Raw genomic sequence first — 72,089 nt, forward strand, 5'->3', positions numbered from 1 at the left:
AATGAATGGTGATGTTGGTTTATCATGATATTTTAACCCTTTCAATGTGTTTAAAAGTAAATTCTTGCATTTTTGAAATGTTTCAATATATGTACTACAATATTCTATCCAGACTGTCCTTGGTGAGGTCGTTCTCACAGTTATAATCATCCCATACATTAATAACACATTTTCAAGGGAGTGTCCCAAAACAATAATTTTAGAATCTTTGATATGCAAGAGAAAAAAATCTATTCAGTACAACATAACAAAGATGTAATGTTTTGTTTAGTCACCTACATACAACTCTCAAACAAAAGCAGAAAATAAATTTCCACTGTGTCAAGAGACAACTGTCTTTCTTGTTTGGTAGAAAATTACACTATTGTCACATGAAGACTAAATTATGCTGCCAAGATGTGTATTTAATTCAAGTAATAGACTTGAACTTCAAGCAGTTAATTAATTGCATCATGTTTCTTATTTTGTTTTGACAACTTTTTGGTAAATTATTTTTTTATTTGAGAAAGAAGGGGAAAGAAAGAAAGGGAGGAAGGGGGATAATGGGCACTCTAGGATCTTCACCCACAGCACACAAACTCCAGGTGCATGTTCTGCCTAGTGCATCTGTCTGACCTTGTTCCTGGGGAATCGAACCTGGGTCCTTTGGCTTTGCAGGCAAGCACCTTATCTATTAAACTATTTCCTCAGTCCCCAACTTTTAAATCTTATTACTTTTGTTATTTATTGTTCTCTACATGTGTTGTTTCCAATCACACTTTGTATTTACAATTCTCTTATTGAAAAGAATTTTCAAAATTGTATAGCCCCCCCAGTTATATACACAAAAATATACACATACATACATACATACATATATACACATATATATGCATACATACTACTGTGGTGATTTGATTCAGGTGTCACCATAAATTTAGGTGTTCTGAATGCTAGGTTCCCAGCTGATGGAGATTTGGGAATTAAAGCCTCCTGGAGGCAGTGTATTGTTGGGGGCAGGCTTAAGGGTGTTATGACCAGCTTCCCCTTACCAGTGTTTGGCACACTCTCCTGTTCCTGTTGTCCACCTTATGTTGGCCTGGGGATGATGTTCACTCTCTGCTCATACCGTCGAATCTGTAAACCAAAATAATCCTTTATTTTTTTTTTCCCCCCACAAGCTGCTCTTGGTCCAGTGATTTCTGCCAGCAATGTGAACCTGACTGCAATACATAGCATTTAGTTATGCTGGGTAGCTGGCTATCTATATATAAATAGATAGATGCTAGGTAGATATAATAGATATAATATTATATGATATATATATATATAATTAGGTAGAAGATTAGAAATATAATTGTGCAAAGATGTATCTGAGTCAATGATATTCGCGATGGAACTTCCAGGCAGATGGAGAAGAGACAGGCGCGCGCGCCAATGAGTGCAGGTGTACCAGGCTCCCTGCACACACCCTCCTCCCAACTGGCACGTACTGCTTCAGCATTTAGATAGCCCAGGGGGAAGGAGGCTGTATCATGATACCACATATAAGTAAGTAATGTGCCACTTTCATCTCCATTTAGACAAAAGGCATGTGTGTACACAGTGGCCTGTACACAACTATCCCATCTGTTAAACAGACAACTGATAACTGTCATTAGGTCACCCCTCACAGTGAGCTGTTGGCCAGGGAAGCCCACGAGGCCCACCAAAGCAATACAGTTCATCACCAAAGAACTTAGTTACCCAGCAGCCTTAAGTGGTAAGAACGTATTGCTGAAGACACCACAGGCCGTGACTGCAGGGCACTGCCAGATCAGGCTGCTACTGGGAGGGAAGCCAGTCCCCTGCTGGTTAGCCCTCAGGGCGCTGGAGAGCACGCTGAGGAGCTACTGGGGGCTGATGGTCAGCAGCAGTGAAAATAAGCAGTGGATCCTGTAAGCTACAAAAAGGCAAGGCATGCATAGGTGTGCAGCAATGGGACCCAGGCTACGGAGATAAGATAGGCTGTCTGATGGGATAGGAGGGTCTCTCAGTGGGAAGGAATTCTTAGGTGGTGTTGAGAATCTAGTCAGAAGCCTGTGGTTTTATAAGGTCATAGACCCTAGAGAGAAGCTTCCATTTTCTCTGGCTAAAGGAGATATTATTCCTAACAACAATAATAAAAAAAGTTTCTAAATGTCTGTTTTTCCCCTTTGGTCCATGCTGTTCTCACTCTTGGCTAGAGAGTCTGCTTTCTGTAGATGGCAGTAAATATCACAGAGACCCAAGATCCATCAATACAGCATGAAAGGAAAACCAACTGCCTAGCATGCGACTATCATCCCCATCACATTTGTCAGGGCCCAGCAAACATTACGGAGGAAGCGGTAGAATAAGTATGCGCGCTGCTTTCATGGCTGTCTGAGAACCTTCACCAGGAAGATGGCAGTGGACAATGAGGAGACAGGAAACTCATGGAGCAGGGAATCAGATTCTACTGAGAGCTCACCACCACAGTGGGCTTACATAACATTCCCTCCAAGGTTCAGGGAACTTAGTGGAAGACAGGTCGGAAGAACGTCCGAGCTACAGGGTAGGAAGTTATACTCTGAGACATTGTGACCCACCCACAGAGACTGACCAGCAAGTTCATGACCCCACATTACTATGGATAATCCCACTGAGGAATGAGGGGAGGGGAGGGGCAGCATAGGAGTGTAACCTGATGGTAATATGACTAATATGCCACATATTCATACAACAAAATTCTCAACCCGAAGAACAAAAGCAGATAAAGAACAGGCTGTAGTTCCCTCTTCTCCCTCACCTGATGTAATGCAAAGGTATCATGGCTGATGATTTCAACAAGCTCAAAAACTGAATATTGACTTTTAAGTTGGAAATTCATTATGACTTTTAATGATAACCCATAGACATTAGCCTTGAGTATTTATGTAAATCTAACTAACATGTCTGGTATGGTAAATGACAGAAACAATCATATTTTATGCAGAAATCACCTTGAAAGATTATTTAGACTAATTAAAAGTATATCATCACTCAAGAAAAATTCAGATGAGCATGGAAATCATGTGGTTTTTAAAAATCAGTACAATTGCTGTAATGATATTAACATGAAATAGATACTCAAAATTAAAGTAAAAATATTTCAGTTTAAACAGAAAGTGAAATGTGACATATATTAGAAGGGGAATTTTTAGAGGAAGTAAAGCTAAGAAGTTTCAAAGTGAATCATACTACTTATCAGAAAACATATAACACTTAATGGTGAGGAAACAGAGAAATGGGACTGTCACACATCCTGGGAAAATGCCACGTATGGTGCTTCCCATAGAAGCCGGTGAATGGCGCCTTCTCCCATTGGCAGATGACACTTTCATTTGAAGCTAACTCAAAGATCTTAACTGGTGAGCACAGGGACTCCAGTCTTCTCTGTAAATCCTTTAATTTCTTCCCCCCTCTCTGCTATGTGACCTAGTTTGGCCTCTGTAGACTTTCTGTTTTGACCACAGAGTATCTGACTTTTCATTTCTGTATGTTGAAAATGGACACTTATCATCAATCCCTTCTTTTCAAACTGACAATGAGATCTGCACTGTCTGAAATTCATCTTCAAAACACATAACTGAATAAACAAGAAAATCAAACAATCAAAAACTGGATTCTCTCAAATCCTTATGTTTGAAAAATGGAGACACTTTATCCAACAATTAAATGCCTTCAGAACTACACATTTCTTTATTAACAATGACAACAAAATGAGTTTTAATGATCTTTGACATTATACCAATGAAAATTCTGTTGTGATGAAAGTTAATAGCATTTACTCTGAGCACTGGGCATAAATGCAGTAGAGGTAACACTTTCCCGATTAAAAAATATTGCTCCTATTTTTGACAAAGAATGAAAAGGAGGCTATGGTGACAATTCCATGAAAAGCCCCGGGGTGATGGGGTAGATTGGTACTTGCTATCGGAGTTTTCACTCCTATGATAGATTGATAAATTTTCTTCATGTAAAACGCTATTTCTATCTCACATCCCTGATTTGTTTGCCTTATTTCTCCCGAGAAATAACAGATTATGTCAGGAACAAAAACAAACAATTAGAAATCTGAATTATATTCATTTTATTCATCATGACTGAGCCATGTATAGGGAGAGAGGTCCATGAATAGTACTCTAAGATCTAAACATATGTAATGAGGAGTTTTCATAACAAGCAGATCATATATATATATATATATATATATATATATATATATATATATATATATATACACATACATACACATATATGAAGATGTGTGTATCAGAATAGATTCAACTTAACACTAGTAATGTTTACATTGGTATAGGATACACAAGTTAGCATGTAATGACAAGGAAAATGTAGAGAAGACAAAAACTTGTACAGTTTTTCTTTCAAAATATTTCTGCATTTTGGTCAAGCTTTTGAAGTTTATAAAAGAAAATTCTGGACAAACGTTTTTCTACAAATAAATGTTGCACTGTATTTGTGGCTTAGGCTTTGGCTCTTGAGGAGGCATCTTGCCAACCCATCCTAATGAAGCCGGTCTTGGTGTTCCGAGCCTCAGTGGGCACTGGGCTGCTTCGGTGGGTTGTCAGAGGTGGCACTGAAGCAGCCAGCTGCAGCAGAGGTGGGTTGAGTGAGCCCAAAGGAGAGAAGAAACACAGCCTGGGATATTTACTTACCTTGACGCGCAACATTTATTTGGCATTTAGACACCATTATATTTTATGCTAGAACGTATGGAGCATTTGGGGAGCTGATGCTATGAAAGTTATGGATAGGGAACAATGGAGTTTCCTAAGAATGTTTCCAGTTTTATTTTCCTCCCAAGGTGACCTACTTATTTGATGACAGAGTAAATATTTTTTGCAATGACCTTCATTTCTAGGAAACAGCATTTTACACCAGGCATTTCAGATAATTGCTATCATATGTTGATATTCTACCATTATACATGACACAATAAGCCTGAATATCAATACCATCTTTTACTTTTTTTCTCAAGTGAATAGTGGCAGCATGTTAGAAGTCACCCTGTCTGGAGACACTAGAGTAGTGACTCTGTCTTTCATGGCCCTTTACTTTCAATTTCTATTTTGGCTAGCATCAAGTTACTTTTTATTTTTCATTGACAAGTATGACACAAAGTTGTGAAACAACACTTAGGAGAAACACGAGAAATCCCTTGCTGGTAAGTCATTAGACTCTGTATCATTCCAAAAGTGAAGTGTCATTAAAATGGTAGCATAAGCTTTTCTTTAGGAGGGAAAGACTCCCTAGCTTATTAAATTTTGTATAATCTACAATAATGAACAAAATTCTTCCCAGTGTAATTGTGATGCAACATAATATATACATTACAACTGTTTAAACTTTTTCTTTCTTTATTAGTTCTGTATCAAAATCAGGTTAAGTCTGATCTGATTCTGTTTACCTGGATTCATTTCTGGATGTGGGGCTATAATGACTGAAATGAATTAAACTTTTGTATTACCTCCATTGTCAATGAACGTTTTATATTCACTTCATAAAATAAGTTTGGAAACATTCTCAACGAAGAAACATTCCACCATAGTAATTAGAACTTTGGAAAAATATTTTGAATTTTCACAATGTTTATATTCTGCGTTCTGTTAACTAAATGACTTGAGAATCCATGTAAGCATTAGGCTTCATTTTTCTTAAAATTTCTATAATATGAATATATAACATCAACATTCCTCTTATATCAATTGATTACATGTTATATACATAAAACCAAATAAAGTTATGTGTGCAAATGAACTCACACGTCAACAAATACACTCATAAGACAGAGCTATAGGAGTCCTGTTCTCCATGTTGCTGTGGTGAACATCCAACCAGACAGTTTCACGTGAGCAAAGGATTTCTTCCAGCTTACAATAGTGGAAAAGCTGCTTGCTTCCTTCCATGCACGTAAGCAGAGAGAACCACAATGTGTGCACACCAACAAGGAGCAAGCAAGACGAGCAGAGCTCCAGATGCTACAACGCGCACACACTACAACGTGCCCACACTACAATGTGCACACATTACATGCACACACCTACAATGTGCACTCACTACAACGTGCACACACTACAATGTGCCAATGTGCACACACATCAACTTGCACACACCAACAAGGAGCAAACAAGACCCACCAGGGCTCCAGGCGCTCTCTGCACACCTGTGGGCTGGAATTCAGATCTGCCCCTAGAGACATCTCCCACTGGCTGCCAGAGGCTTGAGCAGGAAGCTTGACCTTCATTAAAAACACCTGAGGAATTGGGGGATCTGCATTCCAGCCTAAAGGAACGGGGAGCGCAGGCTGTGGGGAGCATCCGCCCACATTGAAACCACAGAATTCTGGCTGTACATCACGTGCATTTAAAAAATGTGTCCAGTTGCTACATTGGAGATGTTAAGACAATTCTGTCACTTATGGAAGCTCTGTTCATTCACACCCTCAGAGCAGTAAGGTTTCTCTTCCACCTTCAGAGTACAATCCATGGGATGTCGGCTGAAAGTGAAGTCCTTTCCCCAGTGCTCAGGGAGAGGATAAGCCAGTGCTGTCCTGGTGTTTGACACACAGGTTCCGCATTTTTTGCTCGTCTGTAAAGCAGCGGTAATAACGGCCGCCCTGCCACTTACCTGCGCGTGCTCTCTCAGGAACAGGGAGATTGCCCAGTCTGCCTGACCAGCAGGAAACCAAACAACTGGAATTGTTGGTGAAGTCTATCCAAGAAGGCGATTAGTCACAGACAAGAAATTAAAGGGGATGACTGAGCTGGAAAGATGGCTCAGTCGCTGAAGATGCTTGCCTGCAGAACCTAAGGATTGAGTGTAATTCCCTAGCACGAACGTAAGGCCAGATGCACAAAGAGGCCCATGCATCTGGAGTTCCTTCACAACAGCTAGAGACCCTGGGGTGCTCATTCTCTCCCTCTCTCTCTCTCTCTCTCTCTCTCTCTCTATTTTTTTTTTTTAAAGGACGAGCTCTTCTAGGAAAAGGATGGGTGATCCCACCCACATTGTAACTCTTTCATTGTTTCCGCTGAGCTAAACAACAAAAGGGAAAAGGTTGGTTTTATTTTAGAATCACTTGAGGGCATTTCTTTTAAACACTGAGACCCAGAACAAAGGGTGTAAAAGTAGAAGGTAGTGGACTCTAATGGTAGATGTCCACCAGCCCCAGCTTTTTTTTTAAACAAACAAAATTGGTGCATTCATGACTCATAGTGAATACTTATAACCCCGCTGAGGAGAGCCGGCCATGGAATGGGAGTGGGGGAGAGGGAACAGAAGAGTGAAACCTGATGGAAACTCAAACAACATGCTGAAATTCAATAAACTACTACAAATTAAGTAAAAATAAACTGTCTGGGGTTGGAGAGGTTGTTTAGCAGTTAAGGTGCTTGCCTGCAAAGCCAAAGGATCCCGGTTAGATTCTCCAGGACCCACGTAAGCCAGATGCACAAGGGGGAGCACGCGTCTAGAGTTCAATTTGCAGTGGCTGGAGGCCCTGGCATGCCCATTCTCTCTCTCTCTCTCTCTCCCCTCCTTTCTCTCTCAAATGAATGAATAAAATATATTTAGGCAACAAAATAAACTTTTAAGAGGCAGTTCTTATTTATTAATAAATGTAATGAATCATCATCACTTCCAAACTGTTTAAAACAATAATCCCTTCTGAGAAACACTGAAAATGCTTCTGTGTTTAACATTATTTCATGACTATGTTCAAAATTGAAAGCAATATTTGCCAAGTCCACTCTGAGTACGATCTATTCCTTTGACTAACGTGATAACGCATGTTGAGGAAAATGTACTGATAATGTGTTTGGGTAACTTAAGCGTCATTTTTGTTGTCCAAGCAAAATTCAAAAATCTGTGTCAAATAAGTCCCCACAGTCCGAGTGCATAGTATGCAGGAGCCAGTTTTCTGATTCTGATTTCCTGTTCCATGCTTTCTTAGCCCTTATGTTAGATGTCTATGAATAGCTTTGTCGTATTGATACAATAACTCTATTGTTCAGAAAAGAGGATAGCATCATATGAATTTGTAAAATGCCATGTTATTGCTGCTATGTGTAGAATTTCCCTTACAGTTCCTGTTCCTACAATAGTTTTGATAACAATATATTTTCTAAATCATAGAACTTTACTCGGGATTGTTTCAAAATATTATACCTCTATGAGAACTGAGCCCACTGCCTGCAGGCTTTCTGAATACAAATTCCTGGTATTATCTACCTTTTGAATTTCAATTTCATAGCTTTAGTTATTTTCAGACTATTGTAGATTCCTAGTTTTAATCAATATTGTGTGCTAGGGGAATGATAGAAGATATCTTAACATCTTCCTTTCTGAATATGCATGAGGCAAATTATACTTTCACTGGCAAGGAAAAAAATAATGAATTAATATTATTGAGAAAGAGACATCCTTGAAACTAAGGAGAGGTGACTATGGAATGATCTTCACTCACAAAGAATTAGTGAGATTCCTTAGGAACAAAGAAAAATGCCACTGAAGAACTCTAGCCAAAGAAATAGTGTGTTGAAGAGACAGATCCATCAGCAGTGTCTAATCAGGGCTTTCATTTCCAGCACCCACTTCAAATTCCAGAAGACCTGTGTGATAAAATTGAACTTCCAATAATAAAGACTTAGGTTGAAATTCCATGGTCTGGTACTAATGATATAGGTGAATCTTGACAAATCAATCGCTCCTCTTCATTCCCCTTGCTTTGAGGAGCAGAGGTAAATGCGTCACACTTTCAGGGTTGTCATTTTGCGCACCGGGCACAGAGCTGTCATTATCTGTCCCCTCCTCGGTGGATTTTTAGCAGTCCTAACTATTGGTGAGGACAGTCTCAGAGCAATTGCAATATTGTCCTTTTGTAGTGTAGTTAACTACGTACTTGGCTTCATAGAAGCACAAGCACATATTCATGAGCAAGTCAAACAAGACGGTGAGCTGAGTGGAGGAATGCCCCTTCCCACAACAGCCCGCCTGCCTCACACCACTGCCAGGTAAGTTGCTGGCTTATCCCTAATTAGAAGTGAGTCTAAGGTGCAGTCTTGAAGCCGTAGCAGGATGTTCAGTGATTTTCGCACTCCTGACTGAAGAACAACATCCCTCACAGCCAGAAAAGTCATCTTCATGTTTTATTTTATTGCCATGACGCCTTCTGATAAAAGCCACAGGCACAGAAAGTATCTCCACAACTCTCAGCAGACACTGGCTGGCTGGTCTCTCCGCTGGGCCTGCATGAAGCGTCTTACTCAACGTTTCCTAGTGAGAAATGCATGTGTGCTGTGCTCCCTATGGAGTCAGGGTAAGTTTGCAAGCCAGTGATATGAATTACAGTATAATTTGTTTCAATCTCCTTAGTACCTACAGACATTGGGATGGTATCTGGGCCAGAAAGTAAAGGCAAATATTAAGCATTCATTTTCAACTTGGATCAAACATCTTGAGTTTTCTATTCATTGTTTGGGAGAGAAACTTAAAGAGCAGTGGGGAAAAAAAAGTTAAACCAAGGGCCTTCAAAGCGTTATTGATTTGAAATCAGTTGGCCTCTATGCCCGTTCCATGGAGAAAGGAGATCTTCATCAAAGCCGCTGAAATGGAGCCGGGTCAGGTGCGGCACCGAGCTCTCTTCTCCATGATTTCCTTCTCTGTGTAAGGAGGTCATGCCAACGCCAGAAGAGACCACATGGGAATAGAAGTGAAGGAAAAGACCAAGGATATATATTCAAACTACTCACTTTACAGTTAAAACTACTGCGGAGCTCAATGACAAAACCTGGCTCCAGGGAATCACTCCTTGGTTGCTCGGTGGCAAATGGGGAACCAACATTCTCATGGCCCAACTTCTTGCTCTAAAGATCTAGGATGGCCGGTTAGAGACGACATAGAAATAAAATTTCTCCTTACTGAAGGTCTTAGTGAATATTTTTAACCAAGAAATGTAAGGATAAAAGCTGCAATTAGTAACAATCTCAGTGGAAAAACAAAAGGTAATGGAAGGCTTATTGTAAATGAAGGAAAGAATATTTCACCCAAAATAACAGAATTTTTATATGGCAAGAGTCTATGTTCCTCTTTCACAACTTCCATAAATCGACCATTTTTTTTGCAAACTATATTTACCTGAAAATTATTGTTAGTTAGGTGAAAAATTTAAGTAGTCAAAGAGAATGTTGGAATTATGGTTGACATCCATTTAGGATTTTTTTTCTATCTCATGAGAAAACACATAAATACTTATAGTTATGCAACTTATAAGTCACAAATTTCAACTTTAACCAACAATGTCTTTACAATTGTTTCATTGTAATTGAATAATCCCGTTATACGAAAATGGAAAGCATTACAATTTTCCTGTGAAAAGACTGCCCTCATGTGGTTCCGTTTGGTACTTCAGTTGCCTGCTTTTCCTTGTCCACATTCCCACAGAGACACTTAGAATAGGCAATCTGGAGAACTAGAAGTCAGTGTAACAACCGTGTATTCGCCATTTAGTAACGAACCTTAATTTTAAAGATATTGAGCCTACATCACAGATATTGAGGAATACTGGTGAACAAACAACTCCATTGAGTAGTGTTAAAAGCCCAAATACGGGAGCTAAAGAGAAGGCTCATAAGCGAAAGCCACTTGCTTGCAAAGCCTGCCGACACAGGCTCAATTCCCCAGCTTTCTCCTGGGCGCCCACGTAACAGGTAATGGGCGTTCATTCCCTGCAGCAAGAGGCGCTAACATGTCTCCACCACAAAATTTATAAATATCAGTTATTTATCTAGTAGTTGGACTTACAGACCGCCCTTATGAAAGTGCCATTAAATCAATTTTAGATTTCAAAACTATTGAGAATACAACTTTATGTAACAAATTTATGCACTGTGTTACCATATTTCTAAAAATGTCAGCATTGTCATTTTCTTGTTCCAGTGATTGTTAGCCATTCAATATCACAAAATACAGATTTTACATATTATGAGGATATGATACTAAGTAAGCTATTTTTTTCTGGTAAAATTCAGTGATCCTTCAGAATATTTGGGCTGAAAACATATAGTTCCTTAACAATAAATAGAGATGAAAAAGTATCTAGATGATAAACTAAAATGACTGTTTAGAGAATCTTTTGTGTCAGTTAATTCAAACCTTTTTTTTTTTTTTTTTAATGGGGATTTTGAAGGAACTAGACAGCCTAATTTTGCAAAAGTCAAGATCATGTGGGTAGAGAAACTAACTCTGGCCCGCCATCTGCTGAGAACTGCAAACCAGGACAGGTCGAGTGGTCTCTGTCTGCGCCTCATAGTGTCTATGGTGCCCCTCATTTCTCTTGTGGGTGCTCCCTGTGTGGACGTCCACTGGGGAGTAACACCATGGTCAACGTGGAAGCCGCAGCATGAGGAACAAGCAGGCTGTCTTTATCTACTACAGGGTGGTCTGCAGGTTCACTTTCAAGGCGGCTGGTTAGGTTACAGCTCAGAGCTATTCACGAGCTTTCAATAAAGCAGCTAGACCTTCCTGGTGATGCCCAGAGAGCCATGCCTGCCAATGCCACGGCAGTACCTCCCAAGGATCAGACCACTTTCCCTCCATGGGAATGACTTCTCCATTCTCAAGAATGAATGCACCTTTGACTATTTACTTAGTTTTCAAAGCATGTCTTCCCCCATTCAACCTTACATGCTCATTACTATGTAAAGAAATTTACTCCTCAGCACCAATTCCCAGCAATGTACTTTGCTCTTTGTGATGAAATGTTTTGTGATGTAAGGCTTAGTCTCCATTTATCAATGTAGCCTGAAAGACTTCACTTCATCTACTGCCTGTCTCTCTCCCTCATCAAATATTTATTTTTACCTCACTAGAAGTCACAATTCATGTGTGTCACAGTTCCCTTTGTTTTGCTGGCACAAAGGACCTGACCAGAATCAGTTTCATGGTAGAAGGGATTTAAAAAAATAATGGGCTTACAGTTTTGAGAGGAAGCTCCATGATGGCAGGCAGTGATGGCATGTGCAGAACATGGACATGACCTCTGCACCAGCAGGTCAGAGCAACATCAGGAGAGTGTGCCAAACACTGGCAAGGGGGAGCCGGCTATAACACTCATAAGCCTGCCCTCAACAACACACAGCCTCTGGGAGGCTCTAAATTCCAAATTGCCGCCAGCTTGAGACCACGTATATGATGGTGGGTTGAATTAGGTATGCCCTGTGTGTCGGGGGATGTGGTGTGGTGTGTACATTTTCTTACCAACAATTTTAAATAAATATACATATTACCAAATCACTTTTTTATTACCCTGCTAATCTGTGGCTCAAACGATCTTCTGTCCTTCATAGAAACACACCAACATTGTATATAATCACTCTTCCCACTTCCTCACTTCCTAAACTTCTCAGTGTTCTCTACTAAATTATTTAGTCAAGGTCATTTGTTACCTGCATCCTGTGAAAATCAATAATCATGTTTAAACTTTGGCACACTCGACGACTCAGCAGTTCATGCTTTCTCCCAATGACCTTTGAAACATCAGTGAAACATCAATGATAGAATGCTGTGCTGATTTCCTGTCTCCTAGCTTGCAGTCCCATGCCATTCTTCTTTATTCTTCCTTTCTCTGTTTTCTGGCCTCTAAATGTCAGAGTAATTCAGGGATTCCTCATAAGAACATCTTCCTTACTTTATACAATGTTCACCAGAAAGCAGGCCTTACTGTCATACTTTCATAAGCTTTCTACATGTCAGAAAAGGCTGAGTAATATTTCAAGGTCCTGCCTGGTGTGGTGGCACACGCCTTTAATCCCAGCACTCAGGAGGCAGAGGTAGGAGGATCACCATGACTGTGAGGCCACCCTGAGACTTCATAGTGAATTTCAGGTCAGCCTGAACTAGAGTGAGACCCTATCTCTAAAAAGCAAACAAACAAACAAAAACTTCAAGGTCCTTTCCCAACCTACAGGCTCCAAATAGTTATCTCCACCAAATGGGTAATGCATTTCCAGTGATTAAGTGAACTCACTAAAATACAAGTGAGTCATCCCTACATTTTGTTTTTAATTTATTTATTTGAGAGAGAGAAAGAGAGGCAAATAGATAGAGAATGGGCATGCCAGGGCCTTCAGCTGCTGCAAACGAATTTCAGATGCATGTGCCACCACATGCATCTGGCTTACGGGTCCTGGGAGATCGAACCTAGGTTCTTTGGCTATGCAGGCAAGTGCCTTAACTGCTAAGCCATATGTCCAGCCCCATTTTTTTTTTCTCTCTCACATTTCTCTTTATAGTCAGTGCATCAAGGGCATTATAGATAGAATCCAGAGCTCTTATCCTAGAGAGGCCATTCATCTTCACAAGCTGTAGGCAATCCATTTGAAATTATATCAGGTCTGCTACTGAGGTATATCATGAACTCATCAATATTGGCACTGGCAGTATGATTTCAGTCTCTGTAGTCATTTTCCTGGACTATGGAAACAGACCATTTTATTTATTGATTTGCAAGCAGAGAGAGAGAGAGAGAGATAGAAGAGAGACAGAGAGAGAATGGGCGCACTAGGGCCTCTAGCCATTGTAAACAAACTCCAGACACAGGTGCATCTGGCTTATGTGGGTCCTGGGGAATCAAACCTGGGTCCCTTGGCTTCATGGGCAAACACCTTAAATACTAAGCCATTTCTCCAATCCTTGCTTTCTCTTTCTGAGAAGGACTAACTACCTTTCCTTGTTCCCAAAGGTCACTGCACTAGATTTGAACATGGTTAAGATTTGCCCTCCCAGATGCCTTTGCGAACACTGTCATCGCTCCACCATCTGTGCTGGACGCGTGCCCATCTCCTCCTCTCGGTCTGGCACCTACGCTGCTAGGCGATTTTAGTTTCTTCCTACAGGTTCAACCTCTGGGCCATACATTTTGATGCAAATACTGCAAGATTTATTCACATGTGCTTACTGAACACTTACATGTGAGTATTTCCTACGCAGATGTTCTCTTAGTGTAAAATGCATATTACATTTTCAATGGTAGGTAAAGTGCTAATTTTTAAAATATAAACCACATGACAATATCATAAAACAATACAACTGAGAATATATATTTTTCAGCAAAATGTACTTCCTCCAATCTGTTTAATTTTATACCTTGATGTGGTGAATAAAATAATCTACCCACTGAAGCAACTCCAAATTTGGTTTGTGATTCCCTGGCTTAGATCAAGAGAGGATTTAAAGAAATACGCACTGACCCAAGCATTCTTGTTAATCTTAGTACCTACAGCAAGGGTTGGTACATTGCATTCTTATGCCTATTCCATGAAGGTAATTTTAGGTGCGATCACTGACAGATGAGAAGAATTGCAAAGGAAACAAAAACACGATCAAAATAACTGAGCTCACCTTTGGCACAGATAGCACTGCCTGGCAATTCAGCGCACCCGCTGGTCAACACGCGCTTCGCTGTCTCCTTAGCAGAAAGGAGGTTGTCCTGGGAGATACAGTCAATCAACCTCCTAAACTTGGTCATCAAAGGCTGGATAAATATAACTCAAAGGAGAAAACTGAGCTGACTAAACTTCTTATACCCAGGGTACTATGTGAAAGTTAGACATAATTATCTTAGCAAATTTCTCTTGACCAAAGCAAAAGTGATTTAAAGTAGAATGAGAAAAGTGCTTGAGATGTGGGAATTAGAAATAGCCTATAGCCATGGTGAAATGGAGTTCGGACTTGAGTATAAAATGCAATGATCCTGTGTATATTTTCGATTTTTATAAGGGAATCAAAAATGTTTTTTGCATTAAGTTGCTTCTGGGGAACATTTTTTTTTTTTCTTTCCTCAGTGTAGTGCCATCTATTTTAAAGACTGTCCATTGTGTGTGTGTGTGTGTGTGTGTGTGTGTGTGTGTGTGTGTATGTGTTTGTGTGTGTATACACATCTATCTGTCTATCTAAATATCTATTATCTATATCTATATCTATATCTATATCTATATCATCTTATCTATATCTATATATTGGTTATTAGAGGGAGAGATGCATAGCTAGAAAGACAAGTGCAGATATTTCAATGTATAAGATTTCATAGGCAGATATGGGAATGGACAAAATCCTCGCTTATTTTTGAATCAAAATATGATGTGTTTAGGGGCTGTAGAGATGGCTTAGCCACTAAGCACTTGCCTGTGAAGCCTAAGGACCATGGTTCAAGGCTCGATTCCCCAGGACCCATGTTATTCAGATGCACAAGGGGCACATGCATCTGGAATTCATTTACAGTGGCTGGAGGCCCTGGCACACCCATTCTCTCTCTCTCTCTTCCCCTTTCTCCCTCTTTCTCTCTCTGTCTGTCACTCTTAAATAAATAAATAAAAATTTAAAAAAGAGTAGGAGAATCTCATATTTTCTTTAAAATACAAGGTCTATTAATTATAATTTGCATCTTGCCTTCTAATTCTAATAGGTAATTTACAGTATTTCAGAAGAAAAACATATGATGTGTTTAATTAGAGAGAACAAAAATTGATTACGTTAGTTTTAAATTAGATACAGGTATTCAGACATTACTTGTGAAAAGCCAATTTTTGCTCCTGAATTTGAGAAGTTTTGAAAGAGGAGAAGAGCTCAGCATAAATTCAGCTTTCTTAGTTCTCAATGCTGTGGGAAGTTGACATAGAACCAAGTATATAACATAATTGAATTAAATTAAATGATGAGAGCATTTCTGTATGATTCTAACTAGGTTATAGTGAAATGGTTCTTGTTTGTTTGTTTGCTTGTTTTCTGTTGCTGTTGTTTGAGGTAGGGTTTCACTCTACCCCAGGCTGACCTGGAATTTGCTATGTAGTCTCAGGGTGGCCACAAACCTATGGCAATCTGGGCCTTCTAAAACCTCTGCCTCCCCATGGCTTGGGTTAAAAGTTGTGTGCTACCACAGCAGGCTTGCAGTAGTTCTGTAAACATGGAGAGAAGCTGATTGTTCAGAAGACTGACTTGAGTCATTGTCTAAGCAATAAAAATTGAAAATAACTGGAGACATAAAAGCACATTTTAAAATTTCTCTGAGTCTTTCACAAATAACATGTGCTGTGCTATGGCATATATACAATCACACATAGGACCAAATATAACTAAGACACGAAATGGGAAATTTACTAAGCCATGTTAGGATCATAGAGACAGGAGCTAATGGAAGTATGTAATACTAACAGAACTCAGGAATAAGTCACAAAGTAATCTCCATTATTATCGTGTCAACACTAAAAGTGATGCATGTGGGTACACACCCATGTGCTGGCCTCCATTCCTTAATAGTTCTACCAGAAATTTCTGCTATTTCACCCTCCCACATAACTTCATACTTTTAGCTCTTCAGATAATCTTCTTGCTTGTTCTAGAATTTTATTTGTCATATAGTCAGCTTTTATAACTCTCTTAACATCAACGCTGATGATATTTTTCTCGATTTTAAGTGAAAAGAACTAAGACACCCACACACAAACATCAGCATATGAAAAGCAGTTTTCCCCTTCCGTCCTTCATTGCTTCCTTCATTCCCTCTGTTCTGCCCTTCTCCCCTTCCCTTCTGTCTTCCTCCTTCCTTTCTTATTTCCTGTAAATAAGTAAATGTACTCATGTGCATACATGGCCATTTGTAACAATGTAACTTCTATTTTATGTGTGTACATGCAGGTGAACTATAGAACTTTTCATAGCCTAAAACTTTTATAATAAGTGTGATTTAATTGTAAAAATACTCTTAGCACAGGCATTGGCTTTCTTCTCTGGTATCATTCATCAGGACTTTTCTTACTGAGTACAAGAATGTCCTACCTCACATCAGTTTCCCCAGAGGAAACTTACTAGACTAAGATGTGCTGCGTTTCCAGGCTCTGTCCAATCAGCCGCTGCATTGTCTGCAGCGCGACAGGGATGGCGGCTGCTTCTCCCCAGGTTTCCCAGTGGCCCTGCGGCCTTTACCCATCTGCTACTTTGCATTTGAAAACTAAATCAGCCTCAATATTTCATAGTCTTTTGTGTCTTGGGTTTTATGATAATGGGATTTTTGACTACAAAATCCTCCATTCAGAATAAACAGATTTTAGCACCTGTTAACAGGTAGAAGAAGAAAAAAAGTGCTTTGCTTAATTCCCAACATCCCTTGATTTTTACTCACCTGTAATTAAAACCACTTTGTATGTGAAAAAAACAATGAAAGTGACACAAGTCCTTATGCTTTTCTGCCTTGGTTTTCTTAGGAGGTGTTCCTGTACTCGTTCAAAAGATGACAGAGACTAGGGTGATTTGTTTTCCTGAGACACTGGATGACTATTTCTAAGGTGATGAAAACAATCAGAAGTATTCTAGCACATTGTTTTCTCTGCTGGAGTAAAGCACCAAGAAACATGTCCAAGGCACATGAAGGGTGCTACCGCGTATGGAGCATCGCATAGGGGGTTGTGAATTCCAGGGGCTGGTTTGGCTTATCTGGGAAAGGAAAGAGGTGAACTTATGATCTCCAAATTGCTTTTGAAACCAAAGTTCTACATACCAGAGTAAGAAATTTTCTTTTAAGTTACGGTCGACTTTTTTGTGCAGGTTGCTGGATGGGACCAAACCCAAGGCCTCAGTTTGAGAAGTGCATGGTATGATGTTACAGGTAATTTTGAAGGAACACCCCAAAATCTGTGATGAAGTGATGAGCTGTAATAAATTAATTCTACTTTTCACTATTAAGCAAATAATTATCACTAGGATTATACCTATATGCATGTGTATTATGCATAGTATATGTACAGTATAAGCGTACTGTGTACACATACATATGTGTGTGCACTGTGGTCTAAAATGGTAGATTTGAATAGCTTCAGCTAAGCCTGGTAACTCTCATTTATAATCATGGCACTCAGAGGCTGAGCAAAAAGGAAGATTACTGTAAATTCCCAGGCAGCCTGTGCTACAGAATAAGTTTCAGGTCATCCTCAGCTAGAATGGGATAGTGACTGAAAAATACATTTAAAAACAAAAACTCCAGTATATTTTCCATAAAGGACCCATTTGCCCTTTAAAGACCCTCAAAAGGACATAATGACGGTATAATTGAGAGATCAGCAAACAGGTCCTTGGGCTACAGAGATGTTTGAATACTGTTGGGATTGATAGACATCAAATGGGTCTTGGAGGAGGAGAGTCATTTAATGTCTATTACATTAGGTAGTGTCTCCAATTGCATCTCATATCGCAGATGCTGTGCCTTTGTTGGACTAAATTAATATAGGACCTTATATTCGTCATTCAGCCATGTCATTACTGACAAATAATGTTGATAGGCCTTTAAGGTCCTGGTCATTAATAAGTCACTATTCAGTTTACTTGTCTCTCTATAAACTTCACTAATGCTATGTTTGGTCATGTGACTTTTTTAGACCAATGAAAGAGCAGCAACAATTACCCATGAGGCTTGAAGAGTGTTTGTGTCCTCTTCATAGTGCAAAGCACCTTATCCAGCCCGTCCGACTCATGCATTCTTGTCCGCTCATGTCTTCTTTAATTACCCAAGCTAACTGATGAAACAATGAGACAACTGGAGGCATTATGTGTGCATCAACACTAGCAAGTAGAAACATGAGCTTAGCTATCTTACAGTTTCTAACACACTGAATTACAAGCTCGGTAAACCAGTGTTTTGAGTGTAGTTTTTGATATATCAGTGGGAGACTACTACATAAATCCATTCATTATTGTGTTAGTACCTCTTGGTACCAAACAGAACATTTATGGATGAAAAGCAGCAACAAAACTGTTTACAAGGTGTGTAAGTAAGTGCTTAGGGGAAGCTAGACAATGTAAATGTTGTTGTAATTGCTGTTGAAAGACAAAGATAAGCTTATAGGTCATTATATGCATTTTGTAGTAGGCCAATTTATAGATAGGATATCTGAAATGTCAATTGATTCATAACGTGTGTAAATCAAGGTACAGGGAGAAAAAATGTGCTAAGGGGAGTACCATTATTATTATTATTATTGAGGTAGGGCTTCACTCTAGTCCAGGTTGACCTGAAATTCACTATGTAGTCTCAGGGTGGCCTCAAACTCACAGTCATTCTCCTACCTCTGCTTCCCGGGTGCTGGGAATAAAGGTGTGTACCACCACACCTGGCTAAGTGCTATTAATTTTAAAAAGAGAAGTTCCAAAACAAAGTAGACTTTGTATCATTCTGAGGTTGAAAGTCAGAGACTGAAGTTAATATGCAATGAGAATTTGCAAACATTTAAAGGAGACTCTAAGCCATCTCTACGGAAATCTTCTTGGAATTAGAATTAACAAAGGAATGACAACATGTGATCGAAGTAAAAAGCAAGAATATTATGCCAGATGCATAAAACCTTATAGAAGTTAGAAGAAATATGTAGGCAACAAAGAGAGAAATAGAAGACATATAAAAGATAAAAATGAAATGTTATTTAGGCCAGAAATAAAATATCTCAAATTTACAGTATTCTGAGAATAATAAAGGATACAGAAAATATCAAATATATAGGCAAAAGACACAAAAACAATCCACAGACTCCTGAGACAATGTTATGAAAATAAATGTGCGTGTGTGTGTGTGTGTGTGTGTGTGTGTGTGTGTGTGTATCCAGAGAAAAAATAAGGAAGGCAAAATGTATTTCAAGAAACAATTTTTGGCCAGGTGAAGTGGCACACACCTTTAATCCCAGCACTTGGGAGACAGAGGTAGGAGGATTGCCGAAAGTTCGAGACCACCCTGAGAGTACATAGTGAATTCCAGGTCAGCCTGAGCTAGTGTGAGACCCTGGCTCAGAAAACCAAAAATAATAATAATAATAATAATCTACTCTTAGAAATAAAAATTAGTCCAAGATTTTCAAGAAGGTCGACAAAGACAGCCAGACTAAAATAAAAATGAAAATACACCAAAGTAGAGATGAAGAGATATCATAATATAATAGGCAAATGTCAACAAAATATGGTACTTTACGTATTCAAGCTAAGATTAAAGATAAGAATGACCACTAAATTCATATCCAAATTTAAACAATCAAAAAAAATCAAAAATTACACTCACCCTCCCTCACATACAAACACACACTCATCTTCTTGAAGAAATAATGTTAACGTGGATTCTTTTTAACTAGTGAAAACATTTTCCAGTTCTGAAGCTGAAACGAGTTTATCTCCCGAGGCCTGGGGAGATTGCTGAGTGGCTAAAGGTCCTGCTTTGTGGGGCTGCTGACTTAGTTTGGATCCCCATCACGCACACAGAGGCACACTCAATGTGGCACGTGACTCAGTAATCCCAATATGCCTATAGTCAGGGGCATAGGCAACGTGTGGGCCAGCTGCCTGCACAACGATGAGAAAACCCCTGTTGTGGGTCGTAAAAAGAGGGCACAGCACCCCAAGGCTGTTCACTGAGCTCCACGCTGTGTGGAACATGCACCTCCCACACAGAGCAAACATGTAATATACATACATACATACATGCATACATACATACATACATGCAGAAATGCAGAAATGCATTCATCATCATAAAAATGAAAATAATTCTCCACAAACCAAGTAGGAGAAAAGTTATCTTGTCAAGAGTGTTAAAGGAGTCTTCTCAACCACAGGGAAAATTATATCATAAATTAATACAAGTATCTGCAAATGAAGAGTACTGCTATACAAAATAATGTGGGTATATTTTCCCTTTTAAACCTTTAAAAAACATATTTTTATTTTCAAGGAGACAAAAGAGAGAGATTGGGCACCCCAGGGCCTCCAGACACTGCAAACAAATTCAACCAATGATACTTACTGAGAAATATCAATGAGGAAACTCTTTTTAAGGATTTCAAATAATTATATAGAAGTCTACTTCATGTGATCCTGTTACCATATAAGCATCCTGGCAAGTGGAATCACTTGATACATCCTGTGATGTATCACATAATCTATAGATTTAACAACATACAACCAAGTCAATTTGTAACCGTGTAATGAATGCATGAAGTACATAATTACTTATGAGTCTTTGGTAAAGATGGAGCAGAAATGTCAGAGGGATATTACAATAATTACAAAGTTGATCCATGTAAGTATATAATAGGGTGTAAATAGTAGTTTAGATAGTAAAAGTTTGTGCATACAGCCACATAAAAGTTACATATAGGTCTAGAGAGATGCTTAGCAATTAAGGTGTTTGCCTGCAAAGCCTAAGGACCTGGTTTTGATTCCACAGTACCCACATAAGCCAGATGCACAAAGTGGCACATGTGTCTGGCATTTATTTGCAGTGGTTGGAGGTCCTGGAACACCCATTCTTTCTCTCTCTCTTCCTCTTTCATTCTCTCTCTCTGCCTCGCTGGCAAATAAATAACATAGATCTTCAAAAAGTTATATATATAGGGCTGGAGAGATGGCTTAGCAGTTAAGTGCTTGCCTGTGAAGCCAAAGGACCCTGGTTCAAGGCTCGATTCCCCAGGACCCACGTTAGCCAGATGCACAAGGGGGCGCATGTGTCTGGAGTTCATTTGCAGTGGCTGGCGACCCTGGCGTGCCCATTCTCTCTCTCTCTCTCTCTCTCTCTCTCTCTCTCTCTCTCTCTGTCTCTCTCTCTATCTGCCTCTTTCTCTCTCTGTTGCTCTCAAATAAATAATTTAAAAAGTTATATATATATATATATGCATATATATATGAAAAATTAAATATAATTACTAATTATACCATACAACATGTAATGTAAACACAGAACATATGAAATATGATATTTATTCATTAGATGGCTTCGAGGTTGAGTCTAGGGAAGGGAAAGAACGTCACCACCACAGCACGTTTGCATTTAAACGAGGCCCCGTGGCAGATGCTGGGGTTAGCAGGGCACAGCAATCAACACAGCTGCCATGCTCTAGACTCATTTCCATCACTATTGCTCTTTTATAAGGAGTCCACATGTTGTAAGAAAGGAATAGATGATTTCAAATCCACTAATTATTATCATGATGTTATTAATTTAGACTGAGGTAAAAATAAGATGGCGTCTGTAAAGAAAGACTTCATTATGGAATTAATTGCTTTGGTTAGGGTCAACACAGGAGAAAAGATTGGCACCACATTTAAGAAACAATTACTCTGATGGCTATTCAGGAGCCAAAGATATGCAAATTTAAAGAAAGCATTTTACATTTTACCCCCTCCTTTATATTCACATGCTAAGTTCGTTGATAAAACCCACTTGTTCAACAGAAAATTAAAATCACTGAATTGAAGAATATCTGAGCAATGAAGCAGTATTGATGTATTCTGTAAATGCTCAAATTATCCTTGGCTTCATTTTTGAATTTATTTCAGAGAAACAAAAAAAAATAACATTATAAAGTCAATTTTAATCTCAGTGTTGATGTTGTGGTTGTTTCTCCTTAATAAATGTCGATAGAAGTAGATTATAGCTATCGTTATAAATTCAGTTACTCTTTCTTATTCCAAATTCTTGACTTGATGAAACATAGGGAAGAAAGAACACCTCTGTGTTTAACACCTGTGTCCTATTCATTGACTCAAAAATGTAACTTATCTCTTTTGTTTTGCAGTTATTCAGTATTTTTATTGCATTTTAAACTCAATTTAACCTGAACCATATCTCATATATGTCTTATATAAAAATACATTCTTCATGAGGAAGTACAGATTGCCAATGGATTTGGTATATATCCATTATTTAATTTTGTTTATTCTCTCATTTATACTTTGTTTAGTTGATTTTCACTATGGTGACCATTTGAAGTAAATGGCATGGTCACATTCAGGACTAGATTGGACTTTGAGGTTTTAGAGAATTCAGGCTATGTATGTGAAGGCATTTGACATTCGTTTAACATTAAGAATAATAAGCTTCTGATTGTTAAAATTGTGCCTTATAGTAGACATGTTGACTACTAAAGTCATGTTGCTTTTGTGTTATGTTCAAACTTAGGCAGACATCTTTGTCTCCTTCTACAATGTCAGAATTTATTGAATAACAAGTTTCATAAGATATGGAAGCTTCAGTGGTACAAATTTGCCAGATATGCTAGCTTTCCTTAGTAATAAAGTGTTTGTTAAATTCAAATGTAATCACTAATGTTAACTCTCAGAGGTACATGCACATGTATACATATGTTGTGTAAATGCTCACATTTGTAGGCAACAGAATGGCTACAAAGGGTTAAAGAAGTCAAGGGTTTCTGAGGGAGCCAAGCTCAGGGAGTTGAGGGATGTATGTGTCTCTGTGTTGGTAAGCCCGCAAAATGATGCTGCTGAGGGCGAAGTTCAAGGTGTTACCTCATTTTCCGGCTGCTGGCCACAGTCAGCTCCAGCACCAGGGCTGAGCGAGATGAAGGAAGGACCAGGTCCAGGCTAGTGCGATGGGCTGCGAGGCAGATGATGTGGAGAAGGCCATGTGAGCAGCCGGAACTGACAAGCGGCGGCCCCGGGGAGTGGGAAAGTCCTCTGCTTGTTGGATCGGGACACTCACGGGTGGTCAGCAGACAGACTGTCATCACAGCGGGAGGTGGCCTTCTCTTGAGATAGTCCAGGCAAGGTGTTATTCCTTTCCTCAGTCACTGTGCCTGTACGTTCTCAGCTCTAGTTTTCCTGACATAATTTTAATACACTCATGAGCTCCTCTAGTCCCAATTTCACCCTGGTAAGTTATAATGTGGCACATTTTCTATATCCAGAAATAAGTCATTTTTCGATCTGTACTACAAGTTGGTGACAGACAGATGGTGTCAGTCATATGTCCTCCCAGGATGGAGCCATCCTTGATGCTTAATATGGAGTCAAGAGCTGTTTGCAAAATACAGTCTCTGAGTGCAAGGCAAGGTGCGTGGACCTGTTCTTTTACCCTATGTGGAGTAACTCAGAGCAGAGCATAGCCTGGTCTCAACAACATGCATATAGAAGCATAAACAACCCTTCGTTTGCCTTTCTTTCTTTTTTTCTTTCTTTCTTTTTTCTTTTATTTTATGCTTGTTTCGTTCAGCTTTCCATTGCTGTGTAAATATCCAACCAGAAACAGTTTATGGTAGAAAAGGATGTCAGGTGTGTAAATTCCAGGGGGACACAGTGAACGGTGGCAGAAGCTTGCCCATGCTCTTAAATGCAAGAAGAGAGATACCACCAGAATGCCAGCAATAGTTAGAGATCAAACTGGCTTCCCACACACCTCGGGGCTGGACAGAGCAAGGCTGTGCTCGCTGGAGACTCAAATTGCAAGCCTAATTCCATGGGGCAATGCATTCAAACCGCCACAATGTTTATGCCATATTACACATCAATAGAAGGAAAAGCTAAAATTCTGGAAATACAAATCCTAAGTCAGAGACAAATGTAACATTTACTTAAACAATTATATCTCAATGATATCTTTTATCTTGATTTTTTTCTTTCATTTATTGGTTTCTTGACTAGATTTGACTCTAAGTTCAGTGTACTAGTTAATTTTCCTTAAAATGTCCAGATTTGGGTATTTACCAACTCTTTGTAAAACAAAAAATGTGTCAAAGGAACCATTTTTACTATTTTTAAATTATTTATATACTTGAGAGAGATAGAAAGACAGAGAGATTGAGATTGGGCATTGCAAGGACTTCAACTGCTACACACAAACTTCAGACACATGTATCACCCTGTGCATCTGGCTTACTTGGGAATTGAACCTAGGAACTTTCACTTTGCAGGAAAATACCTTAACTGCTAATCCATCTCTCCAGCCCAATTTCAATAAAATAAGGAAACAATGTGTCAATGGAATCTTTTTTTAAAATAACCAGTTGTATCGCTTCTCGGCCTTTTGGCTAAAATCAAGTGTAAAATAACCAGTTGTGTTTGTTTTATAGAATTATGAGAGAAAGGAGATTTAGTTGATGTAACCTCCTTTCTCTGGTTTATGCCATTACTTGTCTCTTTTTTTTAACTTCATATGAGATATGTGTCTGTGTTACAAAATCTAGCTCTGGAAACTTCTTAAAAGAATTCAAATGAGACGCATGAGAGGGTAGTGTAGAAGGGAGATTTGTAACATGGTAACGTGGAACACATATGCTGCAGCTACCATTTGTTTCGGAGACAGTCATCCTGACCAAAAGCAGCATTTTGGGGAGGAAATGGGGAGGCAGAGGTAGGAGGGTCGCCGGGAGTTCCAGGCCACCCAGGGACAACATAATGAATTCCAGGTCAGCCCGGGCTGGAGTGAGACCCTACCTCGAGAATCCAAAAATAAAATTAAATTAAAAAAACAAATACCTGAGTCTATAGGGCCATACATTCAAACTACCACAACACTCAAGTGATGAGGATGAGAGTGGGGCGTGACCTGCATTTTAGGGTGCCTTTGTGTTATTTCTAAAGTCTTTAGAGCAGAAAGGATTTCCCAATGGGTATTTTTCTTCTCAAGTGATTGACAAGCCCCCTAGTATTGACTCTAATGGGAGGGGACAATCATATTCTCTAGTTCTATTATAAGGACGAGACAGGGATCTGTTAATGGCCTTCTGATCAGCTCAGAATGTCTTTACCAGGGCCAGATGCTTATCTCAGATCCCAACCTTGTGGCCAGGAACCGGATAGCCTGCACTTTCAGTTCCTGGTTTTATAGCTTCTGATTATAAAGCAGGGCTTTATCCACACTGACCTCCAAGCCTGATCATTTCTAATTAGCTATCAAACATCAAAACAGCTTACTGGAACTTCAAGAATTGAAACTTTTTTTCCCTTAATATGCTGATAAAATTGTGGTAATCATAGACTGAATTATAACCAGAAAATTCACAAAAGATCAAACAAATTATTAAAAGTTAAGGAGACTCTGGGCTGAAGAGGTGGTTCAGCAGTTAAGGTGCTTGCCTGCAAGGCACAAGGAACAGGGTTCCATTCCTCATAACCCACCTAAAGCCTGATGCTTAAGGGGAGACATGTGTCTGGGGCTTTTTGCAGTTGACTAGAGGTTCAGGCTGCCCATTTTCTCTCTCTTAAGTAAATAAATAGATACATTTTTTTCAGAACACGAATGGCCTTTATTTTGGTGTGAATCCACATTTTAGCCACTAGTTGTCACACAGTGGGAGGCCAGGCCCACCACTGACCCGGATCTCCTTCCTGTCCCCTCCGAGGTCTGAGCAGCAGCAGCAGCGCCAAGACCAGAGGGCTCTGGTCAGGGTCCTCTTGTTCTGGTAGTCAGCTTCCGCCCTAGACCGGAGGGGTGGTCCGGGGGACCTGGGGCCCTGCTTAACCTGCCTCAGCACTGTTTAGAACGAATCTGCTACAGGACGGAGAAGGACTCGGTGCAGCCTCGGTGCCTGCAGCTGTCTCCATGGTCCATTCTTCAGGGTCAGCCGGACTCTCTGGACACTGCCAGGTCTGAGCCTGAGCTGATGGCGCATCAGCAGATGGTGACCACGGGCTGGTGGCCAGTAATAGAAGGTTTCAGAACCAAGCGAAGGAGGCCAGACCTTTCCAAGTCTGATGGCGTCTGGCCACGGCAGGGAATGGTGAAAGTGTTGCAAGGCAGCAGAGGAGAGAGAAAGCGGTCCCCTCGTAAACGTGGGGAAGGAGAAGGGGGAGCCCTGCACTCCGCACCCATGGCCCATTTGAGAGGAGCAGAGGGTTACAGGGGTTACCTTGCCCAAGAGTGGGAGTGGAGGAGGGTGGGAACAGCATGATGGCTTGTTAGGGGGTGTCAGTTAAAACTCAAGAAGGTAGGGTGCAGGCAAAGTACCTCCCAGGCCCAGCACTAGTGACACAGGCTGCTACCTGAAGCTTCCCTAGGTGTTCCAAGGGGCCTCCATGTGGGGGGCTGTGGCGGGAGGGCAGGGGAGGACAGGGCAGGGCAGGGCAAGGCAGCCTGCAGACGCAGACCATGTAAGCAGCAGCGAGGTGATGGTATGACTTGTCTGCTCACAGGATGTTCAGTGCACCCAGCGGCTCCTGATGGGATGGGAGCTGATTAAGTTCAACTATGCGGACAGCAGTTACACTTGACAGGATGGCCCGCTACAGACCGCAGCTTATTACACAGCAAATTAGGAGCATGTACGGTATCTTAAGATCAACTAACTGCCCGTGAGTGGGAGCTTCCCCTTGCAGGACCCTGAGGTGTAGGAGACGTATCTAGAAAAGCACTACTGTGGAAAATGCAAGGCTGCTTAGCTTGGATGGGGTGGGGCCTGGGGATCCGTGAGAGTGAGAGACGTTGCTGTAACACTGTCCTTCCGGTGGCTGAGGGCGTTTCATGATCCCACCAGACAATCCCAGAGCAGGCTGACTTTGTATTCTATGGGCTCTGCTACTTGGCTGGCGGGGATGTGACTCTTGGATCCAGCACTCCGTTAGGACTGCTAACTCCATTCATATGAATTTTTGTTACAAAGTGGGGGCGCCTCTGGGTATTTAGGTCCACATTCCATTTTAAGGCCGTATGTTTTAAATAAATTGTTCTTGGGGTCTCAATTATCATCCCTGCCCATGTGGTGAGAGTCCTATTTTCCGCGTCTGCTAGTCCCCTGCTAACTGTAACTGCACCGTCGTCTCACACTCCTTTCTGGCCTTCTTCCGACAGTTTAATAATATAAAGCTTACTAAAAATTTTTAAAAAAGAATGCTGAGCAGAACATGTCAAACAATAATCAGCCTGACAGTGAGAGAACAAGATGCTATCAAGTGTTAGGACGCATGTTCCATGTGACAAATTCAAATACACAAGAATCTGAAGCTCCGCACATGCATGTTTGATCTTAAGAAAAATCCTAAGAGAATTGAAATCAAAAATACAGTTTCCAAAACAGTGGGAAAACAAAAAACACCCAGCCAGAAGACAGTTAGGAAAGGAAGAGGGTCTCATTTGGCTTACTGATCCAGAGAGTAGAATGTGTCATGGCCAGGAAGGCAAGACAGGAGGAAGAAGCTGATGTCATATCTCACCAAAGTCACGGAGTAGAAAGAACAGTGTTACCACCAATGGCATACTTTCTCCAGCAAGGCTCTACCTCCAACAGTTCCACAGCCTTCCCAATTCAGTATGGCTAGCTGGGAATTACATGTTAAAACACATGAGGTGATGTGTGGTGGTCATGTTATGTTTGAATCATGACAGTAAATATGAAAAAAAAATAGTTTGATGATATTAATTCAATATTCTCATTCTTCCAGTCAACATATATGGTAGCCACATATTACATCACAGATTGTGAGACTGAATTAAAGTAGTTAACATAAATGTGAATTGGGATGGTTGCCAAAGTGTGAAAGCAGAAGTGGTGGTCTCTCTCTCTCTCTCTCTGCTTGGCTTTATGAATGGGACCCAAGCTCTTCCACCAATGACAGAACTTCCTGGGATTCTGTAGGCTGAAACAAATCTTTTCCGCCCATAAAACTGTTTGGTTGGATGCTTGTCCAAGCATCAAGAAGTGGATTTTACTACTTAATGTTAGCAATTTTACATTTCTGTGGGGTGTGATAAAATGTATAAGTTCTACATGTTTCATGGTAAATTTATTTCTGAGTATTTTTCACTTTTGGGTGAAATTGTGTATGTGCTTCATTTCTTAATCTCTTAATTGGTTCTTCATTCAAATGTGTAGTATATAATTAATCTTTATATTGATCTTAGATTCTGAAAACCAGCACAGTTGGTCTGTGTTGAATTACTTTCTCATGGCTGGGTCAAGCATCCAGCCAAAAGCAGCTTATGGAAGGTAAAGATTCACTTCAGCCTTGTGGAGTCAAGGATCATCCACCAGGGCAGAAGCATCTGGCTCTCCCCTGCAGATCCATGTCCACGTGCTCTCAATGACCTTTCCTTGTCAAGTCCCCCGCACATGGTTTCTGGTTCTTACATCACCACTTCCTCTTCATAACTTGAATTTCTATTGCTTATTTACAATATCAATCTTGATTATTGTATGCAAATTGTCATAGTGTTGCTACTTACTGAACCCATGTTGAAATGCTTAGAATAAAGTAGCCAAGGGTAAGTAATAACCTAAATGTGAAAAAGAAATTAGAAGCTGAAAACCATGCGATGGCTTTACAGAAATTCTAAGATACCACATGTGGTGGTTTGATTCCGGTTTCCCCCCATAAAATTAGGTGTTCTGAATGCTAGGTTCCCAGCTGATGGAGATCAGGGAATTAACATCTCCTGGAGGCAGTGTATTGTTGGGGGCAGGCTTATGGGTGTTATAGCGAGTGTCCCCTTGCCAGTGTTTGGCACACTCTCCTGTTCCTGTTGTCCACCTCATGTGGGCCAGGGGTGATGTCCACCCCCTGCTCATGCCATCGTTTTCCCTGCCACCGTGGTACTTCCTCTTGAGCCTGGATGTGAAAATAAACCTCTTTATTTTTCCCCACAAGCTGCTCTTGGTTGAATGATTTCTACCAGCAATGTGAACCTAACTGCAACTCAGCAGGCAAGAATGAGATGTATAGTAAAATAGCTTTAAAGTAAGCATTATGAAAAGCAAAGTCTGCTATTTTCCACATGCGTTGTGATATTCATTTAGTGAGGTACACAGCTATTTCTTCCTCTAGATTTAAAATGCCAAGTGTCTAAGCAAAACCAAAGAAACAATTATATCCCTCAAATTGAGGTTTATACAATACTCCAGTTAATTTATTTTGATTTTCTAATATGAAAGTCCTCTTCTCAAAGCATATAATAACATTTATTTGCAAGATGCAACTACTGATTTTCTCGTATAGTCTACAGCCGGAGACGAGTAAGGGGCGGGACGGGCTGAAATCGGTTATGGTAGTTTGAAGACTTCTCTGACTCAGGACAGTTGATAGCAATGACGGTACTGCGGTTGTTAATCTCAGATTCACCAATTTTGTGCCGCTTGTAAAGAGGATTCTTAAAGTGGTTAAGTAAAAGGAAATTTACAGGTTATTTATTCTTAAGAATTGAGATTTCTAGAATTCCTAGGATCACGTTTGCCTGTTTAAATGGTGAATAGTAGCATTTCTGGGTTGAAGATTTATTATGCATTATTTTTCCATTCATGTTGTAATAGTTCTTACAAACTAATAGGGTTTTTATACAATTCAACTAAAACAGAGTTTAAAGAAGAGAGCCCAATATTACCTTGCACATAAAGATCTAACATGAAGTTATTTATGGAAGCTCATATTTGCTTTTGTCTGCTCATTATATCAATTTTTTTTTAAAATTAAGACTACCTACTCATACTTGGTAGAAGAAAATAATTAATATTTAAACACCACTAAAACTTCTACACATATTTAGTGCTAAAATATTTATGCATAGTATTCAATATTAGGTTCAGCCAAAGGTAATCAATTGCTCTATATCTATATCTATATCTATATCTATATCTATATCTATATCTATATCTATATCTAATCTATCTATCTATCTATCTATCTATCTATCTATCTATCTATCTATCTATGTATCTATCTATCGTAGCCCAATATTAAGGTACCAAGGTCCAATAAAGGGATCAATAAGACAATCTTCTCGCAAGAGTTGCAAGCACTTCTGTCAGGTTTTCTACTGTAATTACTTACTGATGAAGCCCACGTGTTTAATGGCTATGAAATTGTGTTTCTACTGAGACAATGCTCATCTGCAGAAGCAACAGGAGAAACAGCTGCCTCCTGAGTACCACAGCACTGACTTCAAATACACTCCTCACAGGGCAAGTAAAGCTCACTCTTTGACATGCTAATTCCTGGGTTGTCAGGGTCTCATTTTAGATTTGCCAGAACAACAAACAAACGTCAAAGTGTCAAGGGGATGCTTCAAAGTTGCTGTAGACTTTGCTTATTTTGGGGAATACACAGTCTTACTGTTCAAGGAACGGTGTGGAACTTCTCTATCTCACGTTCACCTTATCATCTTTAATTAGTGCAAACCCCATGAGGGCCAGCCTGGGAGATCAAATGGAGATGTCTGTTTGATGATGCGCATGCCTTAGGAGGCAACCAGAGCAGCAGCTGTTTTGTTGAATGTCAGTGAAAACAGACGGTATCATCCAAGTGTAGTGTGAGAGAACTTAATCACCTCCTGTGCTGGATGGCCTTGTCAGAGTTACGTTATGTGCTAGGATACGGCAGTGTCAGGCAGGCTGATGTTCCCTTTGGTGTTCCACCCACGGCAGGTCGGGGGGGCGGGGGGGGGACACCGTACAGCCCAGCCAAGTGGGCTACAAGGGCTTAAAAGTTCAAAGTTCTGTGCAACTGCAGTGAGCCTATGTTCTCATAGACCTGTCACCTTATGTACACATGCTAATCATTTCCAGACATAACCAGGGCTGGAGAGATTGCTTAGCGGTTAAGGCACTGACCTGCAAAGTCAAAGGACCCAGGTTCAATTCCCCAGGACCCAAGTAAGCCAGATGCACAAGGGGGCATGCCCATTTGGCATTCGTTTGCAGTGGCTGGAGGCCCTGACAAGCCCATTCTCTCTCTGTCTCTCTGCCTATTCCTCACTCTCTCTCAAATAAATAAATAAAAATAAAATATAAAAAAATTAATGATGTCATTACCTTTAAAATGCTGGAAATGATATAGAACATAATGCTACGTTTAGTATGTTGAAGTTCAAGATATGAGAAAAAGCAGACATTAATATTACTTTGGTTTTATCCTAAGATTTTTAAAATACTTAGTTTATATTTGTACCATGCATTTTTATGAAAGAGAAATATACATGATAAAATTAATAGAAAAAAGACATATCAATGTTGTTTCAATTATTATGATTACTAGGGTTGAGGTTCTGGATTTAGAAATATTACTATCTAATATTTCTAGTATGTGAATATTTGTTTACCTACTTACATGTGGACAGCCTTAATTTACATTATTTAGAAACACAATAATTCCCTTCTATTTATATATTAAATCAAATCAATTCAGAAGCCAGGAGAAATGGTGCTGCAGCAGATAATTCCACTTTGCAGGAGTTTACTTGAATACAGCTTTAGAGCACAATAGAATTCTTTCTCCTCCTTGACTTCAGAGAGTAGACACTCACACTGTTCTGTATTCTCTCAGAAACAGAATGCCACGTAATTCACTGCTTCTGAATAGACACTACGGATTTTCCTAAGCTTCAAGCAAGGGCTATTAGATGTATTGCTCTTGAGGAAAGTGATTAAACATGACTATCAGCATGCATTTGGTGAGAGAACACATAATGAGGTTGGCACTAATCTTGCCCAGGCACCAGGCACATCAGGAGAAGGGGATGTTTTCCTTTGAGCTTAATATAAGGGCCTTGCAGGAGTATCGATGGAGTCCATTAAACACTGATGACCTACTTTACTCTCAGCTCAGTAATTAGGTCAGGATGCAATAACTTTTTAGAGTCATACAATTTTAGATGGAATGGGACAAAAGCTCACACACACACACACACACACACACACACACACACACACACACACTATGCAAAGAAAGACACATGGGACCTTCCTCCTCCGCTGTATTTTAACTGAGCCTTTGGCTGAGTCAAAGACAAAAAGTAAAGCTGTGTGATGTGCCAATGAAAGTTTTCAAAGTTTACAATTAGCAGAAATTTCACCCATTTCTTATGTGAATGTCAAGTACCCCATTTTTAAACTGAAATGATATAATCTGGGGAAATTAACAACAGACTTTTGATGACAGTTTAAAAATTGTGCCTAGGGAAGTTTTTAAGTAATTTTTCCACAGATCTTGTAACTAGGTCATGAATAGGACCGCTTCCCCACCAATTACATCTATAAATCTAAACAAAGTAGAAAATAAACTGTTTTTATATCTTAAGAATTTTTGTGTCTTAGTTTTCTCACTAGTGAAATGTGAATTACATTGTGATATATAAGACATGGGTTTTCCAAGTATGTGACTCAGTGATGAGCACAAAGCCAGTGATAAATATCTTTTTATATGTGTATTCATAAATGTTTATCTCTCTCTCCATATATATATATATATATATATATATATATATATATATATATATATACACACACACACACACACACACACACACACATACACACATATATCCGTCTACAAACATCCCATCCCCCACCACATGGGGATTTTTTTGGATGTGTCACATCCTTAAATCCTTCAAGTATGGCGAAATATAATTTATAGATAAAATATTGGCCAAAATCTGTTATATAAGTGATGTGTATTGGGACAGGGGCATTCACATTCATTCATGTCTTGTTTATCAGTACACTCACACAGAAGAAGCAGACAAATAGCTATGTACATTGCCTCTAAGATTAAATGTTTAACAGTTTAATTTACAGAAGACTATGAATCCTCACGCTAGAACAGGGACATGCTCTTATGCTTTGTTTCATTTGTATTTGAGATGGGTGCTTGCTGTGCAATCATATTACTTGCTTTACTGGTTGCTGTAACAAAATGCCTGACAAGCAGGGCATGGTGGTATGCCCTTTTAATCCCAGCATTTGGGAAGCAGAGATAGGAGGATCACTGTGAGTTCAAGAATTTGAGGCCAGCCTGATACTACAATGTGAAGTCCAACTCAGCCTGGACTACATCAAAAAACTACCGTGAAAAAATACGTATCTATATCTATCTACTTATCTATCTATCTTACCAAAAGAAATTTATGGAAAGAAAAGATTCTTTCGGATCATAGTTACATTGTACCGTGATTGGTAGGGAGGGCATGGTGGCTATTAACTGTCTAGATAGAAAGCAGATGAAGATGAATGCTGGGGTTCAATACATTTTTGCCGTTTTATTCAGTCCTTGACTTGAGCCCTATGATGGTGCCAACCACATTCAGAATGGATATTCCTTGTTTAGTTAAACAATTCTAAAATTTCACCCCTCAATACACTCAGATATGGTTTCCATGAAGATTGCAAAAACAGTCAGGTTGATAAGGAAGACTACTCACCACATTTCTACCCGTGGTCAGCTTGACACCCAAATATATCACTTTAAATCACATCATTCTCCTCCTGGTCCCTAACATTTCGTTCTTATCTCATAATGCAAAATGTATGTCACCTGTCTCTAAAAACGCCCATAGCATTCAAGAGTTTCAGCACTGTTCAGAAGTACAAAGTCAAAAGTTTCTTATGAGACTCAAAATATCTTTCAACTGATGACCCCTATACAATTTTTTTAAAGTGCAAGTTACATTTTTCCAATATACAGTGGTGCAGAGTAAAGATATCCATGCCACAGGTGAAGAACAGGGTTATACAAAGGAAAGAATAAATCAAAGTAAGGTCAGAAATTGGCAACTGTTAGATCTCGCAGCTCATATCTGGCATCTGGGGCTACGATGGAATCATCCAGACTACAACAGCCTTGATCAGCCCCATTCCTCCACCTCAGAGCCTTGTAGTACACATGGCCTCTTTCTTGGCATGCCCCACTGTGGGCTTGCAACTTGATTCCCTGGAAACCCAATTTTCCTAGCATCTCCCACATCCTGTGTTCTCCATTGCACCTCAAGCTTCCCCTTTGCAGCCTCTTATACTGATCTCCGAGGGTCAGTTTCCAGGAATCCCATCCTACCATACCTTATTCTCTCTGGCAGTTTTCTTAAAGATTGGGTCAAGCCTCCATGGTCCACTCACTATTACTTCTTCCATTCTTGCAAAACTGGTACCTGAGAAGGATTCTGACAGTTCTGCTCCTAGCTTGACATGTAGCCTGGTCTTCATGGTTGGGTCTAAAAAAGTCACCTTTCTGGGCTGGAGAGATGGCTTCCATGGTTAAGGCAATTGCCTGCAAAGCCTAAGGACCCATGTTCAACTCTCCAGATCCCACATTATCCATATGGATAAAGGTGAGGCAAGCTCAAGATCACACATGCCCACCGGGTGGCACAAGTGTCTGGAGTTTAATTTCAGTGGCTGAGGCCCTGACATGCCAATTCTCTCTTTTTCTTTCTCCCTCTGTCTCTCTCAATCTCCCTAAATAAATAAATAATAGTTTTAAAAAAACCTTTACTTAATCATCTTTTTGGGGCAGCAGGAATTCCTTCAGGAGCATTTCAGCTCATAATAATTCATTTCAAATCTAGTTGCAATTTTAACAGGTGGAGCCTTTCATGGGTGAGATTTTGCCCTCAGGGAAAATTTACTATTTTTCTTCAAAATATTGTTCATTCTAAAGAGAAAAATATTAAAGGTTTTTTTTTCTCTTTAATATTGCTCATTTCTTTAACAACTAGAGCTGTTTTATTACCACCAACTCCTTTGTAACTTTTAATACCTCACACTGCTTAACTGCATCAAAACTGTAGATTTTTCTAATATTTTGGCTCTCTCCCTGTAAACCTGCATAAACACAGTGACCAGTAACCATATCCACACAAGAGTCAGAGTGCTACTTGTCTTGAAATTTTCCTCTGCTTAACAAATTAGTCCGTTACTTTTTAAGTCAGCCTCAATAAAGTTCTAAGGACACTTCCAGAATGGAGCCATATTTGTTGCAAGAACATAAAATGAATGGCTTCTGGATGTGTACCCAGTAGATTCCTGCTGCTCCTTTGGTACTTCCTGACCCGAGCCTCCACCACATATATGACTCTCAACTTCAAAGTGTCCACTGAGCTCTATCTATAGCTTTCTAGACCACAGCTTCAAACTGCTCCATATCCTTCCAACAAACTACTTCCAAAGGCCCAAGGACCCCATGTTCAGGCTAATCTCAGCAATAACCTTTTCCTCACTGTATTAGAAATATGCTTGTCTTCTTTATAAATTACCCAATTTAAAATATTTTTATAAGAGACTTAAATGCAATAAGGTGTAGTCTCTTTTGGTTATGTTATGGGCATGTTGGTTCATGGAAGGTTTGCAGATTTAAGCAGCTGTCAGTATCTGAAAAAAACTCAAAGATTCCATTTTTCATCCAAATTCTTGTCCTTTTACTTCTTTATTGCCATTGTCATCTTCCTTATAACTTTCATCTTCACCATCTTCAAAATATCTTTATTGTTGTTTACATTCAATATTCAAGACTGAATAGAAGGAAAATTGTCTAGAATCATTTCTTGGTTATGGGGATATAAGAACAGACATATTCAAATATATTTATGATAAATGAATTGGTTTTGATCTTAATAATATAAGTTTGTGGGGCTGGAGAGATGGCTTAGGGGTTAAGCGCTTGCCTGTGAAGCCTAAGCACCCGGTTTGAGGCTCGGTTCCCCAGGTCCCACGTTAGCCAGATGCACAAGGGGGCGCACGCGTCTGGAGTTCGTTTGCAGAGGCTGGAAGCCCTGGCGCACCCATTCTCTCTTTCTCCTTCTATCTGTCTTTCTCTCTGTGTCTGTCCCTCTCAAATAAATAAATAATTTAAATAATATAAGCTTGTATTTTTCTTATTAACTATTTCCTTGTCTTCCAGATTGTTGCCTAGAGGCTTTTAATCTTCCCTAATAATATTATTATATATGTTACTTATTTTCTGTTGATCAAGCAATTCAAACATTAGTAACTGTAATCAATTTTCTTTGCTACTTTAAAAAAAAATTCTTTATTTGAGAGTGACAGAGAGAGTGGGAGAGAAAGAGGCAGATATAGAGAGAGAATGGGCATGTCAGGGCTTCCAGCCACTGCAAATGAACTCCAGACTAGTGCGCCCTCTTTTGCATCTGGCTAATATGGGTCCTGGTGAATTAAGCCTCGAACCCGGGTCCGTAGGCTTCACATGCAAGTGCTTAACCACTAAGTCATCTCACCAGCCCTGCTACTTTTTTTTTAAATTGAAACAGACAATCCTGGAGAGAAGATCTTTAGGGAATTCAAAATTGACACATAGGCTGCTCAAGACTCAGAAAGTTTTGGAGCTCAACAAGCCTGAAAATGTGCACGTTTTAGGAAGTTCCTGAAAGTTGCAATGTTGAACAGCTTTCATGAAGGCTATAGAAAAGGACGAACTAGCAGGGAGAGGAGAACTTCCCACCTGACAAGTTTCCTGCACGCTGTGTGGTTTGCTGCAGAGGTGTAGTGTCCATGAGTTCTGTGGAACTTGGAGGGAGATTATGCCTTTGTGTCTTCCATGCCCTGTGAGCAGCTCCTCACCTGGACTCCTGAAACTAACCCCACTGAACTCATGGGTTCACTAGACTTGGGGCGCTGGGGGAATTCTGTTTTCTGTTGCTGGTGCGCTACCTGGGCATGAATCTGTCCATCTATCTATCTATCTATCTATCTATCTATCTATCTATCTATCTATATCTATTTATATTTATATTTATAAATATAAATACACACACACACACACACACACACACACACACACCAGAAAGCCAGTACCCATTGGTGGCACTGTTTGGGAAGCTGGTGGAACATTAGGGAGATGGTGCCTCGCTGGAGGAATTGTGTCACTGGGGGAAAGCCCTGAGGTTTTATAGTCCAGCCCCAAGTGCTGTTTCTTTCTTGATTTTCTCCTTGCTGATGTAACAATGCAAAGCCATTTTCCTGCTCCGGCCATGCTGTTCCCACCATGATGAACTTCTTGAAACTATTAAGTGGAAAATAAACTCTTCCTTTTCTAAACTGTGCTGGTCAGAAGTTTCATCCCAACAATAAGGAAGTAGTGGCTCCAAGGTCCCCCAGTAATGTCTATACAACACGTTTTTATGTCACACCACTTTAACAAGTCTTAGTATAAACGGGAGCTGCATGAGTACAGACTTGCGGGGTAGCTGAGCTTCTCTTCTACAAACCTTCCTATTCTTTATTGGTGAAGAAATTATTAATGGTTTGTAGACCTAGAAAGAACAACAGATCCGATCTGGCCTGACACTTACAGAACTGCTGAGAAGACAGGACTCGGCTGCTATGTCTAGTGGAGTGCAGATACGCGCTATTAGCGGTTTCCTATGGGAAGATTTAAGTTAATAGCCTCTCATCTCATTGAAGAGCCTAAATTTTAAAGGGAGGCATTAAAATGTGAACTTCAAAAGGACTATTGTTAATGTCATGTAGAAGAATGTTTAAATTTTAATGTTATTAAACATTTTCTTCACAGAAAAATTGAGAAAAAGTTCTATTTGATCTTCATAGTAGGTAAATGTTAGTATATACCTTCTCCCCATTAGTTGCTTATAACAATAATAATAATAATTATTATCATCTATGAGACATCATTATTATCTACAAGAATACTAACTCAGAACCTATGTATTCAGAATGTGAAGTGGTTCACTAATGTGGTAACTGGTTTCAGCTCTAACGTTTCTATCTATTTTAATATAGAATTTACCATAATTTCTAATTTTCTATTCCTATTCAAAGTCCAATAAGTCTTCAATAAGAATAACTATATACTGCTAAATGAAATCTTTTCAAGATTGCACACACACACACGCGCACACACATGCACATACACACACACACACACACACACACAGAGAAAGAGAGAGAGAGAGAGGCAGTAAAAACAACATACTGAGGTGGAAATTTCTCGCATTACCTCTGTATTTGCTTTGTGTTCTTTGACTGCAATGGTAGAGTTTCCCAGTAAGGATTACCTAATTGTTCTTCCAGCTTTCACTTTTGGACATGGCACGTTCAAATCATTTTACTCAGCAGGTCAGCTTACTGCTGTCCTCTGCAACTTTGCCAACTCAAAATAGCTTATGTATCTCTTCTGTTGGGCAGAGAATATAACAGTGTATGGAAATGTTAATTTATCTTTGCTAATGGTGTCTTTTAACATCCACATTTAGAGCTCTCGCTGCCTTTTAAATGTCTTTTTAAAAATGTCTTTATCACTGAGCATGGTGGCACATGCCTTTAATCCCAGCACTTGAGGGAAAGACATAGAAGGATCACTATGAGTTCAAGGCTGACCTGAGACTACATAGTAAATTCCAGGTCAGCCTGAGCTAGAATTAGACCCTACCTTTAAAAAAAAAAAAAAATTTAAATTTAAAAAAAACCCTTAATCTTTTTTTATCAGTTTGCATATTACAATCCTGATTTTAGACAAATTAACTCAGTAAATATTTTGCTGCTATAATATGCTTTGAATGTGTCTGGGACACATGTTATTTAAACTGCGCAAGGTCACTTCCACATTTCCCAAGTGCAATCAGCAATCAAAGGAAATTTTAGAGGAATTACGATTCTCCTATTGATTAGTAAATGAAAAGGATATTGACTAGAGTTTGAGTAACCTATCACTACTGAAGAAAATGACTTCCCCATACTTGGAATTTTTAATGCTTGATTTTTCTTTCAAAACTCCTTTACTTCTATCTGCTGTGAACATTTTAAATACAAAGACCTTTACGGCAATTCTGAGCATCCTTATAACTACTGTGTCTTCTCTGGGACTGCTGGTTTCTACAATAGTGGTCTGTTTCGCTCTAACGCTGCTTCCCATGGCTCCTCATTCCCCAGTTCAGATGGAGAGGTCGTACCAATCAGGACCCCGTTGCTTCTCAGCAATAGTGAAGAGCAAAGGTGCTGCTAGAGATGCGCAAAGATGGGTGAGGTTTCTGCTGAGATGCTGAGCGCCTGTTTCATAGTGGAGTGGACAGGACACTTCTTACAGGAAAATATTATGAATGCAACGGCAATGGATAAAAATGTAACCTACTTTCAGAGAAGAAGCAAATTATTTAAACAGTCATATAATTTGCTTTAATGAGGAACAAAAGTTAAAAAAAATAAAAATTGACCTGAGAGTGGCACCTGCCCTTAACCCCAGCACTTGGGAGTCTGAGCTCTGAAGAGTATGGCCATGAGTATGAGCCCACCCTGAGAATACATAGTGAATTCTAGGTCAGCCTGGGCTAGAGTGAGACTCTATCTTGAAATACCAAACAATGAAAATAATAAAATATTTACCAATTATTAATGGTAACCATTTTCACCCATGTTTAATTGCAGTTACTGTCATGTAAGCAAATAGATGCAACTATATTACAGGACAAAAATATACAATTTGCAAGGGAAACCCACAAGTCAGGGATTTTATTCTTGGCAAAATATTTACTTCTAATATAAGAGCCACTGAGTCACCAGATTAGCAGTATAGAAGTTAGCTACCTGAAAGTAGGAATTCTGTAGCCACAAGTGTAGAAGTAACGGAAGTGTCGACTATTACTATATCAGAGACATAGGCGCGAAGGTCACTGGGACGGAAGAATTACCTGAGACCCCTCGTAGTAGTAGAGACATGACTCGATGGCCTAACGTAAAAGCTTTATTTCTTTATCCAGGAATGAGAAGTGTCTGAAGGGACTTAGTTGAGGCAAGTGTGATTACCGATAGATACATGGAGAGACAAGGAGCTAAGGGAAGGTCGAAATGGCTGCAGGGATTTCTTTTAGTCAGGTCCTATGGACCACCAATTCTCATGCTCAGGTGATAAACATTTTCTGGTGAAAATACAGTACTCCTAAAGGAATCATTAGGGCATCCTCAATGTAGGATGGTACAGTTCAGATAGACCTTCCAGTATTTTCAGTTGAAATTATGAATACACTCATTTGGCATATCTTGAGTTAGCCCATCAACCTTAACTTTTTCAATAGTAATGCAAAATTTTACAAAGAATAAAAAACATGCCAAATAATAAGTAGACAAATTATCAGCCTTTCAAGAGATTTACAAAGTTAAAACACAGCACAGTGTAATTAAGAGTTAAGATTAAATAAAATGTAAATGATATTAAATTTACTTTGCATTCTCTATTTGTCACAGTGCTTTAAACAGTGCCGTGCAAAGTAAAGTTATAGGAGACTTTGGAAAAATGTATAAATACATAACAGAATAAAAGAAACCAACATAAATGTCTGTAAATATTTTTGTTTTAATCAATATTTATGTTTTGTGTTATTGACTTTAAGAGGAAATGAAGGAACTGTTTAGAGTTTTTTTTGTTTGTTTGTTTGGTTGGTTGGTTTGGTTTGGTTTGGTTTTTTGAGGTAGGTTTCACTATAACTCAGGCTATCCTGGAATTCACTAGATATTCTCAGGGTGTCCTCAAACTCCTGATGATCCTCCTACGGAGTGCTGGCATTAAAGGCGTGCGCCTCCATGCCCAGTGGAAATCTTAATTTTATGCAAAACCATAGAATTAATGTTACTGAGAAATGAGCTCATAGTTAGTGCCAAAATATTTTTTTCAAATATATATATTTTAGTTGCCCTGCAGAGATTTAGGTGTTATTCATCCTGGCATTCACATTTGCCCCCTCCTCTATAAGTACATAGTTTAAATATTACATGCTAAGAGCCATGTATCAGACAGCACATGTGGCATTTGTCTTTCCAAGACTGAGTCACCTCACTTAATTTGATTCTTTCCAAATCCATCTATTTTCCTGTAAATATCACAATTTCATTTTCCATACTACTGAATGGAATTCTATTCTGTATGTATACAACCTTTTCATTATTAGTTCATTTGTCAGAGGATATTGTGGCTTATTCCAGTCTTTAGCTATTGTAAATAGAGTCTCAATAAACATGGATATGCAAGTATATCTGTAGTGTAGATTGATAATTTTTTATGGGACATTGTATTTTATTTAATAATTATGTGAATTTATAATTTTGAATACAAATATACAAATTGGGAAATAGGAATATAGTTAATGTAGCAAAATATAAAGATAATTATTGCAATTATGATGGGAAATCTGTTAAGGGAAAATCCAGGCTCATGTGGCTGGAAGTTGTTCTCTGGTCCAACATCAGCTGTCTGTCTTTGTGACTATTGACTTTGATGCTTGCAGCTTAAAGAACTTGCTGTGTCTAAAAACTGAGGGCATTTTTTTTATAAACACTCACTTTGTTTTTGTATTTGTAGATGTAGTAACCTTCAGAGTTCCTAAATACATTGTCCTTACATGAAAAATATTGTGACAAATTTTTTCTCAATTTTATGATATTGTATTAATAAAGCTCTCTTCACTGACTTCAGGAGACTGGACTAATTGTTGAAGTACGAATCTGAATTTCTACATCATACTCAACTTAATATTGGCCTAAAATTACCTTCAAATCATGTGTTATTTTACAAGTTAAAAACATGATTTCATGCTTTTTTTTGTAAATGCGCTATACAACTGCATTTTTCTTTATTCATTATTTCATGTTGTTCAGACTTTCTTTTTTCTCAGAACTACACAATGAAAACTGTCCCATTGATCAGAAAGAATGCTCACTGATGAATGTCACGATGCCATACATTATGCAAAAACCAAGCTGCTTGAAAAGTCCCTGTAATGTGTTATTGTTCTCTCTAACAAAGAAGAAACTCAGGATGAATGCAACTTGATTTTCACAATATTTAGCAAGGTCATCGAGATTTTTTTTTTTCTGTTACTGAGTTTAGATTTTCTGCAACAACATAAGTTATATTTAAATTTTTACCTTAACATATGAAATAGTCAAGTGAATTCTTTTAGCTTATATTTGATTAAAAATTTCGTAAAGCTGTTCAGATGGTGACCAATAGCATGCATGCAATATTCTGCATTTCAGAACTGTATTTCTGCTCACTGCACCATATTTATGGAATGGTCCATATGTTTATATATGTGTATTTACATACACATACAAGTGGACTCTAATATATGAATTTACTTAGAATTGTATACAGAAAGGAAATAATGGTACTGCATTTCAAGAGCATTCCACTGAAACTTAATTCTGTAAAATGACCATGGCCCCCTTGTCACTCTCCTAATAACTGAAAAGTCTGGATTCAATGAAGTTAGACGTTTACTTATTTCTTGCAAATGGAATGTGCTGCAGACTTTACTTTTCACAGAAGGTACTTTGGGTTGACTTAGCATCCTTGTTCTAAGGAAGACATTCAGGGTAGTTGTAAAAGTTATCAACTCATTCCTGGGACAAAACACCTGACCATATGCAGTTTATGGAAAGAAAGGTTTTATATGGCCATGTAGGTTCAAGGAGATGTCTCACTGGGACAGGCAAAGTAAGACACGGCAGACAGCCAGAGTTTCACACAGCTGGGAGAAAGTAACACGAATGAGCTGGATATCAATGCCCAATAGGACTGGACTATTACATCTCAAACTCTGCCTCCTAGCATGGATCAATAAATCTTCCACGCCTCTCTTCAAATGGCTCTGCCTCCCAATACGTCCAGGAACTCCCGCAACACTGACGCTAGAATAAAAGTGCTTGGTCTACATTCCACTTGTAAATTTATATTCAAACAATACTCACACTTCAGTGGAGAGTTCTTTGTCTACTAATGATACATGAACATATGTACAGAATTAAGTGAATACACACCTACATGCCTCCTATTTAATTTTGCCTCAAGCATAATATACAGTTGTCTTAGTTGACATAATTCATTCTCTAAATTATTTTTGTTTCCTTCTTTTCCATTTTTGGTTTATTGAGGTAAGGTCTTGATCTAGCCCACACTGTCTTATCTAGAATTCACAACAAAATCTCAACAAGCTGGCCTCAAACTCACAGAGATCCTCCTACCTCCGCGTCCTGAGTGCTAGGATTAAAGTTGTACACTACTGTGGCTGGGAGACAGGAAGAAAGACAGAGAAAGAGGTAATGGGGACACCAGGGCCTCTAGCCTCTGCAAGCAAAGTCCAGGTGCATGCACTGCTTTGTGCACCTTGCTCTATGTGGGTGATAAGGAATCAAACTTCAGTCTTTAGACTTTGCAGGCAAGAGCCATTAACCACTGAGCCATCTCTCCAGCCCTATTAACTTCTCAATATTTTTCACTTGTTCTAGTTGAATGTGGTTTGAAATTGGTTATTCAAATAATATATAAGTATTGCAAGAAATTTTTTGGAACCATAATGTTTACTTAGTGCATTGTTCAGTATTGTAAATGTCATGACTTGACAATGGAGTAATGTAAATTAAAATTTATGGCTTAGTATATGTGTTACAATCCAATAAATTTATAGAAACAATAAGTAAAAATTAAAAATGAAATACTAGCAAACTTTTCACAATTATAGATTCTCCTTTATATGGATCTGAGGGAAATACAAGGATATTGTGCTTGAAATAATAACAGAAGATTTGAGGCAAGTATTCTCAAAGATTTTTGTTGCTGTTATTGTTTTAAAACATATAGGAAACATTTACATGGCTTCACTAAGTTTAAAAATACCCTCAGGAATATTTAGAATGGATTTATGTATGAGTCGGTTGACAAATTACACTACTACTTATAGCTGGTTTCACTTAATGGGCTGTAGTTAGGGAGAGAAAAGAAAATAATTTTTCCTTAACGTAAGTTGGATACAATACAGATAGGTAGAAATAGTCTATATATAGCTGGTTTTATTTCTCATGTAATTATGATTTAAAACTACCTAATGGGCTGGAGAGATGGCTTAGCGGTTAAGCGCTTGCCTGTGAAGCCTAAGGACCCCGGTTTGAGGCTCGGTTCCCCAGGTCCCACATTAGCCAGATGCACAAGGGGGCACACGCATCTGGAGTTCGTTTGCAGAGGCTGGAAGCCCTGGTGCGCCCATTCTCTCTCTCTCCCTCTATCTCTCTTTCTCTCTGTGTCTGTCACTCTCAAATAAATAAATAAAAAATATTTTTAAAAAAATTTCTTAAAACTACCTAAAATTGATAATTATTTATAATCATAAACCATGTTACTTGTTTTCACATTGTTGTGATTAAATGTTGACAAAAATTACTTGAATTACACAATCTCTTTTGTCTCATGCTGTCAGTGTTCTGAGAAAATTATAATGTTGGTCCATTGCTATTGGTTTATTGTGAGGCAGAACATTCCCAGTGGTAGGAGTGTAGAAATGGAGGCTGCTTACCTCATAGCACTTGGGGAGCAGGCAGAGAGAGAAGGGGTCAGAGCTAAGACACTCTTCAAAGTCACACCTTACCCCCTTCCTTTTACCTGGCTCCATTTACTCTCAATAGCACCATTAAGTCAGGAATCACTCAATGAATTAATTCCAGTGGTCTGATGCCCTATGACCCAGTAAATCTTATCCACCTGCCCCAAACAAAAACTTTAACACATGAGTCTTTTGGAGGGCTCTTCACCTCTAAAACATGACCCTGTCTAAATTGTAATTTAGGTTTACATAAAATGAATATTTACATTTCATTCTGTGTGTTATACCATGTTGGGGGCTTTCCCATAAATTACAAGAATACGTTGTATTGCTATGTGAATGTTGACAAAGTATTTGTTAGTTTATGATAGAGATAAAAGTACATACCACTCTGGGTGTGGTGGCTCATGCATTTAATCCCAGCACTGTGGAGGCTGAGGTGGGATGATTCCCATGATTTTGAGCTCAGCCTGGGCTAGTGGATGAGTACCAGGTGAGCCTGGGCTAATTTGAGACCTAGACTTAAAAACACATTCCAAACCTTCAGTGGAATTATTCTACTGAGTTCATATCAAAATATTATTTGGCCCACAAAACAAAATAAAGACATAATCTGACTTTTTTTCTCTGTATCAGACTCTTATACATATGTGATAAACTCATATTTAATTAAATCTAAAGCATTGGATCATTTAACTTCTTAAAAATGTGAATGAATTAACGAGGAAATATTGTTAACTTGGAGTCAATTATATGACTTGTCTTGGAAAATTTAGCCAGCTTTCACAGTTGTTTGTTTTAAAATATTTTATATACTTATTTGCAAGGAGAGAGAGAGAGAGAGAGAGAGAGAGAGAGAGAGAGAGAGAGAGAGAGAGAATCAGTAAACCAGGACCTCTTGTCAGTGCAACTGAACTTCAAATGCATGTTCCCCTTTGTGCATATGGCTCTACTTGGGTACTGGGGAATCACACCCAGGTTGCATGGCTTTGCAAGCAATCAGCTTTAACTGCTAAGCCATCACTCCAGCCCTATTTGTGTCTTTTATCCACAAGATAAATGAAATGTTCTAGAAAGTTTGGGATAGACTGTCTAAATGCTTGTGAACCAGAGAATGGTTTTCTTTTAGGAGCACTGAAGTGAAGTGGAAATTGAACTGAGGGGATGAACTATAAGAATGAACTTTGGGAATGAACAATGAGAATGAAATAAGAGAAATAACTATGGGAATAGTTCTTATGTATTCTACAAATAACTTTCCAGAGATTATTGCTCCTAGAGGCCAAATTCCTTGCTTATAAGTTGTTCTAAAGTTAATCATACAACTATGAAATCTACCCACTTGTCACAATGTGACTGAGCTCCAACTGCATGGTATACATTTACCCTGATCAGCACAGATAAACAATATGGACAAGCAGTGTTTAGAAATGTTGACTGATCTGAAGCTATGTGCTCTGCCCAGTTTCCACAGTGATCCGATCGGACTGACTCAGAGAAAGTATGTATGCATAAGAAGAGGTCAGTAACCAAGGGCCCACCATCTGTGGAAAGTAATGGGGGTTTTAATGTGATCACATTTGTGATCACAGTGTATGCGTTCTGGATCAGCAGAATCCAATAGGCCATATGCCTGAATATCTTACTTAGACAATGGTTTATGTATTCTCCAAGGTTGAAACTTTCTTATCCTTTGCTCATACAGTATAGTACCTGTATACATTACTAGTTTGGATACTCATCAAAATGTCAATGAGAACTTGTATGCAAAGGAAGCAACAGCAACATATATATGAAAATATATAGAAAGTATTAGTCAATTTCAATAAAACTGGGGAATTCTAAAGAAATTATCCATTATTATCACAGAGGTTAATTTTGTAATTTATGATCAGTTTTGCTAATGTTATAAAAAGATACTAATGTTTTTTGGGGGGACCTCTTGTACCATGCCCTTATCCTGAGTCATGGAAATTATACCCTGAAAAAAACAAAATGAAAAAAAAAATGCTGACCAAATGCCAATGCTAATTACTGGAGTATTTAGCTAGCATATAATCTTTCTAATTTATCATGAAGATGTAAATGAAGTTCAGGATTGATTTTATTTTTGATTAAACCCTTTATGCATATTATTATGTAAATAAATGCCCTTGAGTTCAAAGCAATTTGTCAATACATTAACACTGAAACAGGCCAAAGAAGTCCTGCATATTTAGGACAGTCTGCCCAGGGACAATTAATGTGGCCATGGCAATTGTTTGGTAGATTTGTCTTATATGTACAGTCAGTCAGAAATTTAAAAACAGGAAGAAGGTAAGTTAGTAAAGAAGGCCAAGTACAGATGTCATCAGTGCAAAATTTACTTTTGGATGTTGTATTAAGCAGCTTTAGGTCACTGGGATGAACTTCTAAAGCAGGAACAGTTCATGGGAGGAGTGACATTGTTTTGAAGCTTACATATCCGGGGGGAAGTTCCATAATGGTGAGAGAAGTTGGACCCCCTTTACCAAATCCACACAGAGAGAAGAAAGCAACCACCACAAGCAAGCAAGCACACTCCAGGAAGCTGTAAAGACAGAGCTCAAACACTCTCCATATCTTTAGGCTGGAATTTTAAATTAACACCCACACCTTAGGGCTGGACCCTAGTATCTGTCCACAGTGACACCTGCACCAGCCAGGTGGTTGGAGATCTAAATTATAAGCTTTAATAAACTCCTGAATTAATTGAAAGACATCCACTTAAACCACCACATTTTGCCATTGGCCCTCAATGGATTAATAACATTGTATGATGTCTTCAGTATAAATTAAAGGTCTCCACAGTCTTTACCAACTTAATACAGTTCCAAAGTCCTAAGCTTCATCTGAGCTTTAACATTGTCTCTTAATAGTCCTATAAAATCAAAACAAGGTATATACTTTTAACATATAAAGGCACAGATTAAACATTTTAAACTGTTAAAAAGCATAAGAAAGAGAGACTGCACCAATGTAAACTCAGTAACCATCAAACAAACAGTAAACATCCATAGTTCAAGTCTGATATTATAACCAGTTTTAGGTTTTTTTTTTTTTTTTTTTAATCCTGCCCCTCCAGCAGGGTGGAGAAATAAGGGAAAACTTTTATCTCTAACAACAGTCCTACACAGAAGCTCTTACACAGCTCTGGTATATACAAAACATCTTTGCATCTCCATGTGTTGTACTTTGAACAGATGCCCTCAATATATTTAGTGTTTTGTTAGTTTGTAGTTTGCATCTACAGGCTCCAGGCTGGAGACAGTGTCACTGGGTGGATCTTAGGGTCCAGCCCTAGGGTGTGCTTGTGGGTTTGAGATTCTTCAAAGTGTGCCTAGCTGGAGTTCCTCAAGTGTGTGTGCTGGAGTTTTTGGCTTGAGTCTTCTTACTGTGTGTTTGGGCCTGTGAAAGCAGGCCAGATTCTTCTGCCATTATGCAACTTCCTCTGGATCTGTAAGCCTCAATAAATATTCCTTTATCCATAACTGTGCCTGGTTTGAAAGTTCATCTCATTGAACCTGAAGCTGCCTGCCACAGAAGTTGGTACCATAATGTGGAGTGAGATGAACCTCACCATGTGGATTTTTGTCTTTTGCAAACTTTGTTTTGGAGGAATGGTCATGGACTTGGTGCTTGCAACTGAAGATGCCTTTTGGAGTGGTAAGCCAAGTTTTATGGACTATTATAATGAAAGCTTGAGAATTCTAAGTGAAGATAGTATTGAACTTCTAGGCTTGGGTTAAAAGCTTTCTAAGAGGACAGAAAGTGTGCAGAGGACTTTTTGGAATTGGGATATTGTCATAAGGGCTGGCTGTATTCTGCTGCTCAGGCCAAGATAGTTTGACCAAGGTTAAATTTGTAATAGATTGATATGCCTGGCTAAAGATGTTGGACTGAAAGAATTTGATTTTAAGTTGGAAAACCTCAAGTAAGTTAAAATTACAGGCACTGAGACTGGTTTTAGGTTACTGAAGCTGCTATTGTCAAACACATTAGCAATCTTAAGGAAAATGGCCCAACTGCTTTATATTAAAACCATGGAAAGGATGCCTGGGGAAAGACCACCATAGAAATGCAAACTCTGGGCTCGAGAGATGGCTTAGCGGTTAAGCGCTTGCCTGTGAAGCTGAAGGACCCTGGTTCGAGGCTCGGTTCCCCAGGTCCCATGTTAGCCAGATGCACAAGGGGGCGCACGCGTCTGGAGTTTGTTTGCAGAGGCTGGAAGCCCTGGCACACCCATTCTCTCTCTCTCCCTCTATCTGTCTTTCTCTCTGTCTGTCGCTCTCAAATAAAAAATAAAAATTAAAAAAAAAAAAAAAGAAATGCAAACTCTTTGGAAAAGAGTTGACTACCATTTATTTCCACTTCTAAGGTGTGCTCCAGGGTTTGAGATTATAATGTAAAGATATGCAAAGTGTGCCTAGCTGGAGTTCCTGAAGTGTGCTGAGCTGGTGGCTTTTAGCTTGGGGCTTCTTTCTGCATGTTTGGCCCTGTGAAAGCAGGCCAGCTTCTTCTGCTATCAAGGAACTTCCCCAGGATCCATAAGCCTCAGTAAATATCCCTTTATCCATAACTGTGCCTGCTTTGGAATTTCATCTCAGGGACCCTGAAGCTGCCTGCCACACTTTGTGAACCATGACCTATCTTATAATTGCTCATTGGCCTTTCAGGGTCACTGATCCCTACCTATGTGTCAAGTCTCAGCAGTGGCTCCTGGAACTTTGTGAAACTCTACATATTTTTTAATGTTTTTAAAATCAATACCTGGTTTTTAATACATTTGATGTTTTTAGACATACATATATTGTTTGTTTTCAAAGTAGGGTCTCACTCTAGCTGAGGCTGACCTAGAATTCACTATATAGTCTCAGGGTGGCCTTGAACTCACAGCAATCCACCTACCTCTGCTTCCCGAGTACACAGCACACTCAGGAACTCCAGCTAAGTATGATGTATATATTCATTGCTAATGTTGAGTTATTTATGTTTTATATACATACATGTGTTTATGATAATAAATGGGAAAGAGTGAAGGAAGTTTACCACTTTTGTAGCAGTAATTAACAATTCAGGGAAAAGCATAGGGCTGGAGGGAGGCTCTTTAGTGCGCATTTCAAAACACAAAAGTATCTTTTAGCAAAAGTGGAAAATATATATTGAAGTGAATATTTATTTAGGAGGTTAAAATAAAATAGATTACTATTGAAGTGCTATCAAAAGGTAGGGAAAGTGTCAAGAGTAGAATGTTCTCCTGGTTTTCATGTGAATCCAAGACAAGGAAAGCCCACACCAGGTAGTTCTTAGGATGAAGATGAAGGGCTTGATATTAGTATTTGATATCTTGACTATTCTTAATACTTCTGGTTCCAATAAAATGGATTGAAAATTAGATTGTTCTGGGCTAAAGGAAAGCATGATTTGAGAAACAGGTAAAGTGGAGGAGTGTCTTTACTCCTTATCTGTCCACATTTACAGTACCTATCATGCACCTGGCTATGGTGGAGAGACATGCAGGTGTGAGCTCAAATGTCAGGTGAGCTCCTTCACCAGAACCCTGGATATCCTGATAGGAGGAAAAGCAAAGATACTGAGAATTCACACAGAGGTAGAACACACAGGTCAATAATCAGCAATTTGAGTAAGATTTAAAATATAGGAAGACAAAATTTATTAGAAAAATCAATATACAGGGAATCAACATGGAGTTTGCAAACCTACTGGATATTGACTACAACAAGAGTTCAAGGCTTGGAAATTTGGAATGTAACTCAATAATAGTCAAAATGACAAGGTGAATCCCCCAAACCATGTCCTATTTTATTTGTATACTATGGTAACACTGATAAATAAATATGTAAATTCATCTATATTTTTCTCTCTACAGCCATAAAACACCTGTCACTTTGAATTACTCTTCCAAAATTAAGGAGTTTAAGACAATAATTAATTGAAATAAGTTATTAAATCTTTACGTGGTATCACAAATACAGTCTGCATTTATTTTAACTATTCATCTTGAAATTCAGATTTCTATGCTTTTAAAAAGTATATATGATGTCTGAATACAATTACAGTGTGGTTATGTACTGATGAAATTAAAAAATGTGACATTTTACACAAGAAATTAATATTTCAGTAAGTGTAGCAGATACAGTTAAACCAAAGTAAATAGAATTATTTAATAAACTGTAATATAATTGATAACATTTGTTGTGACTCAACAAACTATAAACATAGTAAAATCCCTTCCTCATTTTTAATTAAGATGACTTCATGACAATTTAAGGAATGGATTTGAAATTCAAGAATCACCTTTGCAGCAAATGTTTTATTTTAGAAATTATTACATGGAGGGTTGGGGAGATGGCTCAGCAGTTAAGGCACTTGCCTGCAAAAACTAATGACCTAGATATGATTCCTCAGCAACCATGTAAAGACAGATGTACTAAGTGGTGTGTAGTTCATTTTCAGAGGCTAGTGGCCCTGGTGTGCCTCTCTCTCTCTCTCTCTCTCTCTCTCTCTCTCTCTCTGTTTGAAAATAAATAAATAAAAAAAGAAACTATAAGATGGAAATTAAATTATTGAAATTCAATGGATATTTTGATTGTGACCTAGTTTTGTTTTAAGAGCATGGTGGTATATACTACTAAATTAGTTTTCAGAAACTATTAAAATACTTGAAAATCAAGATGTTTTCTTTGTGATTGGGTTTGTTCCTGGAAGTCAACACTGCCTCTGGTAACCACTAATGCACAGCAAGCTAAGAACTTCATTACAACAATGAAAAAAAAATAGTAAAAATTTCTTACAAATAATGATGAGAAATAATTTAGCTACAACAACAAAATTTCCATGACTTCACTAATAAGTGCAAAATGCAGTCATGACTAAATCCTTAGGAAAAAAAATATAGAACAGACTTGCATGGAAAGTTAATCTATGTCTTTCATTATTTCTGAGTGAAAGAAAATGTTATACAAGTCAATTAATAAACAGGCTTTGAATTCCCTCAGAACCCTCAACTCTTTTCTGTTAAAAGGTCTTTTTATTTATTCAGACAGTAGCCACTTACTTTCATTTATTTCTAATAATTCCTTTAGTGGTTTCAGAGTTACAACTTATTGTCTATTTAAGGGACCAATAAATTAGCAAGTTGATATATCCATCACGTTTTATAACTATATCTTTTAAAATAGATTTTGTACAGTAAATGTAATTTACTTGATTTTAAACAAAGATTTGATATACAATGCAATTAACTGTAGATTAGCTATCGCTATTCTGTGGTATATTAAATCCCTATACTTATTTTTACCTATTTCCTTCTCAGTGCTTTCACTTGCCCCCAGTGTTCAATGCTCTGTTTCTATTATTTCCCTTTTTCTTTTCTTTTCTTTTCTGTTCTTTTCTTTGCTTTGCTTTGCTTTGCTTTGCTTTGCTTTGCTTTGCTTTGCTTTGCTTTGTTTACTTGAGAGAGAGAGAGGGCATGAGGCAGATACAGAGAGAGAGAATGGACTTGTTAGGCCCTGCAGCCATTGCTAATGAACTCCAGGTGCATGTGCCACCTTCTGCATCTGGCTTACATGTGTACTGAGGAATCAAACCTGGGTCCTTAGGCTTTGAAGGCAAACACCTTAACCACTGAGCCATCTCTCCAGCGTTTGTTTCTATTATTTTCCTATGAATCTTTTCTTGTTTGAGACTCTACATATACATGAGACTGTGCTTCAAGGTTCAAGGGTCACCAGATGGAAACAGCAACATAACCATGTGTTTGCTCACATACATGATTTTGGCATCCTTTCACCCATCAGTAGACAGGCTATGTCAGTCATGATGAAGAATACCTCAATAAGCACAGAACCACAGATATTCTACAAGGTTTATTTTTATTTCCTCTGAGAACACATTCAGGGGAAGGGTTACTAAGATTCATATGACAAAACAAAAATCAACTAAAAAATTTGGAAGGACAAAAGTTGGATGCATCATTATTCTGGATTTAAAATTACACAATGTGTCATAGTCAAATTGGTTCCATTTATTATTTGACAGAAATAGCTTCAATATTATTTAAGTCCTCCCAGAAACTAATAATTTTAGGACCCATCTTAAGGTACAGGTGCCTTATTTTGTGGTATTTGTCTAAACTGTAATACAAAATATAACATAAAAAATGAAGAAAAACTAAAGCAGACATTCTATCATGAATATAATTAATAAGTCATTAGCAAATTGAATCACTTTTTTATGTAAAAAGGCTAAAATGTCCTGACCAAATGAGACAATTGATTCAGTTTTATGATCTGAAGTTCAGTGAAACAGAACTAAAGAGAAAAATTTACATGCCCTGTTTTTTCTTTCCTGTCACAATAAAATTGTTAGAAATTAAGCAAGAAGATGACTAAGAAATTAGAACTTTCTATGTACAATCCCTATAAAAATGTCATGATGTGGTATACTAGAAAATCCTTTCAGTGAACATAGCCAGAGAGGTGCTCTGCTAAAGTTTCAATCCTAAGTAGATAAAAAAAGACAAATTAATTTTTGTTTAATTTCTTCACAACCTACTATTGTTTGTAAAAAGGACTTTTGAATGTCAACAAATTTATGGTAAATGGTGTAGTTGGATTCTAATAATAAAAGTACAGTCAGGGGCTGGAGAGATGGCTTAGCGGTTAAACGCTTGCCTGTGAATCCTAAGGACCCAGGTTCGAGGCTCAATTCCTCAGGACCCACTTTAGTCAGATGCACAAGGGGGCACACGCATCTGGAGTTTGTTTGCAGTGGCTGGAAGCCCTGGTGTGCCCATTCTCTCTCTCTCTCTTTCTCTCTCTGCCTCTTTCTCTCTCTGTAAGTAAAATAAATAAATAAAAATTAAAAATTAGTAAAAGTACCATCAATATGTAAGTGACATAACATATAACATTTATTAAATAAGCTTCTTAATATGGAAATGCAAGATATGTAAATTTAATAATGCAAGTTACTGTAATTTTTAACCATCTGCTTTTTTCTTTGCCAAAATAAAGAAATGGAAAAAGAAATGGTATATGATGACAGATTACCGAGGGATAATAATGGTATTGTAAAATATTTATAACTTTATTTTGTACTTGGTTAGAGAATACACTATGAAACTTAAATTGACCTAGAAACTAAACATTATAATAGTCCCAACAGCCCTAATTAGATGGAAGAACTGAACTTTTACCATGTAACCTTCAAATCATCTCTCTGCATTTTGCGCTTTGCTTCTAAACCTTGCTGTTTTCCCCAGTGCCTCACATGTCTCATTTCATACTGTTAATGAAACAACTCAATCAACAAGGCTGGTACGTGAGCAGATTTAGGCTAAGGAAGAATTAATAGCTAATCACTGTGCTATACATGCTTATCTGCACTGAAAAAAGAGCAATTTTCTTCTCTATTAATCTACTTATCATTTGGATTTTAGAGGGATTATGTAATTATACATATGTCTTTTTCAAAATAATAGGCCTGCCAAGAAAATTAATAAAATTTATTCAGCTCTAATTTATAAGCTATGTAACACTCTATAGAAGCAATAGCAGCATGCATCCCTTTCCCCTTATTATATCTCTGAATAGTTCTCTATCTAGATTGTTGACTATATTATTATATGCATAAATGAAAGGCTGCACATAAAATGTAGGAAGTTTCAGTTTGATAAAATGTTATATAATTTTAAGATATTTTGACTTATTTCATTTACTGTGATCATATATATATATATATGTATGTATGTATTTATCCAACAACAAAAAACATACTTAAAACCAAAGAACATTAAAGAAGATTCTCATATAAAATTCTTTCATCTCCATCCAACTTCTCTCTTACTGAGAAATTGAAAGAGAAAATAACAATCTAACTCTAATTATCCACTTGTTTTCTGTATTCATTTGTCTGTGGGGACTTTCATGCTTTTAAGTTTTCTGTATTCAGTTATTCATTAGTTCATCCATTCAGGCATTGCTATATTCAGCATGTATGCTTTTGTCACTATGTGCTGGGCACTGCCAGGCACAGGCTGGAGCCTTCAGGAGAGGCCCTGAGCTTCCAGGCATGGCTAAGGACCCCTAGGCTATAGGAAAATTACCCTTAATCCATTAAACAATTCCCCACGTATTTCAAAGGCAGTGGAAAACACACACACACACACACACATGCATGCATGCATGCACACACATACACGTATACATGTGCATACACACAATCCACATGCATCTACACACACATACATGCACACATACACACTTACAAACACACACAAGGCAATGGGCCTTTTCACTTCCTCAATGTGAATGAAATATGTACCAGTTAGGATTCTTAATAGAGATAGACCCACTAAGACATGAATATCAATACAAGAATGGGGGCTGGAGAGACTGCTCAGTTGTTAAGGTTTTTGCCTGCAAATCCCAATGAATCAGGTTTAATTCCCTAGTAACCACATAAAGACAGATGCACAAAGTGGCACATGTATCTCGAGATCATTGGCAGTGGCTAGAGGCCCTAGCATGTCCATTCTTTCTTCTCTCTCTCTCTTCTTCTGTCTCTCTGCTTGCAAATAAACAAATAAAATATTTTGAAACATACGAGTGGGGATAGGTAGAGAGAGTGAGTTCTTGTGATTATGGTGCCAGAAAAGCCCCACAGAAAACTGGAAAGTATGTCACATTTACTTTCGCCAATAGAAAGTTCAATTTTCCTTAATTAATAAAACTTAAACAAAGGGAACAATATTCCAGAGGTTAGGCAGAAGCTTCAGCAGGTAAAAGCGCTTGCTTACAAAGCGGGCAGTGCTAGGCTCAATTCTTCAGCCACGCACATAAGCCAGACAGACAGATGTGTTTGATGTGTTTGTTTGCAGCAGAAAGAAATTCCTGTGTGTGTGTGTGTGTGTGTGTGTGTGTGTGTTTGCATGCACGCGTGGACAGGCACACCCAAACATATAAGAACATTATTCCCTTGTTTGGTGGTGCTTGAGCGTAATTAAAGGACCGACAAAACTAAGGCCGGTGAATGTATAAAGATAAGCTGGTACAATGCTTGTACCAGAGAGAGACACCTGGGCGTGTAGCCCTCCATCCAGAGAAAGCCTTAGGTCCTGTCAGTCAGCAGAGTCCATCGTTTGCCTTTCAATTTTTAAGGAAAAAATGCTAATATATGAAATGTGCTTGACATATTCTTATTTACAAGAAAGTGGGGTTAATAGACTTCAAGCTTCGCTACTGACTTGGCCAGCACGGGAAGGTTTCTAATACCCACCACAGTTGTTTGTTTGGTTAAGGTGACTGTAGAGGTGGCTTCGTCACTACACCGCTTGACTCTCCAGCACGAAGCCCTCAGCACAGGAATGTACCTAGGCCGTGGGCCACCTAGCATGACCAATTATTCTTGCTTTGCTTGAGAGTTCTTTGGCCTCCTCGTTCACCTTTCTTCTTAGTCTCCGTTAACTCCTTCGGAACCCCTTCTTTCCAGCAAGTCTCTCTTCCACTGTACGTCACCACTTTGGCCTCCTGTGATGCACGTCTTCGGGAGGCAGCGTCGGCCGCCGTGAGGTCATGAGCATCAAGGCTGTCTGTGAATCGAAAACAGTGTTGTCAGCACTCTTACTCTTCGTTTAGCTGTTTTATTTTTATTTTGTTATTTTTTTTGTTTATTTTTATTTATTTATTTACTGGAGAGCAACAGACAGAGAGAGAAAGAGGCAGAGAGACAGAGAAAAAAAAAGGCATGCCAGGGCCTCCAGCCATTGCAAATGAACTCCAGACACATGTGCCATCTTGTGCACCTGGCTGACGGGGGTCCTGGGGAGTCAAGCCTCAAACTAGGGTCCTTAGTCTTCACAGGCAAGGGCTAAACAGCTAAGCCATCTCCCCAGCCCTGGCTTTTTAAATTTCCTCTACCACTTCTTCCTCAGTGGTGACATTTGCCATTTAAACATATGTGCACACACATGCATGTGTACCTGCCACACGTGTGCACTGACATGAGCACATACATGCAAAGCTCATGAATACACACGTCCAGAGTGGTGGGAAATTTCTGTGTCTGTTCTACACACGTAGCGCAGTAAGACTTTTAAAAAGAAAATCAAATCAAATGTCTGTTTTCCAATTACATTGCTGTTATTGAAGTCAGAAAAGAAGCAAGAGTGGCCTGCCTTGTGTCTGCTACCATTCATTGTCAATGTATTCCTGCTCAGTACCCAATTAGGACAGTAAAGTGGAACACATAAATTCTAAAGGCTGAACTCTGAATTTGAGTGGAATTGTAATCTTGGAAAGAAAGGTTTCTTTTCATGGCGACACATTTTTTTTTTTTACTTTTGCATGTTGTTGGGAACGTGTGCGTGTGAGTGTTATGAGTGTGGGTGAGCATGTTGACAGAGAGCAGAGGCTGAGACCTGGTGATCTCTCTTGTGATCTCTCTCCATGTTGTGTACTGAAGCACGGCCTGTTCCTTGAACCATGGGCTCAGTGATTCAGCTCATCTAGCTGGCCAGACTGCCTTCGGCATTCCGTGTCTCTGTCTCCCCGGGGCTGAGGTTAGGGGCTGGCGCCCACGTCCGACAGGCATTCATGGCAGCATTGAGGATCCCAGCTCTGGTCCTTACGCTTGCTCGGTGAGCATTTTATCCCCTGCGCCATAGCCCCAGGTGCATAGTTTTTAAACCAACACCCAAATTGTTGTATTATTATGCACAAATGAGTTATGTCTCTCCTCCAATATAAGGTGTGAAAAAGGCACAGAGTATAGATAGCTTCAGCTTCTTTACTGTGCCTTAAGGAGGACAGCCTCAAATTTCCCTGCTAGCATCAGGAAGTGAAGACAATGAATTATGTGAGTGCCACAGTCACCACCCAGCTCACAAACACTGCCAATGGTAGATAATTCTGTATCTCTTTACTGAGGAACTTTATCCTCGAAGCTCTTCAAATAATCAACGCTGATGAATTAACTGGCATATGTTGACTCTGGCATTTATTAAGAAATGTCCTTTAAAATTTTTTTATTGAGTTCCTTTAACAAGATTTGTCTCTTGCTTCTGTTTGACTGGGCACAGAATACCATTAGGGATTACAATTCTCTTTTCTTCTCTGTCATTGTTTTTCTCCTTAGACGTGTTTTCTACTGGTTGCATCAACATTTCCCTTTAATATTTGTTGTCATTACACATATGATTTTAATTTTCACAGATGCTTTTCCCTATGCCTATGCATGATTATATCAAAAATATTCAATACGGTATATTTCATTATCCATATAAGCATAGTTTTCACTTTGGAATTAAAAGAGGCACAACATCAGTAGCAAGTAACCAGCTTTTACTTTCACAGAAATGTTTTTGAAATAATGAATTGGAGATATCTGTAATTTTCAGGATTGTAGACCATCAGCGCTTGAATACTCTGGAATTTTAAGCTCCAAGCTTAATACCCTCAGGCAGTACTGTCTGGAATACATACCATCACTCCCTAGAGTGATGGTGAGAGGCGTTACCATGAATGAGGCTACGGTTTCTGAAGTCATGTATGTTCAAAGACTGAGCTGTGAAGACCATAAGCTGAGGAGTTTGCCAAGGGAAGTTTTACAAGACAGCATTTACATCACGATCCAATCTCAGTAGATGAAGTATTCCTGCCATAACTCAGAATCAATGATAATCAAACTAGGGTGAGACAGGAAGAATGTGAATAATGAAAAGACCTAGCATTTGGTAAGACTTCAACAGAAGCAATGTAGTATTCAACACATTTTGTAGAATGTTATAAAAGAAAACACTGAGAGCTTGTGAAGTGCTCAGTGGATAAAAACACGTGCTTGCTGTCTGACACCAGGTTCAATACCTAGTACCCGCATGAGGCAAGATTACAAAATAGTAGGCTGTCCATTGTCCACTCTCTCTCTAGATTTCCTCTGTTTAAAAATTACTGATTATTTAGTGAAGGTAATGTGGTGGTAAATCTTCATTATCTATTGGTGGTATTTAGAATCACCTAAGAGGGCTGGAGAGATGGTTTAGCAGTTAAGCACTTGCCTGTGAAGCCTAAGGATCCCCATTTGAGGCTTGATTTCCCAGGACCCATGTGCATAAGGGGACACATGCTTTTGGAGTTCGTGTGCAGTGGCTGGAGGCCCTGGCACGCCCATTCTCTCTCTGTCTCTCTCTATCTGCCTCTTTCTCTGTCTGTTGCTCTCAAATAATAAATAAATAAATAAAATAAAAAATTAAATAAAAATAGAATCACCTAAGAAGCAAACCTTCAGGCATGCCTATATTGGGTTTCCCAGGGAAAGTCCAGTAAGTAAGAAAAAACTCCCCTCAGTGTGGGGTGCTCCTGTCAGTGGGCGGTCCCCAGTAAGTGAAAAGTAGAAAGTAAAGACTCTTCTATCTCAGTCTTTTTCCTCACTACACAGAAGTGTCCCCACTGCCCTTGCTCTGGCTGCATGCCTTCCCAGCCTAGCAGAACTGTACTGTCAAACTGGAAGCCAAGGGCTGGAGAGAGGGCTTAGTGGTTAAGGTGCTTACCTACGAATCCTGAGGACCCAGGTTTGAGCCCCAGTGTCCAGGTAAGCCAGATGCACATGTGGTACCTATGTCTGGAGTCCTTTGTAATGGCCAGAGGCCCTGGAACATCCATTCTCTCTCTCTATCTATCTCTTTCTCCCTCCTTCTCTCTCTCACTCAAAGAAATATATAAAAAGAAAATAGTTTTAAAAGACTGGGAGCCAAAATGTGCCCAATATATTCTCACAGATTTGAAAGAAAGTACTTAATCCAGGTGGCTTGGCTTCCTCTTGCCAAGGAGAAAGCTGGGATGGAAGATGGCAGAGGGCTGACTGGAAGTGCGCAGGCCTGGATGCTGGCGTCCTGAGGAGCACAGGGGCCCGCAGGGGTCGAAGGTGGGGGTGGAAGTCCCACGCAGACACTCCCAGCACGGCTGGCTGCGCCCTCTCCTCCCTGTCCTGGTAGCTGAGGACAGCTGAGAGACTCCTCCGCGGGTGAAATCTTCATCTGACTTTGCACAGTACTGAGTTTTCTAGATTGCAAAGTTGTAACTTACATATGTGAGAGTTACTTTAAATTTTAGTAATGAAATGAAAGCTAAATTTTATAAGCATTAAAGTATGTTTTGAGTGGAATACAATTGAGATGTGGATGGTTTGCAATACTTCATTCCACCCACCTCCATGCCTTTTTAAAAAAAATATATATGTAGATATTTTTACTTATTTATTTGAGAGAGAGAAAGTGTAAGAGGAAGCCAAGGCCTCCTGAAAGTGCAAATGAAACTCCAGACAAATGTGTCACGTTGTGCAGCTGGCTTTGTGTGGGTATGGGGGAATCAAGTCTGGACTTTAGCTGCTGTGCTGTCCATTAGGCACACTGCCATGCCATAAAGAAAAAACTTCCGCACATGCTTATGAGCTGAGTAGAAACAGAATGGTGGAAACTTCGGAAACTTACTGTACTGTTAACAGATGAAAGCTGAGAAGATTTGAGTGACAGAGCTGCCCTTCGAAAGCAATGCTCTGGAGTCTGCTGGACAGTGCAAGTATCACGTGGTCCTCCTCGCTCACTCCTCTCCATCTGGTGGGCATTCGGCATAGGTAGAGAGGGAATCACTTCCCTATCCCAGTTTGGAGCAGAAAGAGACAAGTGTATCACAGCACACCTTGATGTTAACCTTGGCCAGCAGCTCCAGATGGAAGATTCAGGCTCTAGCTGTGAAGGTCTTGATGATCCAAGAACAGACTGCTGTTTATTAAATCATAAGAACTTAAAGAGAAAATCCACATTTTTCCCCCCGCAAATATACATAAAACCCTTTCTGGTATATGTGACAGGTAATTGAATACAAGTCAGGAAACAAAACAAAGCACAATATACGACATAGCACACATTGGCCCATTCACTACATCTTAGTAATTATTTTTTTGTATGACTTTAAATTTGTCTCCTATGTGGGATAATAAGCTCACCCACTATTCTCATCATTGTTAAGAAATATAAACAGAGTAATAGATCAAATCTATGGATGGCATTTCAAAGGCCAGTGGTCAAAAACCACAGATGTTAAGAAAATGCCATGAGAACATGAGAGGGAATAGTTACAAAGAAGGTGTCATGTTATTGTCAGATCCTTGCTGTTGGAACAAACATCCGACCTAAAGTAGCGTAGGGAAGGAAGGGGTTGATTTCAGGCTTACAAATTCCACGGGACACCATCCGTGTCACAGGAAGCTGGCTCCCTTCCACAGATCCAAGTGCAGAGACATCACCAAACAGCGAGCTGACATCAGAAAGCTCAAATAGTGAGAGCTCCAATCTGCTATTTTTACATCTTAGGGCTGGACGTAAGAGATCGGACCCCAGTGACATATCTCTTCTCCAGGAGAGCTCTGCCCACTCGATACTCAAGACTCAAGCCCAAGTCTGTGGAGCCGCATATTTAAACCACGACAGCTCTACTGGAAAGGGGTGTGTTGGGGGGGGGGGGAGAGGCTGACAAAAGATATCAGGGGAAGGTTTTATGGTAAAAATACATTATAACTGTGCGTAAAAACTTATAATCACATTTTTACAGTTAAAAAAAATATATACCTATGTGTTTTGGCACACTCCTGTAATTAAAACCACAAAAGAGTAGAAGAGGACTTCAACAATGAAAGTAGTAAAATGAACTAAGTTCTTTCAGCTCTTAAGTATATGACTTAATATATTTTAAAACCTTTTTTATACATGTTATACTTAAAAAAATATATAATGGTTGCATCAACCTTCTTTTCTTTTCCCCAATGCAGAAAAGATAAAAAGTAGAGTAAGAAGTGGACCTGAAAGAAAACTTTCAGGTGATCTGAACAGTATTCCAGAATGAATATTAATCAGAAAAGAATTTGTATCCCGGTAGCCACAGAATACATTAGTTGGAGACACATATGTCTCTAACCCCAGTCAAAGTGAAGGACAGAAACTGGAGAATTTCTGGGGGGCGGGGGCAGATGGTATAAGGCTGTGTCTAAGTTATAATCAAATCTTTCTGAACTTTATCTTTTTGTCCGTGGACTTCATTCTTAAAGTTCATAGACAAGGATCTGAGGACACCCCAAGCTATCAGTGTGTTTGAATACGAGGAACACAAAATTCCTGCATCCTTATGAAAACAGCCCTCTCTGACATATTGATATAAAGACTGAAAGATTTCAATCTAACTGGTCTTAGAAGGGTCCAAGAGGTATGCATGCTATGTTAATTTTTTAAGCAATAAGTGCCAGATGGTTCGGACTTGAAAGTTACATTCAGGTGTTCACTATGATCTCTAGGAAGAGCAAGGCAAAATTCTGTGTTTCTCAAAGACAATGCAGTGTTGAATAAAGACCACACACACATACGCACAGGGACACACGCCCAGTTGATCTGTCATCGTAAGAGACTTCTTCCCGCACAGTGGTATCGAACTTACGCTAGTCCTCAACATTAAATTAGCCTCCTGCTGGAGGAAAAGAAGAACTCATCAAACTTGAAAGAGAAACGTACAGGAACATTGCAGGCAACCAAGATCAGATTTGAGTGATAAAATGAATTAGCCTACCCTTTGAAGAGAAATAATTCCTTTTTAAAAAATTTTCTACTTCATACATAAGCCCCAACATTCTTTGTTGTAATGTGCTCTAACTCAGTGATGAACACGGTATTCCATCAAGATATGAAATTAGGATATTCATGAACAGAATCACTGATTAAATTTATGCTTCAATATTTTCAGAACTTTTATAATATATATATATATATATATATATATATATATATATATATGCACACACACACATTCATATACATATATAGTCTGAGCTAGTAGATCTTAGTTTCACTTTTCCCAAAAACTTAGGATTGCTCATCCCAGAAATTGATTTTCACATGAAATGGCATATCAATTCATAGTTTTGGTTATGTCACTCAGACAATTCACTGACTCTGACATTCCAGAGTCCCACTGTAGTCTTAGTGGTATTTTTGAAAATCCATCTGTAGCCCCACAGAGCGACTCATAACAATTATAACTTAAAAGCCTGCTATTTGTCTCTTACAATTAGTTTATGTTTATATCATGCTTAGTATCATTTCATAACAAATAAAAATGTTTGGAAGTAATTTAGTGAGAATAAAAGAGAAACATAATGTTACATATAATCTACAGGGGTGTCATGAGACAAATGAATTGTTGTAAACTATGTGCTTTTTCAAAAAATTGTTGTCCTACCAGAAGACATTAGTGAGGCCTGCTATGGTAAAATATCAATTAAAAAAAAATTAGGTTCCCCTATTGTTCTATTAAGACTCCAGTAAGTGGGTCTCAATCCCAGGGAAGAAAGAAGGCTAATTCTGGTGGCTGGAGAGGAACCACGTGTTAGATTTTGTAATATGCTACCAGGAATATACCTCAAAATTTAGACATCCTAGATTACTGCTTCCTGCTAGAAATTTCCTAGTCCTGTGTTATAGTTATGCCTCTTTCTGAGATGAATCATTTTACTAAGATCACAAGGTCTTTCCTTCTTTGTCTGGATTCAGGAAAATGATAAGAGCTCTTCATAGTTCATGAAGAGGTTTTTTTTTTTGTTGTTTGTTTGTTTTTAGATAACAGAGATACTTCTCAGGACTATATGGCAGTTTAATTTCTTTCCTTGGTCAACCTTCCTGCTCCCTTTGAAAGTACTTTCCTGTATACTGAATTTCTTTCATATGTAACTTCATCTAAATGATTCAGGAAAGGAGGCTTTAGAAGGAAAGGCCTTACTTATAGAAACAAACAAACAAAAAAGTAAAAAATAATTAAAGTGTCTCACGGACTAATATACATGAGTGATGCTATGTGAAAATGATCTGAACTGGTTTAGAACACACTATTCTAGCAGAGGGGATTCCAAGCAGACATAGGTACACCTGGGACCCCATGCCACTCATACTTGAAAGCAAACACTTTGATATCAAGAAAAGAGGAGTTCACCAGCTTACAAGAACACTTCTTTGGAATGAGACAATTAACTACTACATCCAATGAGACTACCCCAGGGATTTAGTAGGTAAAGAGTAATTAACTAAATGAGGAGTAATGAAAATGCCACACTTAAACATAGTAAGATTGTATAGAGATTTGATATACTGTGGTGATTTGTGGTCTGTTTGAACTCCTACATACAATTAAAAGACATTTCCTCTACAAAGTGTCAAGGGATTTTTATCAGGAAAACTGCTGCTGCTTGCCAGTTCCTGTGCTAATGAGCTTTAAAATGCATACACACTGCACGTGCCAGTTGGCTCTGTCCCGTCTTCGGGCAGGTGGCTGGTGGCTTGCTCATGTCACTTTTATCAGGATAATAGTGGCACAAAGTCACACTGTCCTTTCCATTTAGTCCCACATACAAACTTAAACAAAGAAAGAAAATGACACACATGAACTGATTAGACAATGAAGTGGAATGAAAACATCCATGCTTATGTGAAGGCCGTATTTTAAATGTGATACTAATGGTTTTGATATATTTATGGGCTTTTATTATAATTGAGAATGCTTTCATTTAAACATTCACACACTAGATAGATTGTCGAAGATGCAATGATTCACTCATTACAGGTAGTTTGAAAGTTGAGGTCCCCTCCCCCATGACAACTGCAGTCTTGTATGCATCAGTTTTCCGATGAAAACTGTTTATGGGTGCTAAAGGCTCCGAGCTCCTCAGAAGGGCGCGCAGTGGTTCCGCTACTTTCTTAAAGACAAATAGCGAAAAGAACTTTGTCACTCACAATTCGTGAAACTGATACAGTAGGAACTGCAGTAAACTCTTGCTTTTTTCTATTTTCATTTATGAAATATTTTATTATCCATTCAGTGAACATTCCTTATCTTTTAGTTGTATTTGATACTCTACTGCATGCCATGTCAGACGGGATGAAACTGTTCTTTATTTCTGCCTGACAACATGTTGTTGCTGTTATTGTCAACGTGCTTATTTTTGGCCCATTCCTGCGTGTGCGTTCAACACTGAGAAGCAGACATTGTTGCAGGCGTGGCAGTATTGACTCTGGGTTTATCAGCACCTGACACGCGTTATCTGACATGTGATGAATACCTCCTGAAGCAGAAAAAGATACTATCACTATCATTCAAAATTTTATCCTAATGAAGACGGAGTAATTATCTTTCATTTTCTTTTAATTTGAGCACTTTCCAGTATATTCGTATTGTTATTATAAGTCATATAACATAGACTCCTGCTAGTACTGAAGCTCAAAGGTTGATGATAGGAAAAGGCAAAGAATTAATTAGATTCTTAAAATTAGAATAAACTCAGATTCAAATATATCATTAATGAATTATTAAAAGTAATTTTAAAGCCCTTGTTTGTAATAGAAAATAATATTTAGATTGTACTCTCATAAGATTTTTTGTTGCTAAAACACAAAAAAAGGACTAAGTGATAATTATGAGCATCAAATCTATAGCAATGCAAGCAAAGAATATGGAAGCATGAGTAAACTGTTCTATAATTCCAATATGTTTTCTCTTTTTTTTCTTCTGGGGTAGGGTCTCTCTCTAGCCCAGGCTGACATGGAATTCACTATGTATTCTCAGGGTAGCCCCGAACTCATGGAGATGCTCCTACCTCAGCCTCCTGAGCACTGGGACTAAATGTGCACATCACCCCACCCAGCTTGTGACTAATAGTTTTTATTGGGATAAATTTATAAAAGATTATATATTTTAAATGACACACTTTTCAAAAAAATGTCTCCAAGAATATTTTCTCAAAATTATAAATACATATTTCCTATTGAAGTACTCTAATGGAATTTTAAAATATGATTTTAGTTATAAATAAATGTAGATGAATTGTATCACTAAACCATTTGTGCGTGTGTGTGTGTGCATGCATGCATGAGTGTGTTTGGGGGGTTGACTTGAAAGCAAGAAATAACTTCACTGACATTATCCAAAATGACTGTAAGATGGACATCAGATTAATCTATATTATCTACTACATAATTACAAGGAATCAAAACAAAATGCAATTTCTTACTATAAAATAACTCATTACTTCTGTCATTTATTTTTATATTTAATACTTGTATGTATATGGCTTTGTGCATGTTTGCATGTGGGTGCTTGTTTTTCAAAATTTTTGTTAATTTTTATTTTATTTATTTATTTATTTGAGAGCAACAGACAGAGAAAGAAGGAAAGAGAGAGAGAAAGGGAGAAGGAGAGAGATTGGGCACTCCAGGGCTCCAACCACTGCAAAAGAGCTCCAAACACATGTGCTCCCTTGTGCATCTGGCTTACGTGGGTCCTGGGGAATTAAACGTGGGTTCTTTGGCTTTGCAAGCAAATGCCTTAACCACTAAGCCATCTCTCCATCCCTGGTTACTTGCTTTTTGTGGGGGATGCACATACACAGATTTGCAGATGAGTGAGGCGGATACAGGGTGTTACAGTCCGGTTCGCATTGCAGGTAGAAATCACCCAACCCAGAGCAGCTTCTGGGAAAAAGAGATTTATTTTGGCTTACAGGCTCAAGGGGAAGCTCCACGATGGCAGGGGAAAATGATGGCATGAGCAGAGGGTGGACATCACCCCCTGGCCAACATAAGGTGGACCACAGCAACAGGAGGGTGTGCCAAACACTGGCATGGGGAAACTGGCTATAAAGCCCATAAGCCCGCCCCCAACAATACACTCCCTTCAGGAGGCATTAATTCCCAAATATCCATCAGCTGGGAACCTAGCATTCAGAACACCTAAGTTTATGGGGGACACCTGAATCAAACCACCACACAGGGTATCCTGGTGACATCCTTAGGAACACCGTGCTCTTCATGCCCAGCTGTGGATCGTGCCCCTGTCCTCATGCTTTCTAAGGTAAGTGCTTTACAAGATGAACTACTCCCCAGCCGAATTTATTACTACTTGTTTTTTTTTTGTAACAACAAAAAAATTTCAGTTGGTATAATTTGGTGAAGCTTAAAATTTTAAATATATGTCCAAATAATATTTTACTGTAGTCATTGTGTTGAACTTTAAATTTTATACCTGTAAATTTAAAAAAAAAAAAAAAAAAGGAGGTAGATTCCTCCAAGGTTGTGAGGCCATGGGATAAAACGTCCTTACTGACTCAAGTTATTCCATATTCTATACACAAATAAAACCAATAAACAAACACAAGATTTTACTCTGGTATATTATACTTTCAAGTATTTGCTTCACTGTAATTCTAAGATTTGTTACATCAAAACTCCTGAACCTGAGTCAATTTAATCTTAATTTTTCTGTATCCACTTAGCAGTTTTCTACTTCCTTTTTCAATAATAAAAATATTAAGGGAAATATATTTCTGTTCAAATGAATTGATAGAATGCTGTATATCATATACTCATAGAAGGCTCAAAATATTCAAGTGAAGGTACTGTATTTTAGAGATGCTTGAGAAAAGAACTAGAATCTTTGAGATTTATTCATTTAAAACAATAAAAATTAGAGCCGGGCGTGGTGGCGCACACCTTTAATCCCAGCACTCGGGAGGCAGAAGTAGGTGGATCTCCATGAGTTCGAGGCCACTCTGAGACTACATAGTTATTTCCAGGTCAGCGTGGACCAGAGAGAGACCCTACCTCGAAACACAAAAATAAATAATAATAGTAAGTAGCCAGATGTGGTGGTGCACGCCTTTAATCTCTGCACTTGGGAGGCAGAGGTGGGAGGATCACCATATGTTCGTGGCCAGTCTACAGTATGTAGTGAATTCCAGGTCAGCCTGGCTAGAGTGAGACTCTACTTTGCAAAACAAAACTAATATTAATGAATAAAAGAAAAATATATAAAATAAAATGAAAGATTTGAAACTGTAGAGTTAACAGTTGCATGCATAGCAAATATTTATTTTTGGTTTCAAATCAAACAAACATAAATTAAATCCTAAATATTACTTAACTTTGTAAATTGAAAATGGATATAAACTATGGGAAACGAAAATATAATACACACAATATTTTTATATTTTACATAAAGAGTACGCAATTTAAGTCTTTTAGAAATTACACAGAAACATTACGGAAATATTTAGTTCTTTTTTTTTCAATGTTTATAGAAAGTTTACAGGTGATGAATGTCTAGGTTCAAAATTTAAATAATGATAACACAATTCCATACCATGCATAGGTAACTACTGGCACCACACAATTTCCTCTGAATAACCATGAACTTAGATTCCTAATAAATATTTGCTTTCTTGATTTTAAAATATGACTATGAATTTAAACTTTGCAGGTAGGCGCCGTATGGTAGAACTATTGTATACTGCTACTTTGCTTGGATGACATTGGGAAGTTTCTGTACTCTGCTCTTACAACTCAAAATATAGACATGAAAAATATGTAAGCCCTGATAATGTCTATAATTTGAGCACATACATTTATCTCTAAATCCCATCACCTACAAATGTAACATTTAAATTATTCATACCTATAAACCTTCAGAACATTGAGCCCTAGCGCATCATTAAGAAAATGAATGCCCCTTCTTTGGCATTTTCGAATATTACTTTATGATAAAATTATTTTACATGGGTTGAAAAAAAATAGTTCTCATTCAGATTCATCATTAATGTGAGTTTTTAAATTTAAAGAAGTATGCTTGGTTTTCTCAGCTCAAAAAAATCATTTATATTTGCTGTGCTTTTATTTTTAAAACAATAATCCTTCTGTATAAATTTTTTTTTAAGCATGTAGATTATTAAAGCCTGCTGAGTTGAATACCATAATGGTGATTTGAGGTCACTACGTTAAGTTGAGGCAGAATTTAGGGTTGTGGGTTCCTGGGTCCTCCCTCTGGGGCTGGTCACTGTCCCCCTGAAGGTGCCCAGGCAACTGGGGCGGTGAGCGCACAAAAGTAAAGACTTTCCGGAGTCAGTTTCAGTGAACAGCTCTTGGTTTATTGTCAGGGAAATGGGCTTGTAAGCAGTTGAAGGTGGGAAGAGGATTCTAAGGGGATTGGTTGGTTTTAAGGTTACTAGCCTACGCCTAGGGAAGTTCATTCCAGCATGTAGGGAGTCAGGTGCCAGTAGGAGAGAGTCAGGTGATCTACAGAGAGTCTTAGGCCTGGGTGAAGGCTGCTGGCTGATAAGGAGTTTTCTGAGCAATTCGCCAGAGGCCACAAGGTTATGGGCAAAGCCTAAGTCTTATCTGAATGTCCAGGTATCCCGTGCTTGGCGAGGGAGTGGCCTTACTTCTTGCCCATCTCAGGTCCGAGATTTTGTCCCGGGATCCAGGCTCACTGTGAACCCCAAGAATGGGGGCGAGGAAACTGGCTCAGTGCAATCCCTGAGAATGGGGGGAGGTGCTCCCCTGCCTGTCTGGTCCCTGAGGTATGACCAGCGGAGGCTCAGGCTGCTGTGACCTCTCCCTAGCCTGGGGCCTTCGAGTCAGACAGCGTAGGTTCGCATGAACCCAGGGGCCTGCTTGTGTCCGACACAGGATGATTCCCATGGTAGGGGCATTAGCAAGGAGCGGCTGTAACCTGCCTCCTCAACTCTGCACAGTGGACACTTGTGACCACATTGTTGTGACAGAGATTCTATATCTTATGCTTATTCACATTGCTTGTCATGCATCTTTTTTTTTTAAACAATCTCTTGGACCATTTGGCCCAAGATTATATAATAGCTAAAGAAAGAAAATTTAGGGAAAACCAAAGTTTTCAATGTGGTACTTCATAAAAGCAATTAAAATGATAGTACTCGTGAGCTGCGCAGCTACTGCAAAGATTTTGGGAAAATGGGGAAGATTTAGAATAATGCAGCATCATGTAGCAATTGAACTATGTATGTATACATCTATTTCCAGAATGCTTGCATCAAAAACAAACTGCTGGGCTGGAGAGATGGCTTAGCGGTTAAGCGCTTGCCTGTGAAGCCTAAGGACCCCGGTTCAAGGCTCGGTTGCCCAGGTCCCACGTTAGCCAGATGCACAAGGGGGCCCACGCGTCTGGAGTTCGTTTGCAGAGGCTGGAAGCCCTGGCGCGCCCATTCTCTCTCTCCCTCTTATCTGTCTTTCTCTCTGTGTCTGTCACTCTCAAATAAATAAATAAATAAAATTAAAAAAAATATTAAAAAAAAAAAACTGCTATGGGCTGGAGAAATGGTTTAGCAGTTGAAGCCCTTGCCTGTGTAGCTGGAGGACCCAGGTTTGATACCCCAGTACCCATGGTAAGACAGATGCGCAAGATGGCACATGTGTTGAGTTTGTTGCAGTGAGTACAGGCCCTGGCATGTCTATTCTCTCTCTCTCTCTCAAGTAAATAAATAAAATAATTTTATTTTTATTTTGTTTGTTGAGGTATGGTCCCGTTCTAGCCCAGGCTGATCAGGAACTCAAGGTGTAGTCTCAAGGTGGCATCAGAATCATATTGATCATCCTATCTCTGCCTCCTGAGTTATGGGATTAAAGTCTCGTGCCATCATACCCAACTAGTCCTCAGTTTTATATTGCATTAATATTTCTATTTAAACATAACAATTTTGGTTCTAACTTCTACTTTAATATTTTACATCCAAAGTTGATTTTCAAGACCAAACCCACATTTCTAGATAGCGCTTCAAATAACAGAGATAATTATGCCTTAACCTGTCTCAAATAAGTACACTAAGCTAAGTCATATTTTTGTACTTTAGATGTTTGCATACGGGGACACTCAAATTCAGAATGTTACTGAGGCGGGGAATCCCTCCTCACTGTTCAGGCATAGCCTTCCTACTGATAGGCTAATGGCTTAGCAGGGAATTCTTATGTCTGCCCTTTTGGAGGCATTCTAAAAATGTGTACTATTTTTGATGAGATCAAGGTTAAACTCTTCTGGAATATAAGAGATAAGTTGAGGAGATGGAGATTATATATAATAAATAATGAAGAGAGCTGCCCCAACATACCTCAGAAGGAGCCCAAATGAAACTAAGAACAACTGGCGAAATAAGCAAGGGTGATGTTTTCCTGTGAACTGGATACCAGCACAAAGGGGAAGGAGATCAATGCAGAGAAAAATCAACTCCTACCAAATCAGAGAGCCAGAGCCTCAGAGGCCCCCAACACCTCAGCACTGAAGCAGACCAAAAATGAACCCAACATGGCTCAGGGAAATCTTGCGGAAGAGGGGGCGGAAAGAATGTCAGAGTTACATGTTGGGTCATGATTTTCAGAGACATTTATCATACTAATAACTGGGGGCTAACTCCACAATGCACGACCCATTTTCAATAATAAGGAGGGTCTAATGGGAGGGGGTAGATCACAGATGAGCCTAAATAATGGTACCAAACTGCCTGTATTTACTGAAAAGAAAACTAATAAATTAAATTAAAAAAAAAAAATATACCTCAAGTCTCTAAGGATCTGTATTTGATTTCTAAAACTTTCCCTATTTTATTCATTTATTTTGGTTTTCCATGGTAGTTTCTAGCTCTACCCAAGCTGGCCTGGAATTTACTACATTGCCTCAGGCTGTCCTTGAACTCACTATGATCCTCCAACCTCTGCCTCCCAACTGCTTGGATTAAAGGCATGTGCCACCACATCCAGCATTTTCCCCATTCTTTAGATGAGATTATATTTTATCTGTGATCCATGTAAAGATCCCTTGGTTACCAATCCCCAGTGTGTTCACAAGACCACTTAATTAATAGATTGAACATTTAGAGGCTGAATTTTGAATTTAAGGTTTTGATTTGGTTATTTTATATAGTTTTAATTCTGCTCTTTGGATTCCTGTCTTTTCATTGGGCAATTAGAATACATGCATGTATTTATCATAGTTTCAAACAATTTCCTAAGTCAAATTCTTCTTCTGAAATAAGCTCAAGTAATATGACTAGAGATACACTGAGCCCAGAAAGTAGCTGACAAAATGGATAGAAAGCATGTTTTCCAAACTGTGCAAACAAACAACGAACAAAAACCAAAAGTAACAACAACAAATAAACCATGAATGACTACCAGTTTCCAAGCTTAAAGATCCTTGAAGAAGCATCACATACCTGAACTTCACCCAACAGCAATAGAGAGGACAGGGTGGGGATGGGGGTGGTGAATGCT

This window comes from Jaculus jaculus, chromosome 11 (genome assembly GCF_020740685.1).
Source record: "Jaculus jaculus isolate mJacJac1 chromosome 11, mJacJac1.mat.Y.cur, whole genome shotgun sequence".
NCBI classification, from domain to species: Eukaryota; Metazoa; Chordata; class Mammalia; order Rodentia; family Dipodidae; genus Jaculus; species Jaculus jaculus.